Source organism: Coptis chinensis, chromosome 2 (assembly GCF_015680905.1).
Source record: "Coptis chinensis isolate HL-2020 chromosome 2, ASM1568090v1, whole genome shotgun sequence".
In the NCBI taxonomy this organism is placed as follows: domain Eukaryota; kingdom Viridiplantae; phylum Streptophyta; class Magnoliopsida; order Ranunculales; family Ranunculaceae; genus Coptis; species Coptis chinensis.
Genome location: NC_141457.1, coordinates 30,528,349 through 30,600,437, shown reverse-complemented (window position 1 = coordinate 30,600,437; position 72,089 = coordinate 30,528,349). Strand labels below are relative to the sequence as shown.

The window sequence follows — 72,089 nt, the reverse complement described above, 5'->3', positions numbered from 1 at the left end:
GCCATTCCCCAAAATATTCATCGGGATGAATAACATGGTGGTGCCTACGTTTAGGGAAAGGCTACCAAGCGGCAATGCTATATCGCCCTTGGTCCATTACTCGAAATACTTCTCCACCATAATACTCATGGAAATATGTATAATCATAAAGGTATGCATTATCGGTCATATATGCCCATGTGGAACGGGATCGGTATTGGTAATCCACGAAACTAAAGCGACCATATTTTTATTGAATTCATGTGTCGGTCATCGACTCTGACGAAGAATTCTTGTTCTCCATCGATTACAATAGAATTTAACGTGGTCGTAGAAATAAGCGATGGCTGTGGTGAATATGAATCGTCATCACTTACCGGTAGATGGCGCCATCCTAACTTGCGAGGATCCGTAATGCGAACCAATGTCCATATGTCACCGGTTCCCAACCGTCTTGAAAGACTGTTTAGGTATGACTATAGGAGATGTCATCTCAACAACTCTTTGAACTATTCCAAAATCCTGGAATGACCCTCGAAAATTGGAATTTCCGTGTTCCACGGATGGCGGTAGCGTGCGCTTGGTTTTGAAGCGGTCGGCGCTCGTGGGTTTTGGAATTACGGTGTTTGGCGAGTCGCCGCCAAGAAGGGCGGCATGGTCGCTCTCGTGGGTTTTGGAATTACGGTGTTTGAAGTCGCTCAAGAAGAAGCGCTGGTCGTGCTCTCGAGTAAACTTTCGAAAGTGTAATGCGAGTAGCGGGTGCACTCTCGAGGCGAAGAAGCTGGCGCTTCGTGCGATGATGAAGCGAAGTTTAGAGAGGAAAAAGAAGGAAAAGCTTGGAGTGAAAGGTGAGGGATGATGGTGGGGTGTAGTGTGGTTTGTTAGTATAGGATGAAGGGAGTTTAAATAGGTTATGAGCTTCCAAAACAAATTGGCAAGTTGCCAAATTGTTTTAAGGCAATTTCCGGAAATAGAAAAATTCAAAACCCGAAAACGGAAACAAACCATCTTCTTGATTTTCTAAAATCCTGGTATCTTTTATACTGGATTTAGAATAGTAACTTCTAAACTCTCCTAGATTTCATGCTACCACCACACAAAATCATAGATATGCCGATATCGGCCAAATTCTCAACCTTTCCTCCAAGACAACTTTACAGCAGATGATCATATAACGAATTATGCTCGGTATAAATATTACCACCCTCAAACAAGTCGGGAAGGTGGGATTAATGATAAAAACACGCAGAACTCGAAAATAACCAATTATATTAAAACTAAAATTTAAAACCAAACAACATAAACCAAAAACCTTAATATTTAAATTTAACAACTGAATTAAAATCCAACTAATAAAACAAAATCATGAAATAATGAACCACGATGATGGTGAACACCTAGTTATGTGATGAAGATGGACCCTGAGATGGAGATTGGCCTTGGGATGGAGAATGGCTTGAACCATCTGTCCTTTGGCGACGACGCTCATGCCTCTCAGACTCGGCTAAAACAGAATCCTCCACGGGTGGCATGCGTCGTAGCATCTCTATTCGGAACAAGCGTTGTGCTTCCATCTCGGTCTGATCGCATACTTTCGGCTTGGTGATCTTTGGTGGATAGTCTCCAAGTTAGACAAGATATCGTCGACCCCTTTCGAGCATTTCAAGTCTACCGTCGAAGGTTCGTTTGCTTATTTCGAACTACAATCTGTCTATCTCGGATATTTTCACAAATACCCATAAGCCTTAAAAAGCGGTTTGCAACATTTGCACGCGTTCTAAATTAGAACTACAACTATCTAATGCATCGTCATCCGGACATGTCATATCCTCCCTTTCATCCTCCGACTCAACCACCTTTCCCGGACATAACGGCCAAGTCTCTTGGATGCAATCCATTATAGATACTTGCATTAGAATGCAATTTGATCTTAATAGGAGCAAATTTTGCGGCGACTCTAAAGGAGAGCATGATCTTAGTGATCAATACGGGGAAGAGGCGTAAGCTTTTCCCACTCCTCTAATCACATTAAACATTAAATCGAGGATGCAGAAATTATACTTATTTGTTTGCAAAATCCAGAGAGCGTGCGGACATTGCGGACCGATATCGGTGACTTTGTCTTTCAGGGGCGTTCCTACCAATCCAGCGAGCAACGGCCCGGTTGATTGGTTCTCGGAATTGATCGGCGGGACGAATGAGATGTCGGATTGTATTCACCCTCCACGACGGTATCTTTCATCAAAGCGGGAACTCCGATTAATCTTGGGATTCCGAATGGTCGATTACTAGGTTGCTTTCAAAGCGTAATTCCTAACAATTCACCAACCAACAAGCTGTCGTTACTTCCCTCCTCGTTCTGCTACCTTTATGAAAATCCTATCCCCCTCCAATTCTCGCTTCTTATAAAACTGTTTTACCAAATCATAGTGATAGAACTCCTCAGTCGAGTACCACAGTCCGTTCCAATCCCTCCTAATCATCTCCGCGTCATAAAATGGCACGAAGCTGTCGGCAGCAAACGCGTGCTCCGGCAAAATTCTTCGTCATAGTGCCATTGAAGTTTTTGAAACAACCAATGGTTTGTAGACGGTGGGGGAGGCGAGTTTGATGTAAAACAACCAAAAACACGGTGGTGGTGATGGTGGGTACGGTGGCAGGTCGAAAACTTGATTGGTGGCTGTTTTCGGAGTTATAAAATTGTTGGGGTTGGTGGTGGTAATGGGTTGGAGAAAATTTCAGTTGGATTGAATTGCTTGGCGTGGGTGTAGTTAGGTTTCCTTTTCTTTTTTTTTTTTTTGGTGTTCAAGGTTTGTTTTAAACTTGGTAACCGGCGGGATTGGAAAGGGAAACAACTGTGCGTTTTTAGGAAGGAAGGAGAGCGCCGAGGGCGTGCATGCGGTTTGGGCCCAAGCCCAATTTGAATTCGAAATTTTTCCGATTTTTTGGCGCAATTTCAAATTCAATTTGCCGCTTCGTTACTGGCCCGATCTTGGCGAATGAGTTATGGAAATGATCAGTAGAGAATTTCCAATCCAATGATCCATAAAACACTCAATTCCAACTATGGGTGACGTATAAGAAGGTGGAAAAACGCCTCAAAGTGTGTGTGTGACGTAAGTTATGCGAACGAAGGAAATCTAAGTTTTCGATAACGTCAACCCAATTGAACTACACTACTGGGCCTAAGCAATACAAATGGAAAGTTCGATTAATCCGGATGGAAAGACCGACTGCCCACCCCCAAACAAATTTTTAAACACAAAATTTGTTTTAACGTGGGTCGTTTAAAGTCAGATTCCCAAGACTTGTTGGATTGCTATTTCTATGATTTAGAATTTTTTATTTTTTTATTAGTTTATTATAAGAAAAACGAAAAACAATAAATACATAATTCACCCCATAGAGGAACATGAATCAAAAACCGAGAAAACATGCAAAAATGGAAAACGTGAATTATGTGAAACGTGGACTTAGGATCCGGTACTTACACCCACACACTCCATAGGGAGGGGCCGGTTACTGGATGGTGCACATACCACTATATGGAAGTGGAAGGAAGTACACCAAATGACAAAGGTCAATCCTCATAGGCGGGGTCTGTAAAAGGACTTCCTCTACATCGAGGGGCGAAGTTCATGAAAATGTTTTAACCGTTGACCATTAACTTGAAAGAATGCTTTGTTGTCATTGGGATTTACCAAGGTGATTGCCTGTAAGGGGTGACTTGATAACGAGAAAAGGACCGGACCAACGGGTTTTAGTTTCCACTGGGAAAATATGTAGGCGGGGAGTTGTAAAAGCAAGACCTTTTGACCGACCACAAACTCTTTGCGCAAGATTTGCTTATCATGAACATGTTTCATGTTAGCTTTATAATCCTTCGCGAGATCGTAAGAATCGCTACGGATTTCTTCAAGCTCATTCAATTGCAACTTGCGTTTGACACCTACCTCATCAATATTGAAGTTAAGGCTTTTTATAGCCCATAGAGCACGGTGTTCTAATTCAAGGGGCAAATGACATGGTTTCCCAAATACAAGTCATAAGGGAGACATACCTATAGGAGTTTTGAAAGCAGTTGTATACGCCCATAAGGCATCGATAGGCAACCGACCCTTCTTTCCTATCGGGGTTCTGAGTTGTTTCAAAATCTTTTTGATTTCCCTATTAGAAACTTCTACTTGTCCGCTAGTTTGTGGATGATAAGGAGTTGCTATTTTGTGTGTAACTCCATACTTTTTCACTAGGGATGCAACAACTCTGTTGCAAAAATGTGTTCCACCATCACTAATGATGGCTTTAGGAATGCCAAACCGACAGAAAATATACTCCTTATTAAAAAACACAACTGTCTTATGGTCATTGCTACGGCAAGCCATGGCTTCTATCCATTTAGACACATAGTCCACGGCAACTAGAATATAAATGAAACTGTGGGAAACATGGAAGGGACCCATGAAATCAATACCCCAAACGTCAAAAATTTCTACTATCAAGATTGGATTTAATGGCATCATATTACGCGGCCGTGATTAAGCCCCAAGTTGTTGGCAACGAATACAGGTCTTGCAATGCACTTGGGCATCCTCAAAAAGGGTAGGCCAATAAAATCCACATTGAAGAACTTTAGCGGCTATTTTCATCCCACTAAAATGGCCACCACACTCTTTGTCATGGCAGAACGATAGAACTTCATTATATTCCCACTGGGGAATACAACGACGAATAATCTGATCCGCACAATACTTAAAAAGGTAGGGCTCATCCCAGTAGTATAACTTAACTCTGGCCAAGAACTTCTTACGTTCATTTCTTGACCAATTATAAGGCATAACATCAGCCGCTAGATAATTTACAATGTCGGATACCATAGTCTTTGAAAAATAGCATCTGAGATGCTCGGGGAAAAAGTCCGGTATGGACTCAGAATCACTATTATCGTCGTTTGTGAGTCTAGATAAGTGGTCGGCAACTACGTTTTCGACCCCTCTTTTGTCCTTTATTTCTAATGTGAACTCTTGTAGGAGAAGGATCCATCGGATTAATCTCTGCTTAGCATCCTTCTTTGCAAGAAGGTACTTAAGGGCTGCATGGTCCGTGTAGACTAAAGTTTTAGAACCAACTAAATAAGGATGAAACTTATCTAAAGCATAAATGACAGCTAAGAATTCTTTTTTGGTAGTTCAATAATTCCGTTGAGCATCGTTTAAGGTTTTACTAGCATAATAAATAACAATGGACTTATTATCTAGTTTTTGTCTCAAGACTGCACCAACTGCATAGTCACTAGCATCACACATGAGTTCGAAAAAGTTTAGACCAATCCGGAGGTATAATTAATTGTGCGAGAGGTTAGAGGCGGCTTTTAAAGTTTCAAAAGCACTGCTTACGGTTAAAATTAAAATCAAAGATTGCATCCTTCAAAAGCAGATTAGTTAAAGGCCTAGCTATTTTGAAAATTCTTTAATAAAACACCTATAAAACCTGCATGGCCTAGAAAGGCTCTAATATCCAGACACGGTCCGTGGTTTAGGTAGAGTCGCTATCTTATCTAGTTTGGCCTTATCTGCTTGATGCCATCACTAGATACAATGTGACCTAGTACTATGCCCTTTTTCACTATGAAATGACACTTTTCCCGGTTTAAAAGCGAGGCTCTTTTCTTCACACCGTGTGAAAACCTTAGGAAACGGAGTTAGACAAGCGATCGTGAAGGAATCTCCATAGATAGAAAAATCATCCATGAAAACTTCCATAAAGAGCTCTACCATGTCACTAAATATATGAAGCATACACCGATGGAAGGTACCAGGAGCATTACAAAGGCCAAAAGGCATTCGTTTATAGGCATACGTTTTAAAGGGACATGTGAAGGTAGTCTTTTCTTGGTCATCAATATCAATAATAATCTGAAAATAGCCTGAGTAGCCATCCAGAAAATAATAAAAAGCATGACCAGCTAGGCGTTTGAGCATCTAATCTATAAAAGGTAAGGTAAAGTGATCCTTTCGTGTTTTCTGGATTCTCCATTTCATAGGACCTTATGTGACAACATAGTCACCCTTTCCGTTACGTACCATGGTAACTCCCGATTTCTTAGGAACTACATGAATGGGGCTTACCCATTCGCTATCAGAGATTGGGTATATGATACCCGCATCGAGTAATTGTAAGACTTCTTCCCCTAACCACCTCTTTCATGGCGGGGTTCAAAGCGTCGTTGAGGTTTAGCGGCGAAGTCTTGGCGTTATCCTCAAATGGATACGATGAGTGCAAACATTAGGGTCAATTCCCTTAATGTCGGCTAGGGACCAATCAATGAGACCGATGTTCCCTAATCACCCGGATTAAACGTGTCTCTTCATTCTTAGATAACAGAGAAGATATAATTACCGGATGACTACCATCCGGATCAAGTTGAATATATTTTAACTCCGGGGGAAGAGGTTTAAACACTGGGGTGGAAGGAAATCAATATATGTTTCGTCAGGGTCCTCATTTTGCATAATGAATACTTGCTTAGGTAGCAAGTCTTCATACTCAGTATATGGAGAAACCGAAGGGTCTACAATTGGTGTGGACTCAAGGATGGTGTTGACTTCCTCTAAGTAGGAGTCATTTACAAAATCTGAAATTCCCAAAGAAAGGAATTTGTACATATTGTTTTCGGGAAACGTGTTGTTAAAATAATCTTGAGCTAAGCTCTCGATCATGCTAACCTCCCCATCTATAGGCGAAATCGGTAGCTGTTTCATCATTTTAAAACATTTACCTCAACGATAAGATGGCCAAAAGATAATGACATCTTACCATCGCGCAATTGATAAGTCGTTGGCGGTTGCCAAGAAGGGCCCCAAGATGATCGGTCTGCAGTCGTTAGTGACTTACGTATCGAGTATAACAAAATCCGCGGGATAGTAGAAATCTGAACCTTAACAAGCGCGTTATATTATCCGCGGGGATAGTATAACAAAATCCGAGGATAGTAGAAATCTGAACCTTAACAAGCACGTTGCCTCGGGACTTAAGCAAAAGAGGGCATGGGGAAGCGTTGGCGACCATGACCTGTTTGGGTTTTGTTCATTTTTACTTGTCTTGAAAGAGCATCGACCTTTTTGTTTAAGGACTCGATTAGAGTTTTTAATTCCGGATCGGGTTTGACCTCGAACATAGACGTAACTTTGGTAGGAGTGTCTTTAGAAGATCTAGAAGAATCAGTGTTTCCCCAATGGGTGCTTCATGAAGCCTGTTTCTCAATAAAAGTGTATGCTTCAGTAGCGCCCTTTTCCATAAAACAACCGCCGTTCATGATATCTAATGTTTCCTTTTGATGGTCAGAGAGACCATTAAAGAATGAACGGACTAATACAGCGGTGTCGAGTTGATGATGGGGACATTCGAGAAGTAGATCAGTATATCTGCTCCACGCTTCCGAAAAGGATTCCTGGGAGTCTTTGGCGAAAAGAATTGAATCTTTTGAAGCATTTCTGTAGTTTTCTTCTGAGTATAAAACTTTATCATGAATGCTTGAACAAGTTTGGCCCATGTGTCAATGGATTGCGGCGCTTGTTCGGCGAGCCAAACTGAAGCTTTATCAGCTAAGGTGAAGGGAAACAACCTAAGCAAGACTTGTTCGTTGGTAACGGTCCGGATGGCGGAAAGTGGTGACTACTTGTTGCATCCCGCCGAAGATGATTATACGGTTTTCATGGTCTAAACCATGGTAAGCAGGTAACAAACTGAAAATGTTTGGCGGAATACAAAAATCACCTACAATCGTATCGAGTTTAATGCAGGAAGCAGGTCCTTCCTGTAAGGCAATATAGAAATCGAAAGGGGTTTTATTTGTGAGATTTTTCTCAGCCATAGTTAAAGGAGATAATGGCAGCGGAGATGTTTGACGAGGTTGATTTACGGAGGAGGGGACTATGTCTTGGAGATAACATAAAGCAGTTGTTTCTTGTATTTTCGACGATGATATGTAAGTTCTAATTCCTTATGTTTACCGGACCGTAGTCTCATACAAATATAAATTTTAATTTAAGGCTCATAAGGAACGAATAATATTTGGAGGTTTTAGAATTTAGGAAGGAGGGAGTTGAAGCACGCGTCTTCCGAGTAATTGCTAACTTCGGCGAGGGAAGCTAAGATAATGTGTGAATATTCCGCAGCCGTGTCACGAGAGAATTGAGGGGGAGGTTGTTCGTGCTATCCGTTCCTTAATTAGGCAACCTCAATTTTTTCAAGTTTCTAGGCAAGCGATGGAATAGGATGATGATTTATGATGGTGTATTATGCGGGGTGTTATTAAGATGATTTAGATGATATTTTTAATTACTATGATTTTTATTTTTTTATGATTTTTATTTTTTTGTTTACGTAATTAATGTATTATGGAGACGTGATTACGAAATATGCAATTAAAACGATAGATGCCAAAATAGAAACTAACTAACATATACTAGTTTACGCAGAAAGTCTACCCATGCAAATCCATATTACCTATACGTGCAACTATATGTAAGTTATACGTGAGCTAGGGGAATGTCGAGAACGAACTCATGAATTGAATACCATGTACGTGAATTGATGTAACATACACATACAAAAATATTATAAGCAGATGGTTTGACGCTACGCATATATCAAAATATATTTGAATCATATTGTGTTAATGTGAATATGTAATGACGAACCACCTTTACATGCAAGGAGTCCTCATGCCAACATACAAATATACGAGGTAAAACAGGTTATAGCAAATAATATCCTCGACAAAGTTTGAGGAGTTTAAGAGTTTGAAACTGTCACAGCCTGAATTTCTAAACAATAACAAAATGAATATTTGAAATATAAATATCTCAAACATCACTAGGTTCACTTGTTTAAAAACCCAGACTATGACGGAGGATACTACACATACAAACCCTAATAGCCATGTCATAAAAGAAACAACTTAAAATAAAATAATCCCAATAATTATCCATGAACTTCTTTATTAAGATAACATCCTTCCAAATAAAATATCAAAACAAACTCGGAATAAAATTCCTCACTACCATGTTCTCATGCCATGAAAAAGTAAACTATGTTATTACATCCTTCCAATAGGAATCAGACCTAAAAGAAAACTAACGGATTTGCTCGGGCAAGAATCCCAATCACTGCGCCTTGCGGTCCATTTGCCTTCCACCTATGTTCCCAAGAACACACCCACGTTGCCAAAGCAAAGCAAACATGGGTCGACAAAATGGAATTTCTTTGGTATGAGTAGACTAACTACATATAAACATTTCAAACTTTACTTATCCAACTAACACTTTAAATCTATCATAACCTAATCATTCTCGGCTTGGAAAGATTAGTTCGTCATCTCAACCGGTATAGTTTCTTCCCAAGCAAAACTTCCATTTTATTAACTTCCATTTTGTTAACTCATTCTAATAACTCCTTTTAATATCTAAAATAATTGAATTACACTTACCGATGTCCGCCGCTGTATAAGGGTAGGACCGCGTCCCTGTATAAAATATTATTAAGTCCTACCCTCCTGCAAAAGAAAGTTAGAACTTGTATATATATCATATGTAGATATCCTATATGTATTCAAAGGTAAACCCAAGCACGCTCGCATAAACAATTCAATTTCTCTTATCAATTAATCAATTACTTTTCTTATACACCCACCCTTTAGTACCTACTCCACGATTTGCACTCCACACATTTGCCAAATCACACATTCCTGTGTGCCTCTCTCCCACCGAATACCACAATATCATAGCCATATTTGGGCTTTTCATACACATATTTCACGGCCTCTCTTTGGGCACAAAACTTCGGGTCATTCATGGCACATTCAATGAATACCTTAGGTCATTCCGCCACATTCAAGGAATACCTATCATATCACTAACGGGCCATTCATGGCACATTCAATGAATGCCCTGGGTCATTCCCGCCACATTCAAGGAATACCTAATCCTACATTCCATACACTCAAGGAATACAACTAACCCGCAAAGGCGAATACCTTAGTTCCTCTTTAGGGCGGTCAAACCATCTGGTCATTCATGGCACATTCAATGAATACCCGGGTCATTCATGGCACATTCAATGAATACCCTTATATAACGCTAACGGGCCATTTATGACACATTCAATAAATGCCCACCTAACATATGACTTCATCAGTTATAAACTCAATTCCAAAACTTGAGGCGTGGAGAGTTCTAAAAGGGTGCGGTAAATTTTGTTTACGCATTATTGAACTATATTGTATATATTATTTCAGAGAACGAAGGAATATCTTGATTTCAAGTATTTTTGTTTTCTGGCGTTATTAATTTCATGGGTGTATAAGTGTCATAACGTTGTGTATCGTAAAAGACTGAAAAATCACAAAGCAGCAAATACACGTACACAAGTATATTTAGAAAGGTCCTAGCCTAAGTCAAACATGCTAATTGTCCTAGACTTATCCTAATAGAACGAATCATAATTTTAGGAAAAAGTCAAATTTTCGGGTCAACTGGTCAAAGTCAAAGTCAAAGTCCACTCTGGTCAACAGTCAAAGTCAGAGTCCACAAACTCTTCTAACCCAAAGGCCCAAAGTCTAAGGCCCAAAAATAAAATCCAAAGGTTTTAACATACAAGCCCATCACGATTTTGGCCCAAGCCCAAAGTCGTTTTTGCTACTGTTCATCTCCTTCCTTCAAATTTCCACCAACGCCTCCACCACCGATGCAGCCACCACCGGCCATCGATAACTAAAACAAACCCAACGGTTTTCATCCCCACAAAAACCCCTACACACCTATCCTAACAATTCATGATTTTCGTTATCTTTGCAAAAATCGCGATCCCACGCCATTAACAAACCTTTGGAGCCGGTGACTCCTCTCCAAAGACCCAATCCACCGCAACACATCCACCACAACCCAACAACACTCTCCCAACAAAAACCAAACAACAAAACATTCAAACAACACATAAAAAAAATCGGAACGGTTTGGGTCTTGGTCGAACGCCATTAATGGCTGTTTCAAGGCTTCCCCTCACCCAATCAACCCAAAAACCAGTTCAAACCCAACTCTTCACTACCACAACCAAACATCATCAATAAACATTCAAGGTTAACAATTCAACATTACCACAAATCAAATAAAAACCATACTTCAAACAAAATAAAACAAAGAACATTTTGGTGCTGCTGATGGCGACGCCATTGACCACCGGTGTCCAGACTTCAACAGCTAAATGCTAGAAGTCGACCTAGTTTATCTACTGCAGTGGTTCAAAATGGTATCTAACCATTAACAGAGTTGACAATATCGCAATTAGAGAAAACGGCATTACTGATATGATTAATCGAAACCAATAAAATAAATATAACATATTATGACTACTCACTGTTTTAAAACCGAGCGACCCAAACGGCTCCAAAGTTTAAACCCCAAAAGCCGGCGACGCCTCATCGCGAAAAGATAATCTTCCTCGTTCAAAACTTTTTCAGCAAAACTCTTTTTTTTTTTTATAAACCCCATTTGTGTTTTTCCCCGAAACTCGCGGAGAAAACTCTATCTTTTCTAGTTTTAAAACCTCCCCGAAAACAAGGGTTTTAGACTTATCTACTTACTTACGGGCTTTTATCCAAAACTACTGGATATCTTATCTCTGTTATTTATTTACATTATTATTATTATTAATATTAATATTATTATAGGAAAAGCAATTAAAAGACGGGGTGTTATAGAAACCAGGCGTCCCGCGATTCCTCGTATAGCGATCGACTAACTCCCGAGCTTACGCTTACTAGAAAAATAGGACCAGAAAGCCCAAAAGAGTACTGAAAAGGAAAGTGGCCTATACCTGAAAATCGGAGTGTTGATACTCCAGGTTAGTCTCGCGTGCTACTAATTCGGTCTCGTCCGAGACTCTTTTGTTTGTTCAGTACTTCAAATTCCTACGGAGTACTTAGACTGTGCTAATGAAAATTTGGTTCACAGATGTTTGTTAGTAGAAAAAGTTAGGGTAAAGAGTTACGTAACTTGTTAGTATTGTAACAGAAATGAAAATTTAAAAAGATGAGGAGGTAGGGGAGGGGGTTTTTATGGATGTATTCCAGTTATTACGTTAAGTCCAGAGTCCTTCGGCGTGCAGCGGCGCCATTTGATAAACACGCATTTATACACGTTTTTTGGTTTTCAGTTACTTATTTTCTTAAGTCCGAGGTCCACAGTTCAAAGTCCGAAATCCAACGTCCGTATAGTCGTACGTTTTAGTCAAGTTACCTTACTCACGTGGGTTTGGTAGGATAGGTCGAGTAAGGGATCGTCCAAACCTTAGGGCTCGGATAGGTTCACAACTGGAATTACAACTTTTGGTGAGTAGGATTTTTAGGTTTCTTTTTAGTTGGTTTTAATTAAATTAACGGTAATGCAAATAATGTAAATTACTACGGCGATTATATGTAGGTAAACAAAAATAGAGAAATAGGGGAGAGTTAGTCATACTCATGCGAGAATCATTTTTCAACGGTTTATATTACCACATCACTACATCTCTAATTCGCGTCGTTTTGGAGACGACGCCGAAAGTATTGATCCCTAGTGCATGCCCACATCTCTAGGTCGCATTTCACTAGCATAAAGAGCTTCAATAATATCTCATCTCGGTATATTATTTCAGCTCCGGCTCGATTCACACATTTGGGCCGGACGAATGGAGAATCGTCGACACTAAAAGAGTTCTTGTTCGAGAGACATTTTCGATATGTAGACCGTATTTCGAGCATCGTGATCCAACTTTATACGATCTCGATCATTTTGGGACCGGATATCAAATCTAAGCCTAATTCCTAAGTAGTGACTCTAGAATATTAAAGAGTCAATCCGGATTTTTACATGAAGCAACATAACCCCCCCCGAGGGGATTAGCTCATGGTCATAGAAGGAATAATAAAACTTCTTTGTATACATTAAGTAAATAAATGCGGGACGAGGAATTAAACTAGAAAAGAAATGATCATTGTTATTAAGGGTAAAATAACTTATAGTATTTAAGCTTCTTTGGAATGGAAAAATGAGAATGTAAGTCTTGAAGAAATAAACTAACTAAAGTGTTTTAAAGCATGAAAATCTTTGAAGGCCTATATACAAAGGCCACCCCCTCATATATATAGGCTGATATAGGAAGGCTATCCGTGAATGATTTAATTTAGATTTGGCCTTATGCTAATTGAATGGTTCGAAACTTTGAGAATCAAAGTTTTGTTTTAACTATTTTAATTTTTTTTGTCTTTTTGCTTTTTAAGTTTCGTCTTGTAGCTCATTTCAATTCAAAACCACGGTTTGAATTAGTGCGATATCTTCTCTCTTGCCGTGGTACCAAATTGAAACCATCCTTTGCCACTACCTACCTATGCCGACTCGTCATGCCTTACGGGCCCCATAAAGTGGGTCTACTTAGTGTATCTAGTGGCCCGATTTTGGCGTTTTACGACTTTTTGTCCTCCTTGCTTGAGTTCGTCAGCCGAATTCGCTATGGCAGCTTCACTAGCCAACGCCGGCATCTAGATTTATCCGATTTAAGCGGAAGTTTGCCTTTGCTTCTTTATATGTGGACCCGTTTACGCGACTTTGGTTTTGTTTTTGGAAACCCGACTCTAGTCGGGCTTTGTTGGGCTTCACGGGGTTGAATGAGAAACTTCAAATATTCCGTATTCCCATACTTTGGCGACTTCACTAGCCAACGCGTCGGCATCTAGATTTATCCGATTTGAGCCGGAAGTTTGTTTGCTTCTTTATATGTGGATCCGTTTCGCCTTTGGTTTTGTTCTTTTGGAAACTTCGGCTCTAGTCAGGGCTTTGTTGGGCTTTCCGGGGTTGAGTGAAAAACTTCAAATATTTCAGTATTCCGTGCCGATGCATGTTTTATCACTATATTTATTTTAATTGTGGAAACCTGCAAAAGAATACGAAAATATAATTATTACATGATTATTAAACACATAATCGACCAAAATGTTATGTCTCGGGGGTTTAATATTACGGTTTTGGGTGCTTATCAACCCCCATGCTTTGCAACTCACATGTTTGTTTGTCGAATCGCGATACCATTGGTTGCCTAGACAATAAATGACAAGTTTATCATGCGACAAACAAGATATGAAGTAGTAAGAAAATCTCAATATGACAAACATGTCAACTAGTCTATTCATGTGTAAAATCAAGAGTTGTATAACAATATATAGTGATAAATGGTAAAATTGAATAGTTTACCTACGAAATGAACGATGAAACTCAAAACGTAAGTAAAACTAAAACTATCTTACGTGTTAGATTACTTATCAAAGATTCTACTCTCAATCCTATGAGATATAGTGGAGTAGAGTGATTCGTTCTACTCCTAGTCCTTCCGCATGCTGTGTTCTCTACGTATAAGTATTCTTAACTCTAAAGTCTAAAGAGAGATTTACGAAGTGGCAACTAGACTACGATGCAACTACCCACAAGATGCAACTAGTCGACTATTTAAATAACTATGGGAATGCAACGTTGATTCTATGATAATGAGTTAGAGGGGGATTGATTCCACCTTAACTCGACTTAATCCTACTAACGATTTAATCGTTAAGTAATCGAAATGAAATCGCTGAGAAACAATATGGTTACTCCTAATACCTAATTACTCATGGCATTCCTACCAATTCATAACTAGTATGTGAACGATTAAACTCATTCTCATGGTGAACTAATCGTTTCTAGAGTGGAAAGGAAATTACGACGACTCTACGATAAATGGAATCAAGCTTTCATCAAGGCTACTCAACCCCCTCAATGGAGGTTTAGCCGAGAATTATTACGCAATCACTTCCGATTAAATTAAAACTAAGCATAATATAAAGAATTGAAATTTACTAATCTAAATTCAACAATAATTAAAATCTAATTAATAACTAAGAATTGAATAACAAGTAATAAATGAAATCAGATCTAACACAAATGTAAATGACAAGAATCGAAATTAACAACTAGCTATTTTATTTATCAATACTAATGAAGAACAATGATTCTAAGAGTTTAATCTAAGACAAGAATTGGATTTGAAGCTAAACTTAATTAAAAATAATTAAATAAAAACTAGATCTAGAATTATCTATTGGTTTAGGTCTAACTAGCTACCCTTATTTTCTAACCTAACTATCTACCATTCACAAAGAGCTAAGCTTTTGTTTTTATATGTTCAGATCCAAAAATCGTGCATGGGCTTGGATCCATGTTTCGGGCTAGAGAATCAGGCCCAAAACCCAATACTTTCAGTCCAAAAAGGCCTCTTCAGCTGCAGTTGGCTTCAATACACTTTTTGTCCACTTTTGCTCCTCTGATTGGATTAAGGCTTAGACCATTGGAAAGCTCTTTCCGAGCCGGTCGTTTTGACATAAGGTAGGCCCCATTCCGAGGTCTGAGTCAAAAGATACCTTTGGAAGTTCTCACGACTTGTGTCTTTGTTTACGCCCGGCGTCGACTTTTCAACTTTTGGCCGGGCTTGAAAAGGCTTTGTCTTCTTAAATCTTGGCCTTTAATCATGGAACTCCTTAGTAACGGACCTTTGCTCCTTTATCTCGCTAAAGTGGCACATTTCTGCAAATAATGGACTTTGAAGCCTGAAATGCATAAAAACACCTAATCGGTGTTAACTCTTAATTATTACTCACATAATTGGTCTAATAGTATGATCATTTACAGGGGTTAAAACTACAGTTTTGGGCTCTTATCAAACCACCCCAAACAGCATTTTGCTTGTCCTCAAGCAAAGATGAAAATTAGAATAAGTGACCAAAATGGAGTTCTATCTACTCTCGTTTATTTGAGTCGCGATTGCATTGACCATATGCAACAAGGCGCCTTAAACCACTAGGAATTCCCTAGTGGGACGAAGTTATAAGCCTCGTGAGAGTTTTCGATGAAGGTACTCACAAACTTCATCTATACTACAACAACTAAGAAATAAAACTATTGTTTCCTTATTCATGCTCTAAGTTAACTATACCTCTCACTAGCAATGCATATAGAGTAATCAAGTCGAACCCTAAGCTAATATATACATAATAATCAATCATCTACAATAAACATATATACAATGAGTAATACTATGAAATGTCTAGCAGGTTCGTTTCTGAAACTCGGAATAGCGTCCTTAAGTAGGTTCTCACAATAATAGTCAAGATACAACACTCTGATTTTTCCACTCGAGTTTCGCTACTCCAGTGTGCAGTGGGCACACTTTACCTTACAATCTCAATGACAACAAGGAAGCCGGAGTCGGTCAAACACATCTGCCACTTACTATCACACTAACATATTCCTAATTGAGCTAGAGGTCTTTATTAGGTGTTGCGGGGATTAGGAGATGGTTTAAGAAGGAAGGAAATTGATATTCAAAAAGGACAAGACTGAGATAATAGAGTCTTCATATTATGTAACTTAGAGAAAACCTTGTTATTTTCTTTTGCTTCTATACTTTGTTTCCATCCTTAGCCATATATATATATATATATTTTTTTTTTCTTTTCTTTGGATGGAAACTTCTTTTCTTTATTTTCTGAATCAATTAACTAACTTTTGTATACACAGGTTTTTCTCTTCTTCTTTCTTCCTCATTCTATTCTCAGACTTATTCTAGATTGGGTAGGTTGATTTTTTTTTAACAGGGTAAAGGAATTGTGGTTTATGGAAGGCTAAAGAAAGGCTCAAAGGGGCGACTAGCGGAAAATAATTCATAGGTTTGAATTTTTGGCTATATCGATCTAAAGAGGGCTTAAATTCTCGCTTAGGATATGGCATAGTGATCAAGCAAGTGGACGTGTGATTTCTCTATCTGGATTTTATTTCTCCCTTGTGTCATTTCTCAAATGTTTCGCTCATATAAGGCTTTAGGCTATATTCTCACAGGATTTGTAGAATAAGTACTCTAGCCTAGATTTCATAAACTTACTGCTAACAATCATCGATACTCATGTAATATATTTATAGATAGATGCAAAGATTATTACCTACATATTAACCTAAGTTTCTAAAAATTATTCTGATGCAAAAGCTACGTGAGATTTCTAGATTGTTAAGAGCATAGAGAAAGAAAACAATACCACTATTCCTAAGTGTATAGCATAACTTATTTATTTATATTTTTGAATTTTTGAAATTTTAACTATAAAACAAATACATATTATACATATCTATATCCTAACAGATGCCTTAATTACACGTGTTTCTATGCCCCCCCCCCCCCAAAGAAGAAGCATGCTTTGTCCTCAAAGCATTTAAATAAAGAGGGTAGGAAAAATACCATTGAAGCGCGTGAAATTCAGGAACATTTGCAAAACAAAGTTAGAACGTACTAATATAGGAAACAAAAACTGACGCAACTCTATACGAGTTCTACCCATTATGGGGTTAACAAGAATGAAATTGCTTGGGACATAAGCAGACACTAACTAGAATGAAAACTTACCTTATCTCCCGCATTACTCATCATCTTCCTCATCCTCTTCTTCCATAAAGAAGTAAGGTTCATTTGAGTCCTGCCAAGCCATGATAATTTGTCAGGCTTCCCGCCATTTATCATCTATTATTGCTAACCTATTAAGAGCCACTTGGTCTGACGGGGTGTAAGGTGCAACCTGATGAGGTTGTATCCTCCACCCTTGCCAAGTCATTGCACGGAAAGATCGAATAATACTATTGGTGGGTCGCATGCGATTGTCGACCGTAATCCAATCCGTGAAACGTGTACAAAAACAGGAAAGAAACATAGCATATCACGGAAATCGAACAGGCATAAGAAGGTACTTTATGCCTCATGCTATGGGATCGAGCTAAACTAGACATCAAGGTTCGGGGAAGGTCATGACACATACGTCCCCGTGGCTAAAGCAAGGAAGACGCGTTGCAAGTGGCATCATTCACGTAAGAAAACGCCATTCTCCTAAAATGTTTAGCATGATCCAAAACATAACAGTTCCTATGTTCATGGACCGGGCTACCAAAGGCGACGTTATATTCCCCCCTTGGTCCTCGATATGGAAAATGTCCGCCCCATAGGACTCATGCAAAAACTCATAAGTGTAGACATACATTATTATCTACCCAATAGCACCATGGGTCTTGTATTTCAAATGGGCATAGCAAGTCCAAGAACAAATGCTAGCAAGAACCTGGTAATTTCCATTGGTTCATTATCAATGTTGATGGAGAACACTTGTTCTCCATCTGGTCTTTCAAAGAAAATGCAGTTTTCGTAAAAATAAGATGCTAGTGTTGGAGAATAAAGTGCATCAGGTCTTACCATAAGCAGCTCCCAACCAACGTATGTGATCGCCTCACGAAACCAAGCACCATAAGTAGTGCTTTGGAACAAATCTTCAAAGACTGTTCCGGTATCAATGTTGGAGATGTCATCTCAAAATTACGCTCTGGAATAGCTGCGAATGATCCGGAAACTACCCGCAGAAAACTGGAATTTTTCTGGTCCACGGAAGTCGGTAGCCGAAAGCGCGCTCTCTTAGGCGAGAAGTCTTGCTTATGAAGATTTGGAATTCAGTGTTTGAGCCCGGTCCGGTCTTCACTTTGAAGCGCTGAAAAGCGCTCGACAAAAATCTGAAAAAAATTGCAGAGCGCGAGTGCGCTCCTCTAGGGCGCTTGAAAATGCTTTCGGATTTCTTGAAACTTCGGAAAATGAGACGAAACGTGGGAATCGTGGGAGTGAAAGGTGAGTGATGGAGGTTAGGTGTAGTGTGAGTTGTGAGTGTAGAATGTATGAAGTTTATATAGGTTTTAAGTTGCTAAACCGGATCGGGAAGTTGCCAAAAGGTTTTTACGGCAGTTTCCGGAAATACCAAAATTTCCAAACCCGAAAACGGAAACAACTCATTTTCTTGATTCTAAAACAAACCTAGTATCTTTTAGGTTGAATAAATGATAGAATCTACCTATTTAATCGAGATTTCATCTTACCATGATACTTATTCATATATATGCCTAAACGGCCATATTTTCACCTTAACTCCGCAATAAATTCTAAGACGAGGGTCATATAAAAATTATGCTGGAATAGATAAAACCACCCCCAAACAATTTGGGAAGGTGGGATCAATATTAAACAACCACGCATAATGAAAATAACCGCATTATATTAAAATTTTCATTCGAAGTACATTTCACTACAAAATTCAAATTACGGAAATAAAACTTACATTAAAATAAATAACACTAATGAAATTACAAATAAAAATAGAAACATCAATCGATACTATCCCTAACCACTCGGTAATGGTAGCGGGCACACGCCAGGAGATGGCTCCACGAAGCTCCCGATGGCCAAACACCATTCGTTTTTTCGGCGACGGACGCTCGTGCCTCGATGGTGTGTCCTCGGAAGGAGAATCCCCGTGAGGTGGGAATCGGCAAGCATGTCCGTCGAATCCGGCGCCGAGCTTCTAGCTCGCCCTCATCTGTTCCCATCGCTTCTTCCTCCCATTTGGGATCGGATCTCGAAGTTATGATGGATAGTAACGTCGAGTCCGGAGGTCTTCGCAGATAGTGTTGAGTGAACGCATGCCCGCGATGAATTACGGCCACGCGTTACGCGACTTGACCAACACCTCTCCAAGGCATCCGCGATCAAAACAAGTCAAGTCCTCCTCATCCTCCGAGGCATTATCATTTCCACCATCCTCCTCGGTATTCTCGTTTCCACCATCCTCCTCGGCATTCTCGTTTTCACCATCCTCCTCCCTCTACCCTATCCTCGGGCATCCTCCAAACTCATTGGACACACTCCTTATAGATGCGAGGATTTTCGTAATAGGGTGATGTAAAGACCTATCGAGGCGCTCGAGCTGCTCTCAACTTCAAAGATGATCTTGGTTATCAACACGGGGGAGAGGTGCAACAGACTTCCCTACTCCCCTAATCATGCTAAGCAAAAACTCCAAGATACGAGAACTCGAACTTACGCTCTGGAGTATCCATAAAATGTGGAGGCGATTCGACCGATGTCGCTGACCTTCTCCTTCCCCAGGACGTTCCGACCAATCCATCGAGCTGACCCGGTGGTTGGTTCTAAGGGATGCCTGGCGAACACAATGCGATCTCGCATTGTAGTTCCCTTCGGTAACTATCACGTTTATCAATGGCTCTACCCCATTATATTGGAACTCCTGCAACGTGACATCCAGATGGATTCTAGGCGGAATGCCTAGAATCTCTGTCAACAACCCAGTAGTTACTTCCTTTCTCCTTTTCGCCACCATAACAAAAATCCTAGTCCCCTCCAACTCCCTCGTATTGTAGAACCGTCGGACTAAGTCTTCGTGGTAATAGGCTTCGATCGAGTACCACAAGCTATTCCAGTCTCTACTGATCATTTCGTCACCGTAAAACGGCGCGAAGTGGTCGCCAGTAAAAGCTTGTTCTGGTAAAATTCGGCGTTGTTGAGCCATTGAAAGTTTGAATACGGTTTGAGGTTTGTAGAAGGTAGGGGGAAGCAATGAGGGACACCTCACTAAAAAGAATGATGGTGGTGGTGGTGTGGTGGCGCGACAGCACCAATTTTTTTTTTTATTTTGATTTTCCGGTGGTTTTTGTTGATGTAAATTGGTGGAGGTTGTGGGGTGACGCGGTTGGAGTAGATTTGGGTTGGGTCTTGGATTGTGGGCGTGGGTTAATTTTTTTTTTTTTTTTTAAGTTTGGAGCTTTGGTGGGCGTTAATGGCGGTTTGGAAAGATGAACGCGACTGTTGGGGCAAAGGTAAGGGCGCAGGTGCGCTGCAGGTGTGCGCGGGTTGGGCCCAAGCCCAATTCGAAATTTTTTAATTTTTTGATTTTTCGCGAAACTTCAAATGAAAATTGCCGCTTCGTTACCGGTCCGATTTTTGCGAATGAGATATGGAAATGATCAGGAGAGAATTTCCAATCCAATGATCCATAAAACACTCTATTCCAACCGTGGATGACATATAAGATAGTGGAAAACGCCTTGAAGTGCGTGCATGACGTACGTTATGGGAACGACTAAACTCTAAATTCATAGAATATGTCAACCCGGCTCGAAATACACTTAAACGGCCTAAGCAACTCCAATGGGACATAAAACCTTCTAGGACGGAAACACGAACACCCCACCCCCAAACAAATTTTTTACAACAAAGTTTAGAAAATTTGTTTTTTTAGCAGTGGGTCTTTTAAAGTCAGATTCCCGAAACTTCCTAGATTTCTATGTTTATTCTTTAATATATATATATATATATATATATATATATATATATATATATATCTTTTTACTTTTATAATGAAAACAATAAACAAGAAAGACATAATTCACCCCATAGAGAAACATGATTCAAAAATCCGAGAAAACATGCAAGAGTAGAAAACGTGAATTATGTTAAATGCGGACTTAAGATCCGGTACTTACAGCCACACACTCCATAGGGAGGGCCCGGTTACCATAATGATGCACTCACCAATATATGGAAACGAAAGGAAATGTACCAAACACAAAAGTTTGAGTCATTTATAGTCAGATACTCGAGACTTTATCTAAACATATGTATGAACATGCAGTTTATCATATATCAACAACCGAAATAGTTGAGGATCATTCCATAAATAAATATCACAGAAAACATACCCAAACACAATCAAGCACCAAGATTTCCTATGACGCAACCTAGTATGCACCTTCTTTTTCATCTTTGAACGAGAGGGTGTCCTAGTGAAAAAGTGTGGAAAAGTGAACGGTTGTGGAAGATATGGTGGATATGGATAAGTTGTAGAAGGAAAGCATGTAAACAATGAGGATGTGGGTTTAGCACAAAACTCATTCATGGTGTAGGTAGGTACTGTCTCAAGTCTGAAAATGAAGGTGTCAAATGGTTTGTCCTTCTGAAGTATTTGTTTACTAGGTGGATTTAAAAAATTGTGAAGCACAGGAGAAACAAAAGGATCGAGTGCAAACTCGAGATTCCTTTGAAAGGGTGGAAGGAGGGGAGTCGAGGTGGATGTTGTGCAAAGTAGTTCTTGATAGGGTGAATCATCACTTGCTCTAAGAAACTCATCGAATTCCTCATCTAGATTGGTCATATCCACATTACAATGGTAGTCCTCTATATTTTTGAGAAAGTCATCTATCTCATCCTCATCTGTAATATGTGTATCGACTAGTGTAGGGATGAAAATGTTGGAGTCTGAACTTCCAAAGGAAAGAAATTTGGGCATATTATTATCAGGGAACGTGTTATTGAAATAATCTCGAGCGAAGCTCTCGATCATGCTAACCTCTCCATCCATAGACGAATCGGGTAAATGTGTCTTTGTTTTAAAAACATTTACTTCAACCGCAAGATGGCCAAAAGACATGAACATTGAACCATCGTGGCAATTAATGAGCGCATTGGCGGTTGCCGGGAAAAACGCATACTAAGATGATCGGACAGAGTCGTTAGCGACTTACAGATCGAGGATGACAAAATCAGCCGGGATAGTAGAAATTCTGAATTTTTACCAAAGACATTTTCAACCACACCCTTAGGATACTTAATAGATCGATCGCCTAATTGCAACGTCATTTTAGTGGGTTGCATCTCGTCTAGACCTATTTGTCTATACAAATAAAACGGGAGTAAGTTAACACTAGCCCCCAGGTCTAATAACGCGGTTGTCGTATAGGAATCTCCTAAGGTGCATTGTATAATAGGAGGACCAGGGTCCTTGTACTTAACAATTCCATTATGTTCAGATAGAGTTGGGAATTGTTCTGTTAAAAAGGCGTCTTTTGGTATATTGGTCTTACGCCTAGTAGTACACAACTCCTTAAGAAACTTAGCATAGTGTGGCGGTTTTTTAATAGCTTCGAGGAAGGGAAGGTTTATAGTTAAATTCTTGAAAACGTCCCTAATCTCCTCATAATTTGTATCCCTAGTTAACATGGCTAATTTTTGTGGAAACGGTGGTTTCTGTCTATATTTAGCAATGGTATCACCTGGATGTTTAACCGTGGCTTTCTGTTTCTTAGGTTGTGTTATGGCGGGTACCTCTACGGTGGTAGGCTATTAGGTTTCTATTTCAATATCTAGTAAAATAGCGGTGTAGGGCTACTCTTGGTGGGATAACTATAGGCATAGTTACTTTGTTATCAACCACTCTGCCGCGAGCGAGAGTGGTGATGGCATTTAGCTCACCTAAATTTTCATATTCATTACTAGTATTATCGGTTACCTCAAAGGCTGTATTTGTTGTTTTAGGATTAGGTATTTCGTGACACGGAAACACACCTTTGGGTTGGGCTTTATCTTGAGCCAACCGCTGTTGAGTTAAATTATTAACGGATTGTAGAAATTTGTTGGTTAGATTGAGCCATGGTTTGGAAAAGTTTTGGCTCACTTGTATGAAGGTGTCAAGACGATCCGGTTGTGTGGGTGTAGTAGTCGGGTGGTGTATTTGGAACTATTTCACGTGAATTATTTATGGGTGGATTTTGATAATTATTACTTAGGAACGATACCTCTATTAGCATTATAATTTTTATAACTACCTTGACTTTGTGCTTGACTTTGTCGAGGTTGCACTTAGTTGTTATAGTTATTAAAATTACCCCGACCCTCGCCCCTTGTCGTGGTGGAGCTTGGTTAAAACTTTATGTTGGCCTAACATATTGATTATCACCACGGAGGTGTGGCGTGTTGGTTATTTCTCCAACCGAAGTTGGGATTTTGTCTCCAAGGCGTTAGGTTCACTATTAATGGAACAAGCCCGTTCATAGGCTATAGGACGATGGGTGTCGGGATGGTCGAGGGCTCCAAATGTAAAACTACATGGATTTGAATTTACGTTCATGACGGGGATAGGCTTTTGTTGAGCGAAATGGCTCTACCTTTTAGTGAGTGATTCGATTAGAGTTTTAAGCTCGGGATCGTGTTTAATTTCAAACATACCTGCGGCCTTAATCAGTATTTGATGAACTAGCGAGCGATGGATATCATCACTACCCCCCCAATTGTTATTTCGCTTAGTTTGATCCTTTAAAAATTTATAAGCCTCCGAGGCTCCTTTGCTTATGAAACTACCTCCATTCATTATGTCTAGGACTTCTTTATGGTGGTGTAGAAGTCCTTTGAAAAAGGCACGAACTAACGTGTCTTTCGCTAAGTTATGATGTGGACACTCTATAAGGAGATCGGTGAAACGATTACAAGCCTCTGAAAATGATTCATGAGGATTTTGTCGAAAGAAATGAATCTTGGAAAGCATCTCATCCGTCTTTAGGGGTGGGTAAAAATGTTCCATAAAACAGTTGAACAAGTTTAGCCCACAAGTCCACAAAATTAGGGCTGGGTAGTTGCATGTGATTGCAAGTTTAATTAATTGGGAAAAAGACAAAAATAAAAATGGTAAAAGAGTGGCTTACCACGCTGGTGAGCACTCCTGGCGCTTCTCTCTTGCTAGACGTCAGCTAAGGTACGTTTCTTTCTCCTTCACTGTGTTTATATAGACAATGTGATTTTAGACCGCCTGATGATTGCTTGGAAAGTTTTAAATTGGAAAGTTTTGTTTTATTAGGCTGTTTGACCGTTCAAAGATTCTTTCTCTCAAAACCAAAACTGTTTTCATGTAATTATTCGGTGCAAGCACCGAAAAAGGGAAGGTTCGGTACACCTTACCTATTTTGTCATCGGATTCGGTCTTTTTTGAAAAAAGCTTTCTAATTCAAATGATTCGGTGCAAGCACCAGAATTGGAAAGTCAGTGCCCCTTATTTTTTTATCATTCGGTCTGTTCAACCCGGTTAGACCAGTCTGACCCGGTTAGAACGGTTGCACCATGTTGACCCGGTTTTGACCAGTTTTGACAGTTGACCAAGTTTGACCAAAAAAAAAATTCCAAAAACTTTTCAAAAAATAAAAAAATGATGAATATTAGTACCATAGGGTTCTTACCCTCCAGTATGAGAAAATATCCATCAAGTTTTGTTTTTTACCGCACTATTGGCAACCACTTTATCATTAATATCATTTCGGTAACTCCATTTGTGCAACACAAAAATTGTTCGCGAGAACAATGTCAGTTTTTACTGACAGCCTCACGAATGGATCAGCCTGAACTCATAGTGACAGTCTTTTCCAACCCAAGTATACTTGAACGTAATTGATTGATTGATTGATTGAACTTGAATATCATCATCCACTGCATCCATCTTTCATCTCCAGCACATCTCTTATCTTCCCTAGCAGTGTTCATCTGTGTCTTCGTCCATCTTCTTTAGAATCTCCTATCCCCAGTGGATCTTCTTGCTCTCCCCGGTGAGTCTTTCCTTTCGTCAGTGTTTGGTTATCACCATTATATGAGAATCTTTAATCCAAGTCAAAATCATGAATGAATTGATCTATCCATTTGATTTCACCAGTTTTCCAAAATGAATTTGAAAATATCAGATTTCAAAAAAATTGTCCCTTGATTTCAAAAAAGTTGTTCATCATTTTCAGAAAATATTTTTCAATCAACCAATATCATGTTACGCGGTGTAAGTCCGTCCGATGCTTCCGCTAGCATTGATATTTTGTCTTGTGGTATAAGTCCGTTCGATGCTTCCACAGATAATCCAGTCACCATGTTGCGTGGTATAAGTCCGTTCGATGCATCCACCAACATTCAATCATTTTTAAGCCCTCACAAACAACTTGAAAAAAAAATTGAGGATTTCAAATATCCAGGGAAATGCCCTCTTTCAAAAATATTTTTCAAATGAATTTTCAAAAATTGCATGAGATCTTTTGGCTGGAGCTTGGAAAAAATGGTTTGTCTCCATGGCTTTGCCGTTCAGTTGCAAGCAACCTCCGACAAAGAGGGGCAACTGTAGACACCCCATTTTTGCACTCCAGGCATAATTCATTCACGATTTTGCCCTGAATTAAATATGATCATATAAGGTGACTTGCTTTATAGAGTCTTCATTTCTATATCAAACTTCTTTCTTTTCATCTTATCTTAGCGTCTTTAGACTCTCCTCATCATGTTCTAGCTATGGCTGAAGTTTCGTTGCTTTCTGAGTTTTGAGCTGAGAATTACCAAAATGCCCCTGTAACCCTTTGGAGCCCAAATCTCATTTTTTTCACTCTTTCTTTGGATGAGATTATTTCATATTTGAATTCCCCTTGAAAAATCCTTCGAAATGAGTACAAGCTTGCCTAGGTTACTTTTGGATTTCGGAAACCCTAATCTTGCCCTATCCCGTTTCAGCCCGTTATGCGCACTGTTGAGTGCAACGTTTTTTTGGAGTAAGATTTGGACCCAATGATATTTTTAAGAGTTCATGGACCTTCCTAATGGATTAATTAACAATTTTTGTGAAGAAGAGTTTGCCTATTTTGACCTGGTCAAAGGGAATTTGCAGCATTGAAAATATGGTCGAAATGGGCTTTTTTGTGGATTTTGGACTTGTGCTCGTGGTCTGTGGATCCAGCTCGACTTGGACCTTTTCATTAGGGTTTCTAGCCCATTTTCAAGCCTCCAAAAACCTAGATAACCTTCCTTATTTGTTTGATTTGATTTGATCCCAAAAATCAAGAATATTCTAGAGAATATGCCATTTTAGAGCCAAGTTTGGAAACCCTGGATTATGGGCTCATTAAGGACGTGTAGGGCTTGATTTTTTGCCCTAATCCATCTGAAATATCCAAAAACCAAGGGCCAAGATCGCACCCCTTATCCCACCTCTTGAATCAAGGGCCAGATTTAGGAGGTGCAACCAGAAAGAGATCAAGCCATTGGATTTTTCTTCATCAATACTCAGCCATTTGATCAAACTCATTACCATATTGAAATCCATCCCAAAAAACTATAAATATGGGTCTCATTCACCCACAAAAAACAATCTAGAGCAAGCTAGAGCTAGGAATTCGGAGTTAATAATCTGGACCTAGTTATTCAGAGCTAATAACCTTCTTTTCTTCAGTGTTCTTCATTTTTTCTTTCTAGTTCTTCATTTTACCCTTTTTTTTTTCTTCTTGTCGATCTTGAGTAGAAACTTCTTTTCACCAAAAGTTGTTTTTTTTTCCTCAAATCACCTGTTTCAATCCAAAAATCACAGTTGCCAATTCAAGATCAAGTTTATCATCAATCTACAATCAAGTATGAGGCAACATTCCGAACAAGGTGACATCTTTCTTTTTTCTTTTATTTCCTTTAGCATTGCATATTAGGTTATTTTTTTTATAGCATATAGTTATTAGTTTTTTAATAATTTAGTGAGGATAATCCAACTTGATAGATTAATTTTTCAAGCTTTCTTCGTTTGCTTATCTTAACACGTTACACCTCAATAGAAGTAAAATTTTGGTTTTACCGGCGATTGTGGGTGCCTAACACCTTCCCACATCGTTACCTTTGACTCGAACCCAATAATCATCTAGTTTCGAGGGCAAGTCCTTCACATAGGTTTTACTCAACTTTTCCTTGATAAAGTTAGTGGCGACTCTAAAATCAATTGCATAGACCTAGGTACACATTTTTGCGCTGCATACACGTGGTAAAATTATTTCCACGCCGTAGTTCAAAGATTATTTCTCGAGTTCAAATGGGCACTTTGGATGCACCCGAGAACTCACACTTTCGGTGTGCTCCCATGAGTAAACCGGTGGCACATATGATACGTGGACGGTAGCCGGTCTCGTGCGAGGGCCTTCCATGCATCTCGGGCGTTGCCTCCCTTGCTACATTTGGAATTCGAAGCCACGAGGAGGTCCTTTGCTAAAGGTTTGCTTCACGGTGCTCGGCACCCCACCAACACCATGACCGTACCTACGGTGTTGGCATTACATCACGTATCCACCGGACCACCTCGCCGGATATGACAAGTCATACGCCATTGGCGGTAGGCTACATAGTACGTTCAGATTACTCCACATTTCCTCAGTCAATTCCCCTTCGGGCGCACGAATCTCATCTACACCTGATCCGGAATGATAAATTTGGTTAGTTATCGAACTTGAATGATTAATTCGAATTCATTTTGAGGGTCGGTTTACCTTTAAATATGCATCGGATGAATTCTTCGTATTCCGGCTGCCTCTAGTTACTGAGTATGTAACACGGTGTGTCCCATCCTTTATGGCTACGAAGAAATCCAGTAAACTCGAACCCCCCCCACCTGTGATGTCACCCGAAGGCAAATACGGCCTCTGGAAGGAACAGGTTCCGGAACTAAGAGGTAGTAGATGGACTCCCAGTTCAGATGCAAGTTGTACGCTTGGCGAATCGCTTCCAGCCGAGAGATGATCATATAAAATGTTATGTACATTTGACCTGGTGAAGTCTCCCACATGGATAGCAAGTAGACCAATAGCTCGTTTAATGGAAACCGTAGACCGAAGAGAAGTTGATAGTAGCTCACAATAACTTCACCACCCGGTCTCACTGCATCCGTTAACGACGTTCCCCTCATCTGTGGTTTTCGAATCCCAATGTAATCCGGTATGTCGAATCTCCTTCGGACGTCTTCAGCTGTTAATTTCGTCACCGTCCGATCCATTATCAAGTTATCTCTTGGCACCCATCGTTGAATTGGTGGTGCGTGAGTCGTCCTGCATTCACACGGCCAGGTCAGTACACAAGCTATAATGCATATGGACGTGCACCGCGTGTTCAATATAGTAATTAAAAGACGGAGATAATGAATATGGAAATGCAATGCATGTTACGCTTACTTAACAGGCTATTAGACCGACGTCGTACTCTCGACAGGCGCACTCTTGAAGTCGCCCTCGTTTTCTTAGTTTGGTCGAGGTATGGGCTAGTGTGGTCGAGGCTTACTATGAGTCCTGACCTCAAATATTGCTAGGTGGTCCTAACCCAACCACTTCGTCTCTTTAGTTTGGTCGGATTTCATTTTATAGTCCTTTATTCACAAGCCCAAAACCAATATACAAAACACCCTTTATTCAATAGCCCAAAATCCAAAATCCATAAAGCCCAAAACTCAACATCCACAAAGCCCAAACTCAAAAACTATTTGCTGATCCTATACCACCGGTGACTGGCACCGGCGACCGGCCGGTTCAGGCGTTTCACCACCGGTTCAGCAGTTTCCCATCCGGTTTGGGCATATTTCAACCGGTTCCAGCATTTTTACCACTGGTTCCTGTATTTTTCAGCCGGTTTCAGCTGGTTTGGAAGTTTTTACAACCGGGTCACATATTTTCCAGCAGGTCTAGGCATTTTTTTGCTGATTTTGGCTTTTCCCTATCGGGTCACTGGTATACAAGCTGGTTCCGGCAGTTTACAGACCGGTTCAGGCCTACTTATATATAGATCTGGCGAATTTGATCTATTGTCGTACCGGGTCAGACTATTTCCTATCCGGGTCACTAGTTTTCAGGCCGGGTCAATTAGTTTTTAAGCCGGGTCAGTGTGTTTCCTTGCCGGGTCAGCTCTATTTCAACTCATTTGGTTTATTTTTAGGCCAAGTTAGCATCTCCCATAACCATATCACTAATTTGGTCACTCAATTTGCTCAATAAAGTATTATAGCTATGGGTTATATGATTTTTTAACCCTCATAAACTAAACATGCAAAGTTTTACCTATTTATCATCTAGTGACAACTACATAAGTGAATTAAGTGAAAAAATTGAAGCACACTTACATAGTAAGGCTTAGTTCTTCACTTCTCTCCTTATTCTTCTTTATCTTCTTATCTCTTTTTTTTTATCCCCACCCACACAATTGTTATCTCATTCTTTTAACTTATCCAACCACCCATTTATTACAAACCTTTTTTTATCCCTCAACCCCCTTTTACTTTTCTCACCTTTTGATTTTAGCCCTTCTTATGCTTCTTGTCATTTATTGAGTTACACCCACTTCTCTATTTTTAGATTACATCTCATTGTCATTTTTTTTTTCTTTACTATTTACCTAAAACGGTCATTTCCGTTTATACCCTTCACTTTTTCTACTCTTGTTTCTTTTGATTATCTCACATTTTTTCGTCCATCTCTATAACATACATTATATTTTCTCGTTACACGTTCCCCTTTCCCTATTATATCATTATATTTTTTTCTTTCTTCAACATACCACCTTCATCTCCGTTTGCTCCTCTGTTGAAGAGGGGGCAATGTGTGTACCATACATTTTCAGTCTAAAATGTACTCGAACCATGGATCGGATATGGGCCCAACAGCGGACCAATCCAGTGGCTGTCCAAATAAACACTTTCGGATCGTTTGGTCTTCGAATCCATCAAAGTTAAGAACAGGTCCAGGGCCCATCCGAGTGGCCCAGATCCATGGATCCAATCCGTTCGGATGATTCTGATCCAATAATCCGATCCGCGGAAGCTAAAAATCCTAGTGCAATCCGATAAGATCTTGCGCAAGGATAGAATGAAATCTTGGGGAATGATCCTATTTTAGATAGGATCATACTAGGATTCATCATCTCCGAGAATCCCTTTCTTGGCCGCCAAGGCAGGGGATTGCTATATATATGGAGGCTTCTACATCCTCCAGAACGACGTTCATTTGAGAGACTTGATTCCAGAGAACGATTTGGATCGTGAGGCAAACGAGCGTTGGTGCAGTCTCACTTCCTCAAAAATCCCAATCCCCCATATCTTCCGAGCCTTCGGAAGCACCATCACATCGGGAGTGTCGGGTTAACGTTTTGCCCCGACAGTTTCCACTATTTTTTGACATCTAAAATGAACATGTGGTATTATACATGATATAGCATACAACAACTTAAACAATGTATAAGAAGACAATCAATAGAACTGAGCAACACTATGAAGTATGTATATTGAATAACTAACCACGATCCTTTAATCAATATTTATACACATGTTAAATTAAAAAAAAAAAAAAAAATCATTTATATATATAGTCCCTATTACATCAAACTAAAATCCAGCTTCCACTTCGGTGCATAATATAAGTACAATATACTAAAAAGCATAGCGCAAGAAAGAGAACCTAATAAAGAAATTAGAAATGGAACACTTTACATTAACAAAATCATCATAATTAGCTAGTACTTCCATGACCCACTTGTTATCTGCTTTTGAAAATGAAGTGTTGTAAGTTCATCTACTACGTTCGTCATGCAGAGCCAAAAAACTCGTATAAGCTGCTCCAAGTACACGTTCTCATATTGGCCTTCCTCATAGTTCTACCATTCGTTGGTCTACGAATGTGTTAGTATTTTTCCTTTCAAACCACATCCATTATATATATATATATATATATAATTCTTTTGAAACATCCGCAAAAAATTGTTACCATCGACTGATAAAAGAATTTGTCACGCTATGCATGATAGATTCCCATGTGTAAGAGAAAAAGCATAATCCACATATTAACACCTTATAAACAACGTGTACAAAAAATAGTTTATCTATTGAATTTACTTGAAAGAGCAACAGTCCTCACACATTTTATTTACATATGAGAATTTTCTATTGTATTAAAAACATGCATATATCTATATATCTAATTGAGATGTACAACGCCTAATGTTATATAAGGATTTAGGAGCTTTGAGACGTGTGAGACATCATATCTATCAGGCAGACAGAACAACTTATAAGTATATTATATGGACTTATTAAGTATACCCCCGCATCCTAAGCACCACCAATTTTCAAGTAAATATGAATTAAATTCAGCACATTAATCACAAATATTCACTGTGTATGATAGAGCTCAATGAAAAAAGAGGATAGAGCTCAACAAAAGCTCCTCAAACCATATTATCTACATTGAGAACCATTGTTTCGAGAGTCTAAATACCAAGTATATCAAAATTATTCTCAAAGGATCATATGCCCATATTAGTTATAAACATTTTCCATCTTTTAATACAAAATAATCAATGGCTGTTCAACAACCTCTATAAGTCCATGATTATACATCCCAACCTATACAATGGCTGCAAATAAAGGTAAATAACAACTTGGAAAATGTTATTGCAAACTATTTCTTGTGGTAACAAAACAATGGAACTACTTAATGTGGTAACAAAACAACGAAGGCACGTGGCTAGAGTTTACCAACTTATATCTTGAGGGCATACTGAATTGGTATTAACAACCAAGAACTTACATGTCTCATACCTAAAGACTACTGAGTTTGTTATAATGAAATTCTACTCCCACTTCCTAAATTTACTCCCATCCATCACATGAATCCACTAAGAAATAGATAAGAAATGTACCTATTCCCGAACCCATAAAATGTTTTACATGCATTTTGTCCCAAGAGCTCAGTTATTAGCCCATTTAAATACAATGTCTAATACTTTTAGAAAAATTTAGAACGTATTGGAAACAAATAGAGCTTAATTCCAATTTTTTGTTTAAATTTTTTCAAAAAATTTCACCTCCTTCAATCGTGTTCTACAAACTTTTAAGTGTTATATACAAATTAACGCAAATGCGGCCAATTCCCAAACAATCTCTTGTAGTATTTATCGTTAATCATCCAATGTAGATCTTCATTAAATATTACAGGAGCTCTAATAAGAAGTGGATGATGAGTGTGTCGACCCCAGGAATCAGTCTTAGTACGGAGGATTTGAAGAATCCACTTTCTTCATATATAAAAATAATTCTATACTGCAAAGAGTTTGGGTGGAAGAAAAGCCCACATGCAGAACAGTGTGATAGTGGAAGAAAAATTCACATGTAAATTCTTGTCAAGTAACGGGATTCCAAATTCACATGTAAATTCACCTCCTTCAATCGTGTTCTACAAACTTTTAAGTGTTATATACAAATTAATGCAAATGCGACCAATTCCCAAACAATCTCTTGTAGTATTCATCGGTAATCATCCAACGTAAAGCTCTATTAAATATTACAGGAGCTCTATTAAGAAGTAGAAGATGAGTGTGATGACCCCGGGAATTAGTCTTAGTACGGAGGATTTGAAGTATCCACTTTCTTTATATATAAAAATAATTCTATACTGCATAGAGTTTGGGTGGAAAAAAAAAACCCCCACATGCAGAACAGTGTCATAGTGGAAGAAAATTTTACATGTAAATTCTTGTCAAGTAACGGGGTTCCAAATATATACACTTGCAAATTATGTAATATACAAATTAATATGAAAAATCACTATGTAAAATCAATACAAATTAATATTGCATGTTGATGGTGGAGAGAACTTGGAGAGGTGGAGAGAACCGATAGATTGGTCGGCAAAAAAGAAGCACCCTTGAGGGTTTTTTTTTGGGTTGAAAATCGTGAACTTTCTGGCGAAAGAGTTTACGGTGGGTGTAGAGTTTCAGAGTTTTTGATATTGGAAAATCTTATTTAGTTTGATTTTTACCGATATTTAATTTTTCAGAGGTTTCTATTTCAATATTAAAAACCCTCGATATACAACCGTTATATCATCTCAAAACTACTTTCTCCTGGACCGCTTGATATAACATCATAAAAAACCAAACTGCTCTTTATATAGATCTTACTATATATCTTAGAAAAATATGGGGTCTGATGAATAGTAGATTTGGTGTACGTCCCAAGGGCAAAATTATAAATTGAGTACCTTAACGAAATTTCTAAACACTTCTAGATTTTTCCTTTCTCTCCACTCAGTCTCAAGCTTCAAGCTCGCCACCCTTTCTCTCCACCCTATCTCTATGTATATTAAGTAGTTGTAGCTATTTTGTCTATTAAGTATTGGGGATTGTGTGTACCCTACATCATATTTCCGGTCTAGAGTGTACTCGGACCATGGATCAAGTGTGGGCCCAGCGGCGGACCAGTCTAGTAACTGTTAAAAACGTTGTGGATCATTCGGTTCTCTAATCCGTCAAAGTTTACAACAGGTCGGGGCCCATCGGACTGCCCAAGTTCATGGACCCAATCAGTCTTGATCACTCAGATCCAGTAATTCGATCCGCGGAAGCAAGAAACCCTAGTGCAATCCGATAAGATCTTGCAAAAGGATAAAATAGAATCTTGGGGAATTATCCTATTTGAGAAGTAGGATTATACTATGATTCATCAAGGAAGGCAATCTCCGAGAATCACTTTTTTGGCCGCCAAGATAGGAGATTGCTATATATACGGAGGCTTCTGCAGCCTCAAGAACTACATTTTAAGAGACTTGATCCTGAATTCCTCACTGGGTACGTAGACAACGAGAACGTTGGTGCAGTCTCTCTTCCTAAAAAAAAACATAATCCCAATCTTTTTTGAGCTTTCGGAAGCACCACTACATCAGGAGTGTCGGGTTAACTTTTTGCCCCGACAGAGATTGTTTGTGTAACAGTAAGTTTTTGTTTTATTTTTATTTATTAATCAATTTCAATATCTTACTATATGTAACTGATTCCTTCATTATTTAAATTGTTCATTATTTTGGTGTTGTTTATAATTATTCGTGTTTTTGTTCTTTATTAAGTGCAATAGTGATATGTGACTACGAAATTAAGAGTTTTTAGGACAGGGAGAATGAGGTGTATTTTTTTTTTCATTATTGTAGTGAATGAGGTGTATGGAGATATGATATTTTTTTTTTCGTTTTTCAAAGTGGAGTAGATTTAAACTTACACTAGTTTTCAAACCCGTCCTACGAACGGGTGCCGTTATATGAAAATGTTTTTTTTCTTATGATTTGAAAAAAACATATATTTTTATTTTTGCTTTAATGTATGAGTAAAAAAAAGATATTAATATTATATTTATCTATTAACTTTTACTTATGATAAATCAGAGATCATACTAAAATCTATTTTATTTTCAATAACTTAGTGATAGCGAAAAGACAAATTATATACTCGTAGTTGTCTATCAGCTCAAACGCTTGTCTATATATATGTGCTTTTATATTAAGTTGTTCTGAAAATTATTTGCAACTATATATAACTATGAGATATGATCGAATATTATATTGATCACTCATCCAAATTTCTTGTAACATGAAAAACTCACTCTTAATAAAATAATAAATAAATAAATAAACCACATTTAATAATAAAACCCTTCTACTTTATTTTGTTGTTCAACAATAAAATTTTGATTGGAGTTTTGTGAGAATGCCCGATGAGGCGAAGATCAAATTCAAGGTACTGGAATAGCAAAGCATTCCCAATCATACGAAAATAAATATGACACACAATATTTTAAATGCAAAACTATACTTGTCGAGGCATTCCGACTACATATCCAAATATTATACTTTAAGGTTATATCAAATGAATTTACATGCAGTTTTCGATTTCTTGTTAATTATTTTTTTAGCTTAATTCAATGCATTTGCATACAATTTTCGATTTTCCATTAATTATTCTTTGAGGTTAATTCAATGCATTTGCATCCAATTTCCAGTTAATTATTCTTTGAGGTTAGTTCAACGCATTTTCATCCAATTTTTCGATTTATTGTTAATTATTCTTTGAGATTAATTCAATGTATTTATATTAATTCAATTTTCAGTCACATTGCAGCTGAGTGTTCTACCAAGTCATTGTGCTGGAATTGTTGTGAGCCTGACCACATGGGTAGTGACTTCCGAATGAGTCATGTGGCTAGGCAGTGCCCAAAATCTAAATATGCCCAAAATCTAGATATTAATTTTATTGGTGTTTTTTTTGACGTAGTACTGGTAGATCTTCTTGGTTGTGCTGGACACTTGGAAGAAGCCTTAAACCTTGTAGCGATGATACCTATTGAGGCATGTGTGGAGCACTCTTTAGTGTTAATCGGATCCATTGAAATCCTGATTAGAGAAAAAGGAGTCAGAAAGAACCCTGGCTGCAGCTTGATGGAAGCAGAGGATTGGATTATACATGAGTTATTTGCTTGTAACATTACGCACCCAAAGTCAAAAGAGATAAAGGAAGCATTGGATGATCTTTTACAGACATCATTTGGACTATTTATTACGACTACTTGAATCCCCGTTAGGATTGTAAAGAACCTCAAAGTGTGTGAGGATTTCCACACTGTGATGTGTGGTGCATTTCTGATTATGAGGAGAGAGATTGTTGAGGGATAACATTAGATTTCACCATTTTCATAATCGATTGTGCCACTATCTCATTAATATTTGGAAGACACTTTCCAGTTTTTATATTGTTGAATGTTCAGGGCATCCACTTATTTACAATTACTCACTTCTTTTAGAATGTCAGCAAACGAAACAATGCTATGATACGAATACCTACTCCAAAGGTGACAAATGACTTATATTTTTTTCGATATCGAACACAATATAACTTGAAGTAGTAGAATTGTAAAAGTGAGCGTGCTTATATTATAAATTTAAACTAAAAATTAACTGACTCTATAGTGACAAACTTTCATAAATAAGAAGCGTTAAATCTCGGCCATTAAAAAAATACTATGTGACCAACATAATAAAGTTTTGGTATTAAAGTACTAATCCTCATGGTTTTCTTTTCTTTATTATGGAACTCTCCATTCCCTTCATTCATTTAATTTTTTCTTCGAGATAATATATTTTATCTTTGTTGTGTTTATCATCAACCAAACAATCTAGCATAATATTTTTGAGGATGTCGAGTTGATTCTGTTTCTTTTCAACTTCTATTCTTTTCTTCATAAGTTCTTTGAAATTGAAGTCTTCAATTTCTATATCACGTTCATCCTTTATAAACTGTATTGCGTGAAAAGCTGCTGAATCCTCTGCTTTTGTAACAGAATATGTTGGGCTTCCATCAATTTCTTTAACTATGACGTCTTCACTGTTAAAGAATAAGTCTTTTGGTAACTTTAATGTCACAGTGCTTTTGAATCGTCCGCTCTCTAATTCTGTGTTGTTTAGCATTTTTTTTTTTACATAAGCTGTAATTTTCATACGTCATTATCTGCAATATACATAATAAAATGAAGTCAATAAATAATTGTAAATAATAGAGAAGAGGAATAAAATAGGCTACCTGGTTTTTCGATATGTGTAGTTAAATTGTTTTTTTTAGGTTAATAGATTATGTTTTACTAAGTGATTGGAAGTTCAATTTTCGTAGGTTTTTAGTTTTGTATATCTGTTAAATTTTGATATTTTGGAACAGTGGACTTCTCCTTTTTTGCAACCTCCACTCTATCAGTTTCATGGATTATGACACGCGTCGGGTATTTTGAAATTTGGATTTTGAGTTTTATAGTGTGGGCACGTGCAAAACGTGTGAGGGGTTGTTGTTGCATTTTGAAAGGGCATAACACCATACACACCACATTAGATGGTCAAACTTGGTAAATGAATAGTTAACTAACGATAGGGTTACCTAAAGCTAAGAAACGTAAAACTTTGGGTCCAATGCAAATACCCATATTATTGGGACGACCTAAAACTAAATCACCTTATTTTAAATTAGATTTTTTTTTTTCAATTAGGTAGAAGCTATCGGGTTTAGAAACCTATAAGTATACTATTACTGTTGGGCCTGGCCCAACAAATTATAACTTATGTTTTAAGCGGGTACTGTATCAATTCAAATTTGAATTGGTACCTCTTTTTCCCACGCAGTTCCTTTCAAACTAAATTGATTATGTGGATGTTACTCACACTTCAAAATCTTGATCGTTTCTTGATTCAATGGCAGAGGAGCAAAACAATAGTGATCAATTTTCAAGGGTTTATGATATTGACAAAGATTTAACCAAGAATACTTCCACGCCATCAGTTTTTAATCAAGAACCAAATTTGAAACTTTATGAGAAGAATATTAGTAGTTGCTCAGATCCCCCATTGCTCATGTTACATTAGCTCTCATCTTATTTTTCCAAACTCCCTTTCTTTCCCTTTACTCCAACCACCCGACAATTTCCTCCACTGAAATTCTGATGCAATGTAACAATCTAGAGAACCCCTGGTCCCATTAAACACCAAAACCTTAACATTACAAAATCCAATCGTTCCAGCCCCCCCTTTCCAATCAGGTTCAGTTGCAGCTTCAGAAATGAGGTGAACGTCTTTGCCCCTCACAGCACCTGTAAGGGCCTCAGTTTGGGTTTCATGGAACATATTCTTCTTCTCTACATTGCTCCATGCTGCGCCTTGGCAGTTGTAAACGCCAATGACCCCGGTGTACTTGTTCATGTTCCATATCTTCAGTAAACTAACACCATCGTGAGTAGGATCTGAAAACAGGCAATAAAGTTACTTCAACGACAACATGTCCAGCAAAAAGAGTACTGTTAGCAAATATGTTGTTATGACCTACTTTGCAGTCATGGGCAATGTGGCAGGACCCCATGAGAAGATTGTTGTCACCGATAACCTAAGTTGAAGTGGATCATGTAGAAAAAAAAGAGAAGTACATCAGCACACAAACACAAGAGAATGACGCTTACGGTGTTGAATAACATAATTTTTCGAGCTACCTCCATACCGTTATATCACTTGAATTTGACGATCGATGGATAGATGTAAACTCCCTGATATCATTGTTGTCACCAATATTGAGGAAACACTCATCTCCTGCCTAAACCCCAAAGCAAACAAATCATAAACATACGAGTTGTTATTTTGTTCCAAGAAAAGCCACCTTTTCGACAACATCACTGCTAAGCCTCCCCTTGTATAAACCCAAGCTATATCTAAGGAGAAAAGGAAGAAGTTTATAAAATCATATGATAACATCTAGATTCAAGAAGATTTTACCTTGTACTTCAAATCTTGGCACCTAGCTCCAACCAGCATGCATGGTGTCCTATAAGGTTATTGCATCCAATGACAAGATTACTCGGGAAGATCCTCCCCAACAATGGCCCCAATTGCGACAAAGTTTTGCACGACTAAATAAGTAATTGAAACACAAAAATAGAAACGGACCTAATTAGTATGTGTATATGTTGGTATGCCAGTAGCAGATATACTTCGGGGATTTACATGGAGATAAGTACGATGATGGCTAGTTTAGGAGCAGAGTCTCTTCTTAAGACTTGTCCCTTTTAAGAAACCACATCTAGTGTCATTTATGAGTAGTCTAATTTTCTTTTGTTTTTTTTAAACCTCTCCAAAGTGATAAAATCTCATGAGTTCTAGTCAAATTCGAAAATCACGTTAACTCAAATCCAACCACTATCTCATCCCTACATATAAATTCACCTCAAAGAAAATTCTCCATTGTTTAAGGAATGTTAAAAACTTAAAGCAACCTGTTAAATAACTCTCACTAAGAAAAAAAAATGGTGTATGTTAGCAGGTGGTATCTCAAAGTTATGCTTCCCAGGTGCATCATTGACATAAACATTCCCACCTGACGCCGCTTTTGTCGAAGCATGATACTCTGCCACTGGATGGATGTGTGATACAGGATCACGTGGATAAAAGTCATCTAATGTCCTCACAATTGCCATCTGTTTTGAGTAGTAGACTGAATCAATATTATGGCTCTTGCAAGCAATGATACCATTATCAGGAAAATTCTTACCAACAGATGCATCAAGAGCTTGGTGATACTGTCTAGTTAGTTTGAACCCTCCCACCTAAATTTTCACCCGAGTTTCTAAAACACACTGCATATCCACTTAACTCCATCCACACCAGCTGAAGCCAAGTACTCATGTAACTGATTGTAAAATTTGTAAACCTTCTTTGGACTCACCAAGCCCAATCCCTGCACTGCCAGTGGATCCATCTTCCAATTTGGTTCATTCATCAGCACTCCCTTTGACACCGTTGGAAATTTCATTGATGACTCATATTCCTCCAAACCTGGTTGTATCCCACCCCAGTAACCGATAATTGCATGCCACACATAGACGTATTTCAGTCCATATTTCACCTTTGCTACATCCACTATACTCTTAGTCCCCATAGTAGGATTTTCCCTCTTCTTAAACTTATCATTTTCTTCGACCCCGGTCAACCTAAGCAACGGTTCGGATTTATTGGCTTTTTTATTTGTGCACCAACCAAAATTTCCAACAAACTTATCATTAACTCTGTTTCTAGTACCCACATTTTTCGTGTTCATGTAGTAGTATCTTTTCGTCTTTTGCTTTCTCAGCAGTGATGTGCTTTGTTTCTTTCGCTTTCTCAGCAGTGTAGTCTTTGTACTCATCCCCTGCCTTTTGTGCAGTTGTGTCCTTTGCTTCTTTCGCCTTTTGGGCAGCAGAGTCGGTGTACTCACTGGCCTTATTCTTAACTGTCTCCGTTGTCTCTCCAGCTTTCTGTGCAGAAGTGTCTTTGGCCTTTTTCGCCTTTTGTGCAACATAGTCCTTATATTCAGCAACCTTCTGCTTTGCCTCTTCAGCCTTCTGAGCCGCGATATCCTTTGCCTCATTCATCCACTTTATGTTCCGCTCTTTCTTTCGCTTCTCGTGCTTTCTCAGCAGTAGAGTTCTCATACTCGCCGCCCACCTTCTCTTTTCCTTCTTCAGTTTTACTACCAGTATAATCCCCATAATCACCACCTTCTCAATCATGATTCCTCTCGTCATCGTCTTCAAGTCCTCTTCCAGTAACAACTTCTTTAACATTCTTCAAAATATTCCCAGGCGATAAAATCCCAAGAGTACCACCACCTGAACTTTGATGTTCATCATGGTGTTGTTCACTGTCGTCATATTCCCTCTTCCCTGACTCTTCATATTCTCTTTGCTTATTCACATCTCTAAGTTCAGCTCTCTCTTCTTGATGCCATCTCTTTTTTCAAGTTTCAACAATGTGATTGTACCACTGTTATCAGAGTTCATTACTTTAAGCATCTCCTTCAATCCAGCAAGCTCCTCTTCTGATAGTCTTTCCAAATGAAAACAACTAATCTAAATCCCAACACGCCACCGAGACGCAATGCATCTTGAAACAGTTAGAATGTCTTCTGTGATAGACCCATATATCCAACCCAGCTGCAAATTCCAGATTCGCAAGAAGCATGATGACACTCCTACTTCTCCACGACTCAGCATCTCAAATCTGCATCAGCATCACCACGACTAAGGCACCCACAATTTCTTTTCAGAATAGACTCCTACAACACATGGCAAAGAGGCCCAACAGCATCCAACAAATCCCATTTTAACCAAATCTGAAAAGGGGTCCAACCCGACCCATTTCTCCATCTTCTCCACCCATCTCTCCACAATCAATTTCAATTACCAAAACTTAGACCCAACTCAACAACGAATCTGATTTTGCATCTCTATGTCTCCACTCTTTCTGTTTTCTTTGTGTTTTCTTCTCTCATCATTAGCTGTGAACTTCATCATAGACTCATCAAATACTGACTTAATTAGCACGAAGTCTTAAGGCATTGTTATTGAATATCTCTGCTCCCCGCTGCTCAAAATTCAGTAACCACTCTGTAGAATAAATTAGCATATATCTAGCAGTTAGCAAGAAAACTGATTTGAAGATTTCCTAAACTCAAAATATAATTCTAACACAATCTTCGACAAAAAAATAATAGAAGAGAGTATGAGTACTTACTAAGAAGGGCTTGAGGAGTACTGGTATTAGGTTTACTTGCTTCTTTATCCATGCCAATCTGAGATTGCTTTGGTTTGATCCCCACTTTTCCTGCAACCAGTAAAATAGTAGGAAATGAGCAAATTAGAAGTCCATGTAGCAAATTCTTGATGCATGACTAAAGTAGTACCCTTCTTACCTCACATCAGCCAAAGTTCAAGGAATAAAAGGCCGAGAGATAAATCAGTATGGGTAACTAATCAGTATGGTTTGATTTCTCAATATCAATTTCTTTTGCTCCATGCAACCTCGAGTAGCCAGCAATCAAAGAATTAAAAGGCAAAAGTTTTGGGGTTGTGGAACTTGGATTGAGAAGCATGATTTTTTTGGCTTCTTCTTGGCGGTGTGTTGGGAGATTTGGGTCGACCCCTGCGCTACCATGCACCGCTATAGCCCAACCACCCATATTGTCGGAGAATTATGTATTTTAGAGTTTGGGGTTAGATTCGGGAACAAAAAAAAAGTCTCTCCCTATTTGATCGTAATTAGTTTTGCCCACGTGGACACTCTCAAAACTCTCCCTCAATTGATGAGGGGAGAGTTATAATATATATATACAGACCGTCTTCAAGTCCTCTTCCAGTAACAACTTCTTTAACATTCTTCAAAATATTCCCAGGCGATAAAATCCCAAGAGTACCACCACCTGAACTTTGATGTTCATCATGGTGTTGTTCACTGTCGTCATATTCCCTCTTCCCTGACTCTTCATATTCTCTTTGCTTATTCACATCTCTAAGTTCAGCTCTCTCTTCTTGATGCCATCTCTTTTTTCAAGTTTCAACAATGTGATTGTACCACTGTTATCAGAGTTCATTACTTTAAGCATCTCCTTCAATCCAGCAAGCTCCTCTTCTGATAGTCTTTCCAAATGAAAACAACTAATCTAAATCCCAACACGCCACCGAGACGCAATGCATCTTGAAACAGTTAGAATGTCTTCTGTGATAGACCCATATATCCAACCCAGCTGCAAATTCCAGATTCGCAAGAAGCATGATGACACTCCTACTTCTCCACAACTCAGCATCTCAAATCTGCATCAGGATCACCACGACTAAGGCACCCACAATTTCTTTTCGAGAATAGACTCCTACAACACATGGCAAAGAGGCCCAACAAAGATCCAACAAATCCCATTTTAACCAAATCTGAAAAGGGGTCCAACCCGACCCATTTCTCCATCTTCTCCACCCATCTCTCCACAATCAATTTCAATTACCAAAACTTAGACCCAACTCAACAACGAATCTGATTTTGCATCTCTATGTCTCCACTCTTTCTGTTTTTCTTTGTGTTTTCTTCTCTCATCATTAGCTGTGAACTTCATCATAGACTCATCAAATACTTGACTTAATTAGCACGAAGTCTTAAGGCATTGTTATTGAATATCTCGCTCCCCATTTGCTTTCAAAATTCAAGAACCACTCGTAGAATAAATTAGCATATATCTAGCAGTTAGCAAGAAAACTGATTTGAAGATTTCCTAAACTCAAAATATAATTCTAACACAATCTTCGACAAAAAAATAATAGAAGAGAGTATGAGTACTTACTAAGAAGGGCTTGAGGAGTCTTGGTATTAGGTTTACTTGCTTCTTTATCCATGCCAATCGAGATTGCTTTGGTTTGATCCCCACTTTTCCTGCAACCAGTAAAATAGTAGGAAATGAGCAAATTAGAAGTCCATGTAGCAAATTCTTGATGCATGACTAAAGTAGTACCCTTCTTACCTCACATCAGCCAAAGTTCAAGGAATAAAAGGCCGAGAGATAAATCAGTATGGGTAACTAATCAGTATGGTTTGATTTCTCAATATCAATTTCTTTTGCTCCATGCAACCTCGAGTAGCCAGCAATCAAAGAATTAAAAGGCAAAAGTTTTGGGGTTGTGGAACTTGGATTGAGAAGCATGATTTTTTTGGCTTCTTCTTGGCGGTGTGTTGGGAGATTTGGGGTGGAACCCTAGCAAGCTACCATGCACCGCTATAGCCCAACCACCCATATTGTCGGAGAATTATGTATTTTAGAGTTTGGGGTTAGATTCGGGAACAAAAAAAAAGTCTCTCCCTATTTGATCGTAATTAGTTTTGCCCACGTGGACACTCTCAAAACTCTCCCTCAATTGATGAGGGGAGAGTTATAATATATATATACAGACAACTTAATTCCCTAATATGTTATACATAAAACAATTTGTGCCTTAGATGTTGCAGCATCTCGATTGATTTCCACCTTTTATTCCCGTTGCATTCGTTACTTGCCAGTTATAAGTTTGGGGCAACTGCTTCTGATATGCATTGCATGCTCTCTATGATCGAACCTTTGTTTGTGAGGTATGCATCCTTTAATGACATACAATAAGTGCTACTAACTGAACTGTGCGGGAACTGTTTTTCTTCCCCTTCTTTTTTTTATCGCTCCATCCACTAACTGTTTTTTATTGTAACATCAATTTCCACTGATCAGTCGTGTTTTCACATTTGTATTAATTATTAATAAGTATGTGTGTTATTTCTCTGATTTTTGGTGATTATGAGTGTAATGATATTTGGACGGGCATTTAGGCAATGTAAATATAACATACTTTGTTTAATGATGCACCCATTCTTTGTATCTTATTACGTTTGTTAGAATCTCTATCTGTTTCAGTATGATAATTATTAGTAATATATAGAATTACTTTATTGCATTAAACAAACTGATTTTCGTTTGTTTGCTCACCTAGAAAACAAATAGAACACTTAAAGTGGGAGTTGCCATTGGAACTACTGATACCTCCATGGATGAATGGATGCAGGTATAAAATTTTGTACATATGCTTTGTAAAAATGAGTTTTGAAAGCAACAAAATTTAATATCCTCAGCTTGCAATGTAAATACTGATAATCTTCTTCTTCATAACAATCAGAAGGCCGTATATGCCTATGCTCTAGCAGCGTCGAACAAGCTGAAAAAAAAAAAGTAGTGAGTTTCTCTGTGCTTTTAGCTTAGAGGACCTATAGAGAATAACCATTAGGAAAAATATGGGAGCTCAACATAGATGCAGGCACTTAGTTGTTCTTACGAAAGTTCTACATGGGGGGTTTGTCAATTGGAGATCTTTTGCTCCGAATGAAATTCAAGAGAAATGTGAACATTTTGTGATAGAGAATTAGAAAGACTCAATGCAAAAAATTATAGCTTATGTTTACTGTCTAGAATTTGGAAATGCATAAATCAAATCAAATTTGAGAATAAGTCACCAAAGCTTACAAGCCTATTACGGATCATCCTCCATCATCTACTACTGCATTTTGTCTCAAGTGAGTATTCTATTGAATTTGGCATTAATGAGCAATCACTATATAGTAATTGGTCTCCATTAATATATTTTGATGGGGCTTAACGGAGTAGCGGCAAGTCAGCAACCTTATGTAAAAGACATGATGGACGACTTATAGGTGTAGTTTATAGCAGGTTCAAGTGCCATAATGCTATGTAAGCAGAGTTTAAGGGAGGACAATTAGCAAAAAAATTGCAGACAACCAACACAGTGGTAATATGTGACAACCAAAAGCTCATGAAGGCATTTGTAGTAAGGGATAACGGCCTGACATAGAGATTAAAAAACTATTGTAATAGTATTCAAGAAGTTTTTGAAGAGTATTTTTCAAGTGATTTTACAGTCGGTTTTAAGTTTTTTTAAATTCCAAGTAAACATAATTATAACACTCATGGTATAGCTAAATTGGTAGTACAACCCAAGTTTTAAAGTATCAATGCAAAGTTTGTTATTTCACATCATCTGCTTTGTTAAAAACCTTTCCTTGCGTGCATAATGCTAGTATTACATAAAGTTTATAGGGCCGGTTCTCTAGAGTATGCGCATGCATATGGGGATCGTGCTTCTACAAATGGCAGCATGTATAGATGTGATTTTTATATTACATTTATCGAACTTTAATCGGGTAAAACAAACTCTCTAGATGTGTGTAAAGGACATCATGTCTCTCAAGCACGTGACACGCACACAATCCGCATAAAACGACTCCGCCAACTCAACTCGACTCCAAACATACGAGCATTCACCCACTCATCAAGATCAGTTCAGCATCAACGACTTATCACTCGACTTCATCTCGTGACATCTAAGGAACAAAATATCGCCGATATATCTGATATATCGCCGATATATATCATTTTTTTTGTACACCGACATCGATATATATCCACCGAATATTGAAATCTTTTTTCCGATATATATTAGAATTTCCGATATAACGAGATATATCGACCGATATATACGATATAAATTGTTGACTTTGACCGATATTGTTTACTTTGACCAAATATTATTGACTTTGATCGATATATTGTGGATATTTCTGATATAATAGACGATATTTTTTATATAATCGACGATATTTTCGATATATCGACATACAAAACAAAATTTTGACTGGTCACAAAAAAGCTAGATATATTCGATATTTTTGATATATCCAATATATATCAGTTTTTGGGTACACCGATATATTCACCGAATTCGATATTTTGATCCTTGGTGACATCATCACCTGCCACCATCATCATTGTTATTAGTAGCATAAGGCATTTACCCACTGCAACACTCAAATCATTGCCATCATCACTTCCTTAACTACATTTTTTCTATACCAGCTCAAACAAGATAATACCTGGAATCACCGCACGTGCATCTTGTGAGGACGTGTCGCTCATCCTAGTAGCACACATGTCTATATCACCACACGTGTCCTTGTGCGCCTCGCGCCTCAACAAAAATTGAATCGAGTGTAAATGTGTCACATATATAAAAAATTGTAAAATAAAAATGAAAAAACTATAAAAGTTGATAAGGCGCACGCCTTGTGCGCCTCACGCCTCAACAAAAGGCGTAAAAAGGCACAAAAAACACACGCCTTATGTTACCTCCCGTGCCTTGGTCAAGGCGAGACACTAAAATCGTCTTTTCGCTTTAGGCGCCTTTTAAGCGGCGATGCCTCTTTGTGCCTTGACTACACTGGTCCTACCAACTACTTGCTCACAACACCTATAAAAGCCGACTCTGAAACTACATTGGTTTGATTCCTGTCTCATCCTAAAGTGGTGGATACGTAGGCATATATCTTTTTTCTCATGAAGAGTAGCTATTACTACCTACCAAAATACTTCGCTTTCTTCACTAAAACTAGATTAGAGCTAAATTATAAACTTTTGGTGTAATGTCCTATTAATCTTATAGGATAAAAATAGACATTTAAAATGTGTGTTGATGTTTGTACAATAGCAAATTTTGTTAACTACTCTATTATAGCCTAATACAATACCAAGATGCAAACAAAACCTTATTAATAAAATGTCTAAGGTCAGCTAAGCGATTCTAAAATTTATCGACAAACTATATAATATTTAATTATGGATGTATGAAAAAAAAAAAAAAGGTCAAAAGCCTTCCTAATGAAAATCAGCCATTTTTGGGAGGCATGATTTATGGTTAAGCTTCAAAATTCGATATATACTACTTGCCGCGAGATGATTGAAGTAATTAAAATAATCGCATGACGGCACAAAAATAAATAATAAATCCTGATGTTTACAGTACATACCAAACAAATTTGAACATAATAACAAGCATTTATATTTTTTAGGAGGGATGGGATGGTCCACAAGTAGGCGCTAAAAGTATAAAGACGATGTCTTGACTTCCAACACATCCTTTTTATTATACCATACTCTAAGGACCATATTATTTGCATGAAATGAATTCCACGTGGAATGATTTTGTTGGTCGTGTAGTTTACCTACGGGTGTAACGAAGAAAAAGGAAGGAAAGAGATTTTATAGTTTGTCTGTTTGAACAAAAACCTATGATGACCGAAAGAGATAATAGACAAGTTTAGTTGATCATTCATATTTTTTATTCTTTATCAAAACTTTTTTCTTAACGACGGGCGATATGGTGAATGCGTTGGTGGAAAGAGCGACAAGTGATATGTTGATCGGTCCTGATTGGGCTATGAACCTTGAGATCTGTGATATTCTTAATAACGATCCTGGGTACGTTTTTTTTATGATTACTAACGCTAATTTTTTGTATAAATATTTAGTTTAGATATTAATTAGAGAATAATTTAACTAGGAGGACTTAGGGAAGTGTTAGTATAAATATCTATTTTTTTATTTCTCTGGGTATTTTTCTTTTAATGATGCAATAATTGTATATTTGCAAACATCTTGTCAAGGTTTAGAAAATTGATTCTCTTAAGTTTAAAGAAGCTAATTATGTTGAAGCTCCTAATGACTATATTCTTAGGGATGGTAAGTAAAATTTCTATGATCGAATGATACAGGCAGGGTTTGCCTTAGTCCCATAACTTATCTGAAGAAAAAGTGAAGCTAATTTTATATGGATATTGGAAAGTTTTACTTTAAGCCTGGCAGCTTCTCACATTTTTTTGTCAAATCGTATATTGTATCATATATTGTTTTCCATTTTTTGCATATCGTATCATGTATCATAAGATACGGTATTCTTAAAATTAATTATAAAAATATGTATATATGAGTTATTTGAGTATATATATATGCAATAAATTTATACTTTGCAGGAAAGGGTATTAAGGATTGAAGAGTGAAGACTCATGGTTATAGTTTTATGTGTATGTAAGTTTTGTACAAAAATAGTCTTATCACACACAATACTGCTAGTGTATGGTACAAAATGTCACCATTTTCAACCACTAGGCCCAAATTAGTATTAGACGTAAAGAGATAGGCTAGCTGTTAGATGAGTAAGCTAGTTGTTGCTTTTGCATTACAATTGTTGTTTATCATATCCTAAAACCTTAGATGGCTTTCTAAGGCTTAAAAAGGAGAAGAAAAAACTAAATAAATCTTAAAAACCCGTTAATTTTTTTAATATTTCATGTGTTTGAAAGCGTATTGCTTGATACGGAATGTATTGTGTATCGTATCGTATCGCACGATACACTCCCTGTATCGTGCGATACATAAAACTTTCGATACACTAGTGTATAACAATAAACACTATGCTCATTATTATTTTTTTTTTCATTTTTTCCTTGTATGAGTCCTCATGTCATTGTCTGATTTTCTGTACATTGTCTGATTTTTTGTACATTGTCATCTATAGCTAATGTAATTGTACCTGTTTTCTGGTTGCGAATTTCAGCTATTAGAGACAGTAATAAAAAACTGCGGAGATATTGTGCATATGCATGTTGCTGAGAGAGATATTCTTCATGAGATGGTGAAAATATTGAAGAAAAAGGTTAGAATAGTTTGTGTTTTTCTTTTCTTCTGGACTCGTGTTTGGATTTTTCTTTTTGCCAACGTACCCCTCTCATCATACTTTTTTCCTTGGAAAATTAGTTGCTGTCATATCTCACTTTCTACGTTCTTGCAGCCTGATTTCCATGTTAAGGAGAAGATATTAACTCTAATAGATACTTGGCAAGAAGCGTTTGGAGGACCAAGGGCAAGATATCCACAATACTATGCTGCATACCAAGAGTTGTTGGTAGGTTTGGGATCTAATGCTTAAATATTTTTTTCCTTTTAGCGAAGAAGTTTAACAGAGTGTGAGAACATAAGTTCTCTGTGCTGAATGCCCATGCTCCTAATTAAAAGAAAAGTAGGTAAATGTTGAGATTGAAATTCCTTTTCTAGCTTGCCTCATTCAAGTGATACTGTGATAGTGATGTAATAGGCGTATCTAGTGGGCATTTTTCTTTATTTCCCTTTTTCTTTTTCTTTTTAATGAGTGATGTCGGCCCAATGAATAAAGGCCAACTAGAATATTTTAGGGTTAAGGAGGCAAGGTTATTATAAATAGAATAGTGGCCTCCGTATTCGAGGGTTTTTAGGTTATGGTTTGGAGAGAATGTGTATTAAAATTTTTATTTATTATTATTATTTTTTTGAGTGTTTATTTGGGTTGAAACCATAGTTATTGAGGTGATTGATCTATTGTTCCGCTGTATAAATCACATCAGATAGTAATAAGAAGCTGCTATTTGACAGTGAATATTCTGTTTTTTTCCTTTTAAACATTGTCTAAGAGAATACTTGTTGTTGTCAGCGTGCTGGAGCAGTATTTCCTCAGAGGCCTGAGAGATCTGCACCTGTATTTACTCCTCCACAAACACAGCCACTGACATCCTATCCACAAAATCTGCGTACCTCTGATCATCCACAAGTGCCAATTGCATCTTCGGATGAATCTGATTATCCATCTTTGAGGTATAGCTTAAGCAACTTTTGGATTGTCTCAACGCAAAAAGTGGAAAGTTACAATTTTATGGTCTATACAGCTCATTTATATTTCTGCGAGACTGCTATGCCCAAGATCTTATATGTTTTTGTATTCTTTGGATAGATAAGTCACAAACTTGGATGACTGTAGCTTATACTGGATTTATCAAATCAGAGTCAATGTTCCCCTCTCCTTATCTAGCATAGATTGGACCAATTCTCAGATGCCTTGCCAAAATGTTGAAAGCTTATTGTAACCTAGCTACCCTTCAGACTCCGAACGGACACTTTATTTTAGCATGAATCTAGTTAGGTTTATTTGGAAGTGCATAGTTCCCTCTTTTGAGGTGGTGTTCTGGGATGGGGGTTGAAGAGTAATGACATTTCTGTCATAGAATTTTATTGATTGTGTTATCTGAATCTTTCAAGTGATTTCATTGGCTTTCTTGGGAGGCTAAACCGGACTAGAACGATGAAATAAAGAATGAGAAAAAGGAGGCTCTATTTTCTATAACATGAACAAAGGAAACCTCTAAATTATCAGATTCAATGGTGTGAGATCGTTTGTTATCTTTTTAGCATTTTGGTGAGATAGTATCCTTACAAAAAACTGTATATCATAATTATTTTCACAAAGTAGCTTAAATCTAAAAATGATCTTAGTCATGGTTTTTGCTGCCCTTGTGAAATCCATTTGAATAATCATCAGTGTCTATTGTGGTTGCTAAGATCTACATTGTTTTATCAATATGAGTTTTGGAGATTTAATTTGCGTGCTTTTGTACAATTGGAAATGAGAAAAATTGTCTAAACTACGTGATGAAGAATATAGACCTGGTTTCTTAAAACTTCATCTGATCACACGTCACTTTTATATGCATTTAATTACTGTTTCTTTGTATTAGGCTTTTATCCAATTAAGTGTGCCCATATTCCGTAATTTTAACAATATGTTCGTTTCAGCCTGACAGAAATTCAGAATGCTTGTGGTATTATGGATGTTCTTGCAGAAATGCTAAATGCTTTAGCTCCTGGGAACAAAGAGGTGGGTTAGCCCCCTTTTTCTTTTTCTTTTTTGTTGGGGGGGGGGGGCGGTAAAGATGTTAATTGGCAAGTTGTTAATGGGTTGAACAGGTTCCTGGCTTTAAAAAAAGGTACAATCTTATCTAAACAATCGTATGACTATTTGTCGAAAATCTTTATACTAGGGTTGAGTCGAGGACATTTGTCGATTCACTTCCAAGTTATATTTAGACAATAGGTTTGAACATTTTGTGCAGAGCTAACATATTTTTAATACTCCTGATTTTATTTTTAAAGAAAGAATTGTTTAGTACTTTGTTGTGAAATATTTAATGAAGCTGCCAATGAAGCTTGTCTTCCGAATAAAAGTATTATTGAGCTGAGTAATTTCAGTCTTGGATACACAGGGGCTAAAGCAGGAGGTAATTGTGGATCTGGTTGAGCAGTGTCGCATGTACAAGCAGAGAGTGGTACATCTTGTTAACAAAACAACGTAAGGCCTTCATTCCCTACTTGAAGTCTTTAACCACTATCAAAATTGATGAAATGAATAGAAAAGGAAACTGCAGTTTTGGGTTTCAAATGTTTATGATGAATAGAAAATATTTCTGAAATACGGGGAGGGGATGCAAAGTGGTACATATTAGTGTTTGAGTGACTCGTTCAAATACCAAATATGCGGACTGGGTTCTACAAAAGATTAGTAAAATGACAAAAACTTGTATGAATGTTTAATTTACACTTAGAGCAATTCAACCGACTGTTGTAGTGTAAAGATAATTCTTAAAGTGATGAACTTCATTTTGTGAGTGCTTGCATTTTGGGGTGTCTGCAGAGTGGTGGTGATGGTAGAGGCTGTCTCTGGTAGTGGGGGTGGTTGTATATAGCTAGATTGTTGTATTATTTCTTTTCTTTTTTCTTTTTGGTAAGCCTGTTTTAAATGAGATCAGTAAGTCATTGATGCTGGTGAGGTTTGAACCCAAGACCTCTGCTATCATCACCCAAAAGGTTTTTTCTTTTTCTTTTTATTTATATATTGTATGTAGGGGTCCAAATTAGTTAGCTCGGGGCAGGCTATCTAAATTGGATATTTACTTGTTCTCAATATTAATACATTTTACTCTTGAAAACAAAAAGTGTGAGTGTTTTCAGCATTCCTTTTCCCATTTCATCCTTTAAAATATGGCATGATAGTTGTGTCGTGCGATTTGAGAGATACCATACGTTTTGTCCCATCTGACTAAATTCTTTACATTTTTCTCTTTACTTTTTCAGGGATGAATCTCTTCTTTGCCAAGGGTTAGCATTGAATGATGACTTGCAGCATGTACTGGCCAAGCAAGCCATTTCTTCAGGGACTTTGGTCCCTCTGGAGAAACCTAAAACTCAGGCACTAGTTGATTTCGGCGACACTGTTAGCACAGCTAGAGAAAACGGTATTCAACAAAATGGCAGGTATAGATTATCTTCCATGCTAAGTATCTCCCTCAATATTGCTTTTACTCCATATGTATCATGCATAATTTGATCAACTGTTGAGCCATAGGTTGTGATTGTAAGTTTATTTCTAGATTATCTTCGTGCATGCTTACTTATCAACAACAACAAAACAAATAGATACATGAAAAAAGATAAAAAGTCCTTGATGTATGCTTCTTTCGGAGTTTGGCCTATTGGCTCTGGATACCAAGTTCTAGTTTATGAAGCTCTTGGGAGCCGGTGTTACATATAAACCTTGTAAGGGTGTTTTTCTCCCCATGTTTTTGGATGATTAGTTCAGCTTTCCCAAGTACTTATTTTATTCTCTTGGATTTCATTTACTACGTGGACTAACTCTTTGTTGGGACCAAGTTGTAATGCCCCTCCCCGACCTCTGATTTCCTCTCATGTGGATCTGACTTTAAATCATCTCTGAAACATTTCAATCTAGTATATAGTGGTTCCACCTGTTGCGATTCTTGATACCCACCTTTATTCTCAATTTCCTTTTTATAAAATGTAATTTCAATTTTATATGCAGGGCCAGTTTGAGCGCAGCAAGTCAACCTATTGATTTACTAGTTCCTATTGCCCCTTCAACAACTGGTCAGGCAACCACATCAAGTAGGGTTGACCCTAAAATAGACCTTCTTAGTGGCGATGATTATAATTCTCCAACAGCTGAGAATTCGCTAGCTCTTGTTCCTGTGGGTGATCCACAGCCACCCAGTCCCATGTCTCAGAATAATGCTCTTGTCCTGTCAGACATGTTTTATCAGAATAACAATTCCACAAATTCTTTCAATTCTCAATCAGTCAATTTAGGTGGACAAACATATTCTCCAACATCTGAGTTTCAGCATCAACATCCACTGCAGTCCACACAATTAGTGCTTTATTCAAATGGAAATACACCTAGAATGGGGACTGGTGACCACGAGCAATCACCATTTAGCCATGCAAACCATGTCAATCCTGCATGGAATGGACAGGCAGCTCAGGGCTTGAACCACCAGCAATCTATGTATGGTAAGCCTCTCTGGTGCTCTAAATCTCATCTATTTGTTTCAATATGTAACTGCACGAGACCGCCCACCTTAAGGCAATATCACTGTACATTTTGGGGTAATCAACAGGAACAGGCTCTCCAAGCAGCAATGGTGCCCTGCCGCCACCACCATGGGAGATTCAGGACAATAATCAGCAGGTGGGCATGAATCCTCAACCAATGCAGGTCACACAGGTAGTTCTTACACACTCCCAACCAGTCCAGAGTGGCACACATCCCCAACAATTGGGAAATAATGACCAAGTGGTGGGCATGTACATTCAGCCAATCACAAGTGGGCAGCTGGCTGCCTTGCAATATCAACAGCCAGTGCAGAGTAACCAGATGGTAGGAATGCATCCTCAACAAATACAGGGAGGCCAGATGATGTTTGCTCAGCCAACTTCAATGCAGCCTCATCTTATGCAGGGCAGCCAAATGGGTGGGTACGGTTATGGGTATGGTCAAAGGCCTGAAGCTCAGTTCCTCGAGCAGAGGATGACTGGTCTTTCGATGCAAGATAACAGTGCTTCAAGGAACTCTTCCTACCCTACAACTTCATATGTGTCACTTAATAAGCCGTCAAAGCCAGAGGACAAGCTGTTTGGAGACCTTGTCGACATGGCCAAGCTGAAGCCGAAGAACTCTGCGCCTGGTAGGACTGGAAGCATGTAATTATCACTGCTGTCTATTCTTTTTCTTGTTTCACTTTCTTTTTTCCTCTTAGATTTTCTTTTAGCTATCTTTTTTTTTTCTAAATATTTTAACTTATTTCTGATTTATATTTTCTTGTCTAGTGAACAAGATTGATGTACAGTCTTTGTAGAAAATATGAAAAGGGAATTAACAGACGAATGGCTTTATCAGTATAATAGATTAGATTTTATTGGATTGGATTTCGTGTTCAAGGCCTGAAATTTCCCTAATGCATTTAGTAAGGTTATGTTTCTTTTCGGGTCCTGTAGTTTTCAGTAAGTTTTCCCATATAAACAGGGAGTGGTCTCCGCAAATTTGCTAAGAATACAGTTTCTTGCTGGGTGGGTTCGGCTACCAAATTCCTTACCAAAGAGTTGTATCATGGGCAGTAAATGTTGTAAGGCACTAAGGCCAATTCTTCGGGAGAGCTGCATAACTCACGCTGGTAACAACGTGATAGATTAAGGGATAACACAGAGTGGTTCTTGATGGTCACTTATGTGTTCTTGATGGTCACTTATGTGTTATTTGGCGAGGATGACCTTGTGGCTTGTTATTGACTTATTGTGAACGGCATTCATGTTACTAGAAAACTTTCTTTCATACCCAAATACTCCCAGCAGTTGCAATGAACTCTGAAGTTTTTCGTTTCCTTCAGGTTTGCATGAAAATCATTAGGTGTTATGACTAATTTAGGACTTGCCGAACTTTAAACGCTGGTTCAAGTGACCAGGACTCTCTAGGTGTTAGGCTCAGAATTAACGAGGAATGCTACTTAGTTTCAGCTTCTAATTTGTTTCCCTGCCCTCCACTCTGCAACGAAGTGGTGCTTCACTAGGATTAATGGAAACAAGTGCTGGGACTCAATCAAAGGAAATTGTGTGAAGGCACACAATACGAAGGAATCAGGTGATGAGATAGTGCATTGCCAGATGACATTCTGTCTTCTATTCTCTCTTTTCGGACTTCCAAAGATGCTGTCAAGGAAAGGGTGTTATCTTTCTCTATTCACATCCAACCTCCACATTGATCTGTTTAACTTATTTGGAATGAAGTATGACTTGTTTGACATGGCTGAAATTAGAGATAGGTTATTGGATAATAAGTTTAAATTTGTAAGAGCAGTTGATCAGGTTTTGGAGCTCTGCACAAGTCCAAGAATGTACTCTTTCAAGTTCTGTTATTGCTCAAGGGACGAGTCTGCTTGTCGTACGGATAGGTGGATCCGTTTTGCAGTTCGAGCGCAGACTGAAACACTTGAGTTGGACTTTCCATGCATTCCCTCCGAGCTCTATAATTTTCCTTGCCAAGTTGCCATCTACTTTCTCCAGGCCAAGCATCTCAGTTACAGCATTTGTCCTTGCGATCATGCGTGCTGAAGCCTTCTCCTGATTTCTCGAAGGCTTTCAACTCTTTAGACACCCTTGGCTTGCAGAAGCTACCTGCTGATCAAAGTGCTTTCGATATCATCCTTTCTGGTTGTATTAACCTTAAACGGTTGAGACTTAAAAACTGTGAGCTACCCACGTATTTTCCCATTTGCAGGCGATTCCTCCATTTAAATTCATCGGCCAAAGAAAATGAGGCTTCTTCCTATTGAACCTAGAAGAGAAAGAGAGAGAAGAACAAAAAAATGAAATGGAGAAAGTAGAAACACTGAGGGAGCTTGTGGGGCTAACCGGCACTGCTTCGTCCTTCGATTGACACCTTTGGTTATTCTATTGTGCTCCTCAAAAATTGAAGAAAGTCATGGCAACAATATGACAACTGCTGGTTCTAAAGAGTTCTTATTTGCAAGGATAGGATTTGCTTTCAGAAAAAACTTGCAGCATAAGTCCACAACAATTCAGGCAAACCAAGTATACCATACAGCACAGAGTACTCCGTAGATGTTGAGTATAGATGAGTTGTATGTGCCTGTACATGCGCAACGAGAAAACAGGAAGAGGCCCGGTTTACTGGTTTCTTTCTAGAATTAGTTTTCTTTTTGGTCTTTGTTGATTTTATTTGTTGCTCAGAAGTAAGTTCTAGAGCCGTTTTACTCTCACACAATAGGAAGTAAGAACTGGTGAGGATAGAGAGTTACAGACACTTGACATGTTCTTATCTAATGGTTTTCGTAGACCACAAGGCAATCCATATCTATTACCAACACAAGTTACAAGGAAGATGGGTGGCATATGCCCCCGCCCCGCCCCCATTCACCAAGAAAACATTTGTACTTGCCAATAAGATCATAAGATGATTGTGCTACATTAATTAGATACTTTGAACTACTAAATACACATGATCTGTGCGCAGTATGCTGTGTGAATGCTGACGATATTGTTTACACAGCGACTACCAAATTCCATATGGCTACAGGCATACACACACTATGGAAACTATAGTCTAGACAAAAACTAGCCAGTATACAGGAGTCTGTATAACTCACTCTGGTTATGACGCAATAAGTTCAACGAAACAAGCGCATGTCTGCAACACTTTATTTTTTTTCAAGCGCATGTCTGCAACACTTAGGTGATCACTTTAACTCCATGGGTACAACGATATCATGCTCAAACCAAGCTTCGCCATTGAACTAACAATAGGTTCAATGACGCCCACAAACAATATTCTGAGAACAACTATTACTCAAGCAGTCAAGCACGGAGTTTTAAGAAATGAAATACACCCCTCAAAGACAGTTGATAAACATGGAAAGAGGAAAACGGTCCTTACACTATTTGAATTCTTTAAGTTTTCAAAAACTAAAAAAGAACGGGCAACATGCGTCCAAAATCATTGTCCCAACAGAAAGTTCTGCAAGCTCACGAATTGCAACCTGTCATAAAGGCATTGAGATCCCTGCAACATGAAAACGCAAGGATTAACCATACGCTCAATTGCTTAGATTAGAAAAAGAACACAAAAAAAAACATTAGTTGCACAGGAAAATAACTAAAGATGATATCATATGAGACACCAACTAGAAATAAAAATGACATACTGTATTTTGCCCTAGTGGCTATAACATTATACATTTAGACTCTAATTTTTTGGAAACTGGAAGTGATATATGCTAAACTATTGCTTTTCAGTAACCCCAGGAAAAAAAATATTGCCTTGGTTCAACAGAGTTTTCAATCTGTTTAGCCCTATTATGGTTTTGAGGTCTATCAAATACAAAGCCTTGTGTGCTTGTGCTTCCCTTAGTGCGTTGCTAAAGGGACTGCACTTTGTATATCGTGGGAAGACAAATCATAAATGGTAGCGGTGCCAACCAAATTGGAACATCACGTAGACACCTGATTAACCTCTCCTCATATGATGCTAACTTGTCATCATTAGCAGAATGGTTGCTTATTAAAACAAACAAACAAACAAACAAACAAAAAAAGGTAAAACATATCTTAATACAGCTATCCGAGAGACTTGTGCATTAATTATTATAACCTAAGTAGAAAAAAGTTATGACCTAAGTAACATCGACACTGGTACAAGTGTCACTGTGTCAGTGTCCAACTGTCCAACAAGGCATCCTATACAAGAATCGTCAAGGAACACAGGTGCCAATAAATAATTTCTTTTCAATACATTTGAAAGTTTAAAGGAAACTTTTGAAAGTCTGTTACACATTCTTGTTTGACCATCTGTCAAATTATATTCTTATCCTGGTCCCTGGACTCCATGAGACTAGAACAAAAATATCGAAACCTCACAGAGCAGACCCAATCGAGCCTACCTGATGCTTCTACATGGGCTTTGGATCACTGAAATGAAATTCCTGGAAAGTGATAAAATCGCCATGTTTGATAGAGGAAGGAAGAGGGTTTTTAGAAGAGAGGGGGCACGATGGCGATTAAAAAACAAATGATGTTGCTATCCTTAAAATAGCTCCAACAAAGGCAATCATCCTTACACTCTCCTAAAATGTTGGCGAATTGAAGAGTTTCATTCTTGTATTAACTGTAACTGGTTGTGATTATAACAGGGTTTTTCACTTTACAGGATTCTGGATTCCATGAGACAAACATAGGCAATGAGAATTGTTAGGCAAAGAGAGTTGTAGTTGTGAATAAGAAACAGTCTCAAAATGAAAAGAGAAATGGAGAGCAATAATATATATACCTTGAGGAATCATTCCCCAGCTCTGAGACTCACTGGAAAGGATGGAATTCAATCGAGCCAATGCAATTGCGCTGTGCAACGGCATCATCGTCACCAAACTCCTCCTCAACGACCCTGATGGTAATCTACAAAAAAAACACAATCACAACACTGAAGGTATAAAAAAAAAATAGTGAAAGGTGAGATGTAACCTTGAATTTGCAGAAATGGTGGATTTGAGAGGTGAAGATGAATTAGGGGCATTTTTGGAATGGATGAATTTGAGAGAGAGTGATGGAGAACGAGCTGACGATGATAATCTTGACAGTATTGTTCGTGCTGCACCAGACGACGACATGCTTCAGCTTCAGACTCGTTTTCTTTATTTTGGGGGTTTTAAGGTTTAAGCCTATTCTTGATATGTTGCCGATAAAATCTCGACAAGCTTAGAAGATATCGACAATTTATAGTGGAGAGACGTAAAAATGATAATTGTAAAATATGATTCTCAGATAAGAGCCTGAGTATAAAATATGATTCTCAGATAGACAAAAACAACCCTATCAAATTTATTTCTCAGGACCTTTATTTCTGATGACCGTATTTTCTGTCTTCAGTTACTTCTCCTTTTTGGACAATAGTCTATTTTCAATTTTCTCCTGTTGGTTTTATCTCTCTTTCTCTACTTGCTTTTTTCTTTGTATGATTTTGTTATAAATTGGCCAAGTAGTTATAGTTTTATAGGGATCATACTAGACAATTAGAGAATCTGAAAAACTTGATAAATCACATATCATATATGTATGATCATCCGTATTGAATTGTCTTCTCATAACATATATAATGAGTTGTTTCCACAAAGAGAGATTTCACAACAAAACCATGTGAATTTTAAGTTTTACCATCTCGAAAACCATTATAGGTTAGTTACCAAAAAAAAGAAAACCATTATAGGTTGAAAACAAAAAAATTACACAATAATTAATATTATGTTAGGGTGGTGATTTATACACTCCCCAAATTACTTACTAAGGGGCCATTTGTTTTTGCCTCTTATAAGACCTTGAGGTCTTATAACCTCTTATAAGATGTGGCCCAGTGATTTTGACATTTTTTTTTTTTTTGTTTTTTTTTTATAAAGAGGATTTTACTAGAAATGTCTTTATAAGACTCCCAATTCTATAAAGTACCAAAATTAGATCTACTTCAATTCTATAAGTCTTATAACTGAAAAATGACTCAAACACTCCCGGCCCATATACCCCTAGCCTCAAATTTCATTTATCTCTTTCTTCCATTTTCATTATCTTATTTTCCAAATAACTCCATTACCCTAACCACCACCGACTACCACCACCACCACCACCCACGCCACCACCACCACTACCACCACCATAATTACCTCCACCACCACTACCATCGAACTATTAAGACTATCACCACCACCACCATCTTGCTATTAAAACGATGACCACCACCACACACCACCGTCTTATTAAGACCAATATCATCACATCCACTACCACCACCACCGCTTATTATTAAAAGTATCACCACCACCACCATCCGCGTGCTATTAAGACATCCACCACTTCTACTACCACCACCATCACCATGCTATTAAAACCAATATCATCACCTCCACTACCACCACTACCGCTATTTATTAAGACTACTACCACTACCACCGCCAATTAAGATAGTTTTCATAAAATTGATATTCTAATTATCAAAATTGATTTGAAACCGAAAATCAAACTATACGTTTATTTCAAATTAATATATTCAAGTTAAATGTGATGTAAAGTAGGGTTATATTTGTCAAATAACCATCTATAAGATGTCATGTATTTGTTTTTTCTATTTTTATAAGTGCTTATAAGAGGAACTTAAAATTAAAAACAAACCACTTTATAAGACCATCTTATAAGACCCTCTTATAACACATGGTCTTATAAGACCCTCTTATAACTTAACCCAAAAAAACAAATAACCCCTAAACCTCTTATTGTTTTGTACAAGATCTAGAACTTATAGAAAGGGGTGTAGGCTAAAAAATTCCCAATTGTCCCTCTTCTTATGACAAGGACACAAATGTCGGTTAATATAAAACAGAGCTATATAGACGACCCTTATGTTTTTTTACTAGCAGAAGTTCAATCCTTAATGCATTTAGTATGATTTGTTATCACCCTCATAAACCTAATTAGCAAACTGTACTACTGGATTAGTCATATACTCATATTGGATTTATTGGAAAGATGATTTTTTTATTTTTTATTTTTTATTTTTTTATTTTTGTATTTTTTGAAAATACCTACAGTAGTAAATTGAAATATATTTACAAAATTACTATAAAGGAACTAAATTTGATTGCTATCTCCAAAACAAGAAATTTCATATATTTTATGAGTAACAGACATCTATTGAGGCAAGTGTTTTTGTGCAATAAACTGAAGTTATTTGTCAAAGGGAATCAGCTATTGTCATGGAAGAGTATAAAGCACTACTCGTGTATTTTATCTGGAGATTTATGTGAAGGCAGCTTCCCCAGAATATATTGATATATTCTACACTTTTTTTTTCTGGAGTTATATGATGAAGGCAAATGCCATGGAGTATATTTAGTATTTAGGCATTTATGCGCGTGTGACGCTTGAAGAAAATATGATTAACAAAAACTGCATTTTTATTGCCATTCAACTGGCTCCATTGAAAGATCCCGATCATACAATAATCTTAACTACCAGGCCTACCAAGCTATCATACAATAGCAACTCAATTTAATAAATCGAGATTGCTGGTGTGTTCGTATGGGATCACGCATACAAGCACAAGAATGATTAAAACTCCTTTGGAGTAATATAGTATGGAAGTATGGTAAAAGGGTATTATTATTATTATCCCTCTTCACATTTCAAGCTTGTCTTAATTTTTTGGAGTGTGCATGATATAAGAGCGTTGGCAGAATCCACTGATTCAACAGTTGGTTTGGCGGTAGGTGAGGTATTGGCTAGGACTTGAAAAGCTATAGTCAGTAAGGAACCCCATCCATGGATTTCTCCTCTGGCCTAGTAGTGATTACTGTAGGCCTTGTCTCAAGTCCATCTGGAAGAATCGAAAATCCTGAGGGCAAGATTGGTACATTGCTCGAGTCACATCCATTCATTACTGATTGCATTCCCGCAATATCTACAGGTGCATAGACTACCATCGATTCGTAAGTATTCGTGCTACTAACTTGAAGTATCCACATGCTACTTTCTTTTGATTCCATTGCCTGGATATGATACAAATTTATATTTAACCAACTAAGCTGCTTATAAACCAGAAATTGAAAAGTAAAGGGCATAAGAAAAATGACTCACTTGGACTGTTACTGTGTTGCCTTGATCTTGTCCTTTACCTAAGTTTGCAATGCGTTGTACCGGGCTTCCAGTTGACAGGACGTCCCACTAAAATTGACAAGAAACCATATATCATATATAACATTTTAATCGGGACAGTGTAGTTCGCAAAGCAATAGTGGTAGGAGTTCAATCTCACCTCATTGCGCCATGTTTCATCTCTTAAGAAATCAAAGAGTGTGTGGGGAGATACAGGCAACCATACTGATGAAACTGCACATAGAATCATTCCTAAAGGCTCTCCAGGGTCATTCAAGTTTTTTCTAGAGGCTACCCTCAGATCATCTCCTCCTTTTGTCAAATGCTTGGTCCATGTGTTGCAGCTTGATGCACTGATGGCACGGCAGAAGCTCCAGGTCATACGTTGTGCTAACTTCAATATGCTTTTTCTTCCAGCCAATGTAGCAACCCCTAAGGTTCAAAACTCAATACTGTGTATGCAATTCATAAAATTTAGGTAGGTAATGATATTTGAAAGCAGAAGTGTTGACGTTTACCACTTGAGTCTTTTGTTGGAACATTGGTAGCCATAAAGAAAACGAGTTGCTCGCATTGATGTTGCAATGTTGCCATCCAATGCTTTGCTCCAAAGCCCAGACCATTATTCACAACCGATCGATAAATTGTGTGAACTGCACTTTTGTGACATTCCAAGTGTTCTACCCAAATCACCTACATTTCAAGATAATTTGGATTTCATCAATCAAGTAGTTGTTCTAGACCAAGTACTGATTTCCAATTCCATATAAGTGTTTGCAACAATAACAAGAGGTAAACCTGTACTTACTCTGCAGTGACCAATAGATTTTTCATCTATAATGCACCCAGATGGTCTTTTATGATATTTTGCAAGTGAGGAATCAATGTTATCTTCAACTTTGTCCATGGAGACGTCTACAATTGCCCAACGATCAGGGCTTAATTGCTTGCAATACCGGATAAAGTAAACCTCTCTTGTGGGCACCACTGGTGTGAGCATTTGTAGTTCTGCAAACATCTGAAGTTGATACAAACAGAAACAATTTATCGTAGTTCATTAGCATTTATTTATGGGTCAGAAGCTCTGAAAGGACAGTATTTCTGCCTATCCGGTGGTTCTATATTTATAGCTATTGCAGTTGGATTGTCCGTGACTCGTGTTACTTTTCAGATATGTACTTGACCTGTGGCCTATTTGACTGATGCAAAGATACTTACGAGTTGTATTGCGCCATCTCTAGTGCTGGTTTCACCACTTGAAAGTACATCAACAGTAGCTGCCTTGGAAATCAAGCAAGGAAACATCTCCTTCCACTGATTCTAAAAAGATTGAAAGGAACAATGTCAAATAATATTCAAATAGAACAATGTCAAATGACTCAAATCAAAATTAGATAGAAGACACTTTAATATAGAGTTGAATCAATAATGGAATGAATATCTAACTTAGATAGAAAGCCAATTTGTTGTAAGCAACTCGACTACCAACATAACTCCCTAATGATGTACAAAACCAAATGCGGATATCTGCAACTGGGGTTTCTTACCACATCCATGAACCCCTAACGACATAACTCCCTAACGACTTTACTAGCTTGGGAAGATCCACAAAAATGACGCCTGTCTCTCTTGAGGCCTCAATAGATCGCCTAATTTGTACATTGTCCGACTTCTCAGGTCTGAACTGACGGATATACTCATCGTAGTTAAGCATCTCACGACCAGTCTCAACACTTCTGATCTACAATGGTTCACCAACAGTGGCCATCTTGGTGAGCTCTTCCATTGCTTGGTCAGCTATTTCTGATATTTTTGACCTCTCAAGCCCCAAAATTCCATCGTAGTCATCTAAGGAATTTCTGTTTTCTTGGTCATTTCCGGCAGAACAGGAAGAGCTAGGCGACATTGTTCTAGTCGGGTATCTTCCAGACGCCGTGCGTAACTTCTCTACCTACAATTGACGATTATGTAATTCTGCAATGGAAAGAAAAATGGCAGTGGAAATTGATACTGTTCAATAGTTGTACAAACCTCAGCTTTGAGTCTTGCATTTTCAATGCGAAGTTGTTGTTCCTCTGTTGTCATAATAACATCTCTGCTAGAGGTTGCTAATAAGCCACAGTTTGGGCAACATGCATTCTTGATTACCTCCCTCATGGCTCGATTTTCTTCTTGGAGTTTCTCCAGTTCTGTTTTTAATAAAGAGTTCTCATGGCGCTCTTGTACAGCCTGCAATAACGCTACGAGTCATAGATGTAGGGGAAAATGTTACAGACAATAATTAACTCCATGGAGACAAAAAATGGCCCTGATCAAAGAATCATAAGGATAGAGTAAATTCATTTCACTAGGTTTGTTTGCGATGTTAATCACTAAATGATGTACTTGATCAGAACATCCTATTGTGAATTCCTACACAAAGTATGCAAGCTGCACCTAAAGTCTTACCCACTTCAAATGTTTCCAACAGTAGTATAAATTGTTGAGCTAAATGAGGCTGAGGGGGACACCAAAAAAAAAAACTTGCTTGTTCAGTAATACTATAAAGAGACTTGATCAGAATCTGGAGAATACCTTAATTTGGGTCCGTCGATTTTGAAACCAGAACTTGACTTGCCTTGGAGCAAGGCCTAGTTTCTTGCTCAGTTGTTGTCTCTGCTTTTCATCAGGATGTGGAGACTCTTTAAATAAGCTGCAAATTTTCATGCAACTCCACAATGAACTCTTGAAAATATAAGGAGTTACTCAAAAAGATAAGTTGCATGAAAAATATTTTCATCAACGAAGTATATAAGAAGAACAATGGCACACATAGTGAGGCATAAATTGAGAACTAAAATTTCTAATACACTTGTGTCCACAGAGTACACACATAATTGTCGATTTCCTTTAAGAAAGAGAAAATTTGAGGTGCAGAGGAGAATCATGAACCTCTAAATCTCTAATCCTTTGTTGGACGAATACACTATCGTTGATTCGAAGTTCAAACTGAGTTAACTTATATATGTTCAACGTACAATGTCCAATATTTATACTGTTACTGTCACGCCCCTATTTTTAAGAAAATATCGAGGCGTGGGAAAAACAATGGCAACACCATAGTCTTGATCAGTTTGCATCAACGCGTAATGAAAGTGCACAATTTATATCTGAAAAAGGGAATAAAACACTACTTCCATCTTTATTTAAGAGAATATTGGAGATTCTGTCGTAGTTCTCGACATGAAATGAAAAGACTATTGCAGCAGCAACTTCCAAATAAAAAAAATAAGTGGCCTACATACATTGCCAAAAATAATGGTCTAGCAAAAACAACCCAAAAGAAATATAGAAAAACATTTACGGTTGAAAAACTGATAATCCAAAGGAATACAGTCCTCTGGACTAGCTCACTCCTACTCCTTACACTACCGTTCCTGATGATAAGGCTGGTCAGCTACGTTCAAGAATGCACCCGAAAACCAAGCAACTCGGGTCAGCAAACTATGGTTGTTGGTGTGAGTCTTAGGTACAAAACAATAGACTTCAATCTAGGAATACATTTTATGATCAGACAATATTAATATCATTGATGTAATCCTAGAAATAAACAATAAATTATTAGAAACAAAACAATTGACTATTTTCAATATAAGCGCCTTCCTTTAGTGGAGATGTCTCTCGAGAGTTATTAACCAAGCCATTATTCATATTATTAATCAAGAACAAAATTAGGATCATGATTCTTGATACAAATTATTTATCGTACTATCCGGAGTGTTTTGCATTATTATTGTGGGTCTAATCTAGTTGTGTAGAGCCTACCACAATCTCACATACCCCGTGCCGAACGTTATTAACCATATATTCTAGTGGGACATCGCCCTTGAATATGGCTGCGCGGAAGCCCAGTCAATGAGTTCAAAAGAGCCTCAACGGGCTAACAAGGCGCACCTCAATGTCTCTTATATAGACAGAAAAAAAATATAACCAACCGCCCACACAAGGGATAATGACACGCTTCCACTTCTTCCGGGCATTAGCACAAAGCCAAATGGTTCCCTTCCAGAAGTAGTAGACCCAAACTCCTCAGGACAACGGCTCATGGCATGTAGTTGTAGTTCAATTCCGACCTAATCAGACTAAGTATTTATCAAAACAAAATCAGACCAAGTATACACTTTTCATTTGTGTTCATATTGTTGTTATCCACATAACAAAATTACAAGTTATTACTAACAAGAAAATATTTCAAGCAAGTCTCATCATATCATAATCAAGATATTAATTAAGAGTATGTATTATAAGGGAATGTCATCATATCAGGAACATAAATTTAAGCTACAATTTAAAATAATAACCAACGGCAACGTATTGCAAAGGACATACTCATTAATCGGTTCAGCATATGTCACCCAGAATACATCATGGTTAATTAAATATATTAGATTGAAACAAATCGAAACGGGTCAGAAACTGCACTCCAAGCTCTACAACATTTGTTCATACCTAAAAATCTGATTCCGACTGAGAAACCCACATAACCTGACTGTTAACAGATAGTTGTCAAGAAAAACCTGGTTGACCTTTCTACACTAGTCTCTAAAAATTCCGTAGACCATGAAAGAAGGTTCTCAATAGAAAATTCACAGAACGACACCAAACACAGAACTTGATAAGAAAAGTCCTGGCTGACCTTTCTCTACTAAAACAGTCTTAACTTACTGCACTGGTATCCAATTGAGATGAATCCAACTGTATATGGAAATAGACCCGAGACCTAGTTCCCAAACAGGATTTCTCGGGACTCGTCTGAAGCACCCAGAAACTAGACCAAGAAAACTGAGTACATACTATATTATATAATTCATTTTTTTTTTCTTTTCCTATACATGTTACTAGGAATATGATATCATAAGGTAAATATCAAATCTAACAAACTGTTAACATATAACAAAGGAAACTAAATACTCACAAGCTTCTGGCAAAACCAATCAAATGAGGGGTTCTTCTTCATTCACGAGTGACAACGACATCCGGGTGGTAAAAAAGAATAACTAAACTTATTACTTCAGTGATCTATGAACTGCTTTCTACGTCACAGTCCAAATGTCAAACATTAGTAGTGTGATTATTGTTTAGTGACCTGGATTATATTTAAATTTAAAGTTTTACAAGAAATGGAACTTGTTCAACCTCTAATAATTTGTTGGACAAGTTCAACGTACGTGGAGGGTTTAGATAATTAGATGAGTTGAATAACACTTTCAAATTAACTCCCTATATGGCTATATCCAATTTTCCACCTGCCATTGCCCCCGAAATCTTAAACCACTAACTTTTGGTTTAATAAAGAATCAACATAGAATAATGACACATGAGTGAGACTAATGCAGTATATACATACCATTGTAATCACAATGAACAGCAACAATTAGCATAATGATGACCGACACAATTACACAAACAATATAAAGAGCTAACATTAACAAAAACAAAGAAAAATTTCAATAAAGAAGTTAAACATGACTCACGCTTCCATCTCTTTAATTTGCTCAGCTGTGTGTCTATGATACTTCTTATGCTTATCCTCATCATCATCATCTTTTTGAACTCCCTCCTCATCCACGTCCTCGTCCGATCTTCCAGTGCCCGTGTTCTCGCTACTAATCTCTACCGTCCCTTCTCGACCCCGACTCCCACCTCCTCCTCCAGTAATCTCCTCTTCTCCTTCCTCTGCATTCACTCTAGACGACGCTACAACTCCCGCATTACGAAACACGCCAGCCTTCAAAAAGAATATATCAAGAAAATAAGCAAACGTGCAGTGGAGAATAAAGAAACTTAAAAAAAGTATATAAAAAGGAAGAATATATTACAAGAGAAAGAGAAAGTGCTGGTGAAGCAAAGAAATCCTTGGTGCGAGAATTGGGATTGTTATTCGACATGTCTACTACAAACATGTTAGAAGTGAGCTGCGTGTTGTTTTAAGGACCATCAATGGATTAAAAGAGGTGGGGTATGTTAAAATTTAAGGATATAAAACAAAAGGAAGGAAATGTACTGTGAGTTTTTGTTTTTGAGAGAGAGAGTTGAGTGAATAAGGCCAGCAGGTGTTGACCGTTAGCTATTGCGCAAGAGAGAGAACAAACTTTGTAGGTGTTTACCCGCCTTTAAACGGTTCAAAGAACAAACGGTTTTTTTACTTCTCCTATTTTTTCATTTCCGTTTCAACTTTTTGTTTCACCTCAAATTTCTTGGAACAAAGACTTGGAGTTTTTGACGATTCAGCGATTATTCTCTAATGACTGGCCCAGGCCCAGGCCCAAAAATTAGAATTGCAAAGTATCCAATACCAGTAAACTCAACAACAAATGACCAGTGACACCAAGAAAATTGTGTAGATTTTTCAGTAATTCTGCGAGGAGCTTCGTTGTTGCATATTTTGACTTCGTAGATTAGGTTAAATTAGAAAAACCAAAGAAGTGTAATTCATATTGGCTATGTAAAGTGTAAACTACAAACAAACCTATTAATTGTAACGGTTCTGCTATGGCTTGAGTCGTGAAATCGAAATTATTAATTACACAAACAATTCTGTTAAATAACTATTTCCAGGACAATTTCTGGAGGGTAAGTACAAAAGTAGACTGGACTTTGTCTTTTCCCCCATTTAGGTGAAGTATGGCCCAATCATTACATTCCTAGGAGTGTATCTGAAGTTCTGAACAGCAAAGATAAGCTAGATAAAGAAGTTGCATTTTTTAGGCAGAAAAAAAAGAAGTTGGACGAGCTCGACTGATAGGTTGCCTACAAATTTGCACTTTCCACAGCTGTTAAGACCAATGTGTACTGTAACCATACAATGTCAACCAACATATATTATACTTGGCCCCTCTGTCATAATAGCTCATTTAACAGCAAGTCAGCAACTAATAACGAAGTTAAAGCTTCTCTTACGCCGCGGCACAATTAGAACTCTTTAATAATTTTGATTTATGCAAGCATCTGTGACTTTATGGATCAAACATAAATATTCGGATAATTGGAAATCATGCATAAGATCGATGCCACTTTAAAATTGGAAGAGATAAAGTTGTTACGGACTTATGGTAACCAAATTGTGCAGGAACTTGATATTTTGACGACGCCTTGAGTGACGCATATATATATTAATTTAATTAGACTATATCAATCTGATATTCGTGGCTGAACGATAATAATTTCTTTGTGGTGGAAGTTTTGGGCAAACTTGGTCAAAGTTTTGAACCATTAATATTCACTAGTCTTTTGCACGTGCCATGCACGACATGGACACTCAATTTTTTTTGTAGGGCCTGAGGAGATTAGTGCAATAGTGCGACATGTGTTACCGTGGGCTCAAAAAACGAAAACAAAAAAGAGTCTGGTTCCTACATAACCGGATAGGATATAGAGATACCATCTGTCCACTAATAACAGCCCAATAACTTCCGGTTAATTAAGGGTAATTTGTTTTTGTCTCTTATAAGAGCTCAAAGTCTTATAACCTCTTATAAGATATGGCGCACTGATTTTGGACATTTTTTTGGTTTGTTTTTGGTCTCTCATAAGAGGCATTCTACTAGAAATGTCTTATAAGAGGTTCCAATTCTATAAGTACCAAAATTGGATATACTTCAATTCTATAAGTCTTATAACTTGAAAAATGACTCAAGCACCCCCGTTCATATACCCCTAGTCTCATTTCTCTTTTCTTCTCTTTCCATTATCTTCTTCTCCAAATAACTCCATTGCCCTAGCCACCACCGGCCACCACCACCACCACTGCCGCCACTACCACCACTACTACCACAACCATCATCACCTCCACCACCACTACCACCATACTATTAAGACTGTCACCACCACCACTTTCACTACCACCACCACCACCATCACTACCACCGTGCTATTAAGATCAATATCATCACCTCCACTACCACCACCACCGCCACTACTACCACCGTACTATTAAGACTATCACCACTACCACCACTACCACCGTGCTATTAAGACATCCACCACTTCTACTACCACCACCACCACCATGCTATTAAGACCAATATCATCACCTCCACTACCACCACCATCACCGTGCTATAAAGACCACTACCACCACCACTGCCAATTAAAGTAGTTTCCTAAAATCGATATTCTAATTATCAAAATTGATTTGAAACCGAAAATCAAACTATACGCTTGTTTCAAATTAATCTATTCAAGTTAAATATGATGTAAAATAGAGTTATATTTGTCAAATAACCATCTATAGGATGACATGTATTTGTTTTTTCTATTTTTACAAGTGCTTATAAGAGGAACTTAAAATGAAAAACAAACCATTTTATAAGATCATCTTATAAGACCCTCTTATAACTTAACCCAAAAAAACAAATAGCCCCTTAGTCTTCCTTAATTATTTTGGCTTTACTTTTGTTTTTTCGACCTCTACTCCTCTTAACCAGTTAACCTCCATGTCTCAGGGGTGGCCCTGAGACTTTGGGGGCCCAAGACAAAATCCAACTTTGAGTAGGCTTGAACCCAGGAACAAGAAGTTAAATTTCAGTCTCACTACCAACCGAGCTACTTTGTGTTTAAGTCTACTGTGCACTAAGCTAATATACAATACATTCTTCTGTTAAATGGGCCCCTAATTTGTAGCCAACTTTTGGGGGGCCTAACCAGTTGCCTGTGTTGATTGTCCTAAGGGCTGCCCTTGCATTTGCTACAAATCTACAACCATATCACAAAACTTAAGAGCCTAATTCTATCAACAAGACAAGACGTAAAACACATATTAATAATCCGATTGCGATTTTGATTTCAGGTCAAATGTTTCTTTTGAATTTGTATCATATGGTCTCCTAACACCGACAAGTAAAACAACTCTTTAACTCTTTATACTAGGGGTGTAATATGGGGCGGGTTGGGTCAACTACGGGTCAAACAGTGATGGGGCGGGTTAAAATGTCATGTTTTAGTATTATCACCTTGCCAGTTGGGTCAGCTTATGAGATGGGTTTAGGGCGAGTCATTTGGGTTGGGTGCAAATTATCATTTTAACCCAATTTCACACCAAAAAAAAAAACTTCCTAATTCTGCCAAGTAATATCTTTCCAATTCACAATACAGAGAAAAAAAAATGGAATCAGGTCAATGAAAAATAAACAAAAATGAAAAACTATAACTTGAACCCAAAACCATATATATGAAAATTTGAAACTTCTTTCTCGTGATTTACCATTGGTAAATTGATTATCTTCCATTCCATGATAAAATAAAGATGGGAGGATCTATGGTACAAAACAATAAAATATAAACTAAAAGAATTCGAAATTAATATAAGGATGGATGGTTCATTTTTTCTAAAATTCAAAAGTTGAATTTAAACTTTTGATATTTGCCCAATGTTTAAACTTGAACATTTGAAATTGATATTGAACTCATAAGTTTGTGTTCATATCTCCCAAATTCTTACAAAAGTTAAAAGAAATATAAACAAAATACAAAAATATATATTAGAGTTAGTCTTGAAATGGTGCGGGTCAACGGGTCTTGGAATGGTATGGGTCGGGCGGCTTGACGGGTTGGGTTTGAGCATAGAACCTACACCCATAGCCTGACTACGTAGAAACGGTGGCGGGCCGGGCTGGGCTGGGCGAGGTGGGTCTGTTTTCAGGTCGGTGCGGGTTCGGGTGGCGGGTGAAGACCGAGTGCCTTACCGGGTGATGGGTCAACGATTTTTTTTTACACTCCTACTTTATATGTAGTAGTTGCAAATGAGTAAATCATATATGCGTTTTAAAATTAATTAACGAAAGTGTTTAAGATGTGCATTGATGAGTTAAAGAAGAAAATTAGAACTTAAGTTTATTTAGAGAGGAATTACTTAATGATAAAGATTGGGGTTAGTGTTTTTGGGATTTTAAAGGAGGGGAGAAACATTAATAATTTTAAGGGGGGAGAAGAGGGGGGGGGGAGAGAGAAAAAAGAGCACCTAGCAGGAGACACAAAATGACAAAATAGTGGGCGAAGGGAACGAACGGCTTAACTGGCGGCTCCCCATGCCTCTTATATAAGTAGTCTCCCTTACGACCCTCCTATAAATTGTGTGTTCCATGTTCTGATTGATAGTGGACGAAGGGCACGAACGACTTAACCGGCGGCTTCGCACGCCTCTTATATAAGTAGTCTCCCTTACGACCCTCCTATAAATTATGTGTTCCATGCTCCGATTGATAGTGGACGAAGGGCACAAACGGCTTAACCAGCGGCTCCCCACTCCTCTTATATAAGTAGTCTCCTGATTAGCTCCCAAATGTGCGTTTTATTATCCGTATATTGCTGTATTATAGTCCCTCTTACACTTAACAAAAATACAACTTATATCTATTACTGTCTTTTTCAGGTTAAGGAGTATTTCAGACCACTTATCATAAAAGTTACGTCTTAGTCCCAAAAGGAGCTTTAATTACACTTATTATGAAGACCAGTAGCTGCTGTGGAAAAGTGCTGAAAAAGTCAAAGTCAACTAGTCAAAGTCAACGGTCAAAGTCAACGATCAAAGGACTCAAATCAGAAGACCAAAGATGGAGGCCTGGTAAAACATA

At 37.9% G+C, this 72,089-nt stretch overlaps 4 protein-coding genes and 1 long non-coding RNA gene across 5 annotated transcripts; 1 reads left to right on the top strand and 4 right to left on the bottom strand.

Annotated features, from left to right (window-relative positions):
* Positions 1–37,692: 37,692 nt before the first annotated feature.
* Positions 37,693–42,044, bottom strand: LOC147515734 (uncharacterized). The gene is made up of 6 exons (XM_086588564.1): positions 41,623–42,044; positions 41,445–41,534; positions 38,673–41,317; positions 38,401–38,493; positions 38,233–38,289; positions 37,693–38,149 (listed from the first exon to the last, which is right to left on the bottom strand). Exon 3 carries the CDS (start codon positions 40,493–40,495, stop codon positions 39,965–39,967), a length of 531 nt encoding a protein of 176 aa, XP_086444690.1. The 5' UTR covers positions 40,496–41,317; positions 41,445–41,534; positions 41,623–42,044; the 3' UTR covers positions 37,693–38,149; positions 38,233–38,289; positions 38,401–38,493; positions 38,673–39,964.
* On the bottom strand, positions 37,779–39,831 carry LOC147515735 (putative galactinol--sucrose galactosyltransferase 6). Its single transcript, XM_086593033.1, has 5 exons — positions 39,619–39,831; positions 39,271–39,499; positions 38,401–38,489; positions 38,205–38,289; positions 37,779–38,149 (listed from the first exon to the last, which is right to left on the bottom strand). The coding sequence occupies exons 1-5, from the start codon at positions 39,829–39,831 to the stop codon at positions 37,779–37,781; spliced, it is 987 nt and encodes a 328-aa protein (XP_086449159.1).
* Positions 42,045–47,399: 5,355 nt separating the features above from the next.
* On the top strand, positions 47,400–54,200 carry LOC147515733 (TOM1-like protein 9). The gene is made up of 9 exons (XM_086588562.1): positions 47,400–47,541; positions 48,677–48,775; positions 48,911–49,024; positions 49,586–49,746; positions 50,722–50,803; positions 51,189–51,274; positions 52,057–52,236; positions 52,802–53,289; positions 53,397–54,200. Exons 2-9 carry the CDS (start codon positions 48,719–48,721, stop codon positions 53,981–53,983), a joined length of 1,755 nt encoding a protein of 584 aa, XP_086444688.1. The 5' UTR covers positions 47,400–47,541; positions 48,677–48,718; the 3' UTR covers positions 53,984–54,200.
* A 2,258-nt stretch (positions 54,201–56,458) lies between these two features.
* On the bottom strand, positions 56,459–58,757 carry LOC147515732 (uncharacterized). Its single transcript, XR_015210788.1, has 3 exons — positions 58,306–58,757; positions 58,115–58,239; positions 56,459–56,851 (listed from the first exon to the last, which is right to left on the bottom strand). It is a non-coding gene; the product is annotated as an uncharacterized LOC147515732 (long non-coding RNA).
* Positions 58,758–60,764: 2,007 nt separating this feature from the next.
* On the bottom strand, positions 60,765–67,676 carry LOC147515731 (homeobox-leucine zipper protein GLABRA 2-like). Its single transcript, XM_086588561.1, has 10 exons — positions 67,338–67,676; positions 66,993–67,246; positions 64,054–64,171; positions 63,511–63,708; positions 62,698–62,799; positions 62,288–62,497; positions 61,998–62,172; positions 61,640–61,911; positions 61,462–61,548; positions 60,765–61,373 (listed from the first exon to the last, which is right to left on the bottom strand). The coding sequence occupies exons 1-10, from the start codon at positions 67,419–67,421 to the stop codon at positions 61,128–61,130; spliced, it is 1,746 nt and encodes a 581-aa protein (XP_086444687.1). The 5' UTR covers positions 67,422–67,676; the 3' UTR covers positions 60,765–61,127.
* Positions 67,677–72,089: the final 4,413 nt, after the last annotated feature.

Excerpts from the sequence above, each read along its gene's own strand:
- LOC147515735 (XM_086593033.1), bottom strand. The coding sequence starts at position 39,831 with ATGGGGACTAAGAGTATAGTGGATGTAGCAAAGGTGAAATATGGACTG. Across the intron at positions 39,500-39,618 it reads CAGTGCAGGGATTGGGCTTG|GTGGGAGGGTTCAAACTAAC; the intron begins GTGAGTCCAAAG and ends GTGAAAATTTAG. Across the intron at positions 38,490-39,270 it reads TTCGACAAAAGCGGCGTCAG|GAGATGAGTGTTTCCTCAAT; the intron begins GTGGGAATGTTT and ends GGGTTTAGGCAG.
- LOC147515734 (XM_086588564.1), bottom strand. The coding sequence starts at position 40,495 with ATGTTAAAGAAGTTGTTACTGGAAGAGGACTTGAAGACGATGACGAGA.
- LOC147515733 (XM_086588562.1), top strand. The coding sequence starts at position 48,719 with ATGCATGTTGCTGAGAGAGATATTCTTCATGAGATGGTGAAAATATTG. Across the intron at positions 49,747-50,721 it reads TCTGATTATCCATCTTTGAG|CCTGACAGAAATTCAGAATG; the intron begins GTATAGCTTAAG and ends TGTTCGTTTCAG. Across the intron at positions 50,804-51,188 it reads TAGCTCCTGGGAACAAAGAG|GGGCTAAAGCAGGAGGTAAT; the intron begins GTGGGTTAGCCC and ends TTGGATACACAG.
- LOC147515731 (XM_086588561.1), bottom strand. The coding sequence starts at position 67,421 with ATGTTTGTAGTAGACATGTCGAATAACAATCCCAATTCTCGCACCAAG. Across the intron at positions 63,709-64,053 it reads ATCGACGGACCCAAATTAAG|GCTGTACAAGAGCGCCATGA; the intron begins GTATTCTCCAGA and ends GCGTTATTGCAG. Across the intron at positions 62,498-62,697 it reads GAGATGGCGCAATACAACTC|ATGTTTGCAGAACTACAAAT; the intron begins GTAAGTATCTTT and ends TATCAACTTCAG.